We start from the raw sequence: 60,948 nt of genomic DNA on the forward strand, positions 1-60,948 counted from the left end.
AACCTCTATTTGCTTATACCTAGGTGATAAAAGGAAAACTTGTGCGATAACGTTTATTTTTCTCAATTTAGCAATGCATGAATAGAAATGCACCTTTTATGGCATCACCCTATTTAGTCGCCTAATAGTCTCTCATTTAGAGCCCCTCATGTTAAATCTATGAGCATAATACATGTAAAAATGTAATGCATAAACGAAACAAACCATCCACGTTCGGGAGTAAACCAGAATGTCATCGATGAAAAAAATGACAAATTGATCTAAGTAGTGACGAAACACTTTGTTCATTAGGTCCATAAAAGTCACTGGGGATTTGGTCAATCCAAAGGGAATTACCAAGAACTCATAATGACCATAGCGCGTTCTGAATATAGTTTTAGAATCCTTAGTTAGTGATAGCCCGAACGTAAGTCTATCTTGGAGAATCGGAGGCTCTGCTGAGTTGATCAAAGAGATCGTTTATTTGCGATAATAGGTACTTGTTCTTGACCGTTACTTCGTTCAATTGGTGATAGTTGATGCACATTCTCATGGATCCATCTTTCTTCTTTGCAAATAAGATAGGGGCTCCTCATGGTGAGATATTAGGTCGGATATAACCTTTTTTTATTAACTCCTCTAACTGGTTCTTTAACTTCTTCAGTTCACTTGGATTCATGTGATAAGGGATTTGAGAAATTAGTATAGTCCCAAGTACAACTTCAATAGTGAACTCAATCTCTCTCTTAAGCGACAACCCATTCGATTCCTCTGGGAATACATCCAAGTAGTCGTAAACTATAGGCATCCTGCTGAGATTATCCTTTAGTGTCCATGTATCTACCACATGTGCCAAATAGGCGATATGCCTTTTCTTTACCAGTTTCCTCGCCTTTAGTTCGAATATGATTCTTTCCATTTAACCTTCTTATCACCTTCAAATTTAACTTCAAATTTTCCAGGGTCTCTCAGTACTACCTCCTTATAAAGCAGTCCAATATCGCTTTGTACTTGGTGAGAAAATCCATTCATAAGATCACATCAAATTCTTGAAGCTCAAATAAACATGATAACTTGTAGAAATACAAGTTACTAGCCTCTTAGGTAAAATAATGGGACCAAAATGCGTAGTAATCGTGTCAAAATGGTAACTTCTATTGTAAATTCATAAGTTTGTGAAAATACAATCTACATATGTCATCATGTCTGTTTTACCCTGTTTCGAGTGTCTTAACGCAGGATTATGGATAAAGGAAGAGACTACTAAATCACAAAGGAGCTCACGCAAAGGCTACGTGAGCAGACCTTGTCTAGCAAGTACAATGTAACAACCCATAAATTTAGGGAACCTATTTTGGGTGTTACATTAAGTGGAATTGGAAGTTAAGGAATGTATTTGGTGTTATAGTTGGTATCAGAGCGTCAGCTTTTAGGTTCTGTAGACTAACTTACGATGTGAGTCTTTGATTTTGTCCCTATATATGGCTATTACGGTCCTTCGTCACTCGCCAGGTATGTATTTTATGATACATGATTCTGAATATGCACATGACCTTGCATGTATTAAACTAGAACTGCATGAATGTAATGATTTAATGGTGATGGTTTTGGTGGTGAAATTTAAGAAAAAAATGTCACCACGTAGAGGTGCTCAACGGGGTGGTTGAGTAGGCAAAAGTGTAGAACGTGTTCAGCGTGATGAACTACTTTGTGGCAAAATATCTAAGAAATAAGTTATGTTCGTGGTTTTAAAGGGAACTAAAGGCATGGTTAAGTTCAAGTATATCAAACACATTTGATTGTGTTTAGAATTGAGATACTGGAGAAGGAACAAAGAAAACTTTGCATAGTTATTCTGGTGAGACTTCAAGAAACTATTTTGAGTTTACCATGAAGGATAAGTTACAGCTAGTTTAAAGTATAAGTGATGAAATAACGAATTTCTTTAGAATAACTAGCTAAGTTGATGTCATTAAAGAAAGCCAATAGTTGGACATGAGTTTGAACTTTATCAAACAAAAAGAAGAGAAACTATTAAGTTCTAAAGAGTGCTAAATGGTGGAGAGTACCTTATTAAGGGTGGAAGTTCGAAGTTGGAAAATAGAACGTAGTTTTTGAAGGGTTATGAATTAAGTTTCACTTGGATAAGTGTAAAGGAAATAAATGTATTTGAGAAAAGTAATATTTTGTCAAGAGAAGCGAAACTTTGTGCAACATGAGAGTTGCACTTAGGAAAATTTTATGGCAGAGTTACCAAGTTGAGAAGGCTACTTAGGAACAAAAGTATGACAAGAGAGCTTGACACTCGAAACTGTTCAAGGACTAAAACTTTCGTCCTCAAAAGTTTCTTAGCGAGGGAAGATTGTAACAACCCATAAATTTAGGGAACCTATTTTGGGTGTTACATTAAGTGGAATCGGTAGTTAAGGAATGTATTTGGTGTTATAGTATAATTCTCATTTAATAAATTCAAAATAACGCCCAATAAATTAAAACTAATTAAACAAAATTAAGATAATTAACTCCAAAATTATCTTAATTTTTGGGGCGTTACAATCTTCCCTCCTTTATGAAAAGTATCTCTTGTTATTGTTTCTTTTTAGTAATGACCTCAGCTTAGTATAAAGAGTTGGGTCGTTACATACAATTTCTAAATGAGATTCATTTCAGCACAGGGAAAAGGTTCACTAAAAGACAAGAATGGTGGTTGGAGTTGATGTGACTTAAAAAAGCTGCATTCAGCACTAACATGTTCAGAAGGATAGAAGTTTCCCGCCAAAAGTTGCCTATAAAAGGACTCATTCACTATTGAAAAAAGAGGCCAGCTTCAAGAGAAGTTAGATATCTGTATCAATTGGTCCAAACCCTAGAGAGTGATGAAAAGGAGTAGCCTTTCTGCCATCTGTAAAAGGTTTTCTACTTTTTCTCGAGTCGGTTTATGAGTGAAAGCTCAGGACAGAGGGAAGAATTCCATCACTTCCTTTCCCCTAACTTGTAAAGTCATTCTCTTTACTTCCACTTTTATATTTCTTTGTAATGTATGTGTTCATATTGTACATGGCCTAAGGCCTATGTTCTTTAATACATTGCATGTTTATACCTTTTTAATCCATCATTTCTTTACTGTCCATCTGTCAATGTGTTAGGTATAGTGTAGTCTTGTGATAAGTTCTTGATAAGAAGCTTAGCTTATAAAGCTTATCACGTTAGTTTAGCTATAACCATCACTTGACCAATGTATATTGCCGACTACTCGAGAGAGAAAGTACCAAGGATATGGCTAATGTGTGTAAGGAGGAGTTTAGAGACAAACTCCACCTTGGTGAGATAACATTCATCATTTGTGTTCCGAAAGGAGAGCAAGTGTGGGTGTTTGACACTGAGAGGTTGTCTCCCTTAAATAGAGAAGTGGTATAAGTCTTGTAAGCAAACTCTTCTCGATAGGTCTCGCTTAACCTACAAGCTTTATCATTTACATCCCGAAAGGTGAGCATGTGTGATGTTCAAGGCATTGAGAGGTGCTCACCTAAATCATAAGCTAGTTAACTGATATCTATCGCATCAAGGTTGCCACATGACTTAATCACCTAGTAACGCTTAGACCTTCTCTCACTCTTTCTTTAACACAAGTTAGTTCACATTTCTATCTTGTCATTCAAATTTCCATCTAAACCATTATTTACCCCCACCCCTTTCTTTTTTTCAGATTCTCTAATGTGGATAGCAAATATAGTTCAAACTTACACTTTATCATACTGTATAGATAGTAATGTATACCGCTTGAATGAAAAGTAGGCTTTAGAACAAAGTTTTGATATCAATTCCCGGTGTTTGACCCTAGATCATCCAGGAAACCTATTGTTTTGCTTATACTTGGGCAAGCAATAGGAAAACTTGTATTCAACGAGGACTTAGTAAGTATGTGATGAAGAGACATACAGTATCGCATACAATGATCATGGTCAATGACTTACCACATTGAATTAGATATAGCAAACAATCAAGAAAAACAAGAGTCAACTTTCATCTGACACTCTTAGTACTTACTTTACAATCTCTACACAATTGTTTTACTAAGAACACCTCACCGAAAAGGGCGCTAATTAATAACCCAATTTTTAGAGGTTCTATTTTCCGATTTAAGATCTTAGCATGCGACATAGAAATAAAAGAATGTGTAGCCCCAAATTCAAACACAGAAGTAGGAGAATTATAAATCATTAACGAACCAGTGATTACATGAGGGTTGTCCCTAGTCTTACTTCGAGTCATAACATAAACCTTTCCTTTGCAACTTGGGTCTTCTAGGTCCTCTGACTTCATTAGGACCAGCCTTAGTTTTGTCTTTTCGGTAAGGCTGATTGACCGATTGCGAAATGGTTCGTGGGTTCCCTTGAATCATCACATTTGGATAGTATTTGGCAAAATGCTCAGGTTGCTCGTAGTTGAAACAACTCCTTGGAAAACCACTACATTCCTCAAAGTTTGGATTCTGTCTCTCTGTTGGTCTTCGCTGAGGCTCATTCTCTGTCCACGTTGAGGTGCCTCTTTCTCATTGATCTCGATTAATTTTGGAACTTGAGAGATTATGGGACGAGTTTTGAAATTTACTCGTTGTTGGATGCCTTACGCTGGATGTCTGGTCTCCACGCGTCGTTCATCACCTATCAAGTCGCCAAGGCCTCGACTGTAGGGGTTCTTTTTAAAAATTTTGTTTTTTTATCATCTGTCATGCATCTTTCAACCCTCATGGCAGCTTCAACCAACTTTGAAAAGTTGGACCAATCCATACTAGCCGTCACTGATGCTCTAATTTTAGTATGTAACCCTTCCTCAAACCGTTTGCACTTATCTTCCTCATTATTACAAAAGTTAAAGCATACTTAGCTAGCTTAGTAAATTTTTTTTCGAATTCTCGACGGTTATGTTGCCTCGAACCTAATTCCTAAACTCATTTCTCTTCGTATCACAGAAGGAATGAGGGTAGAACTTATCTTTGAATGCCTTTTTGAATTCTAACCATGGAATGAGGCCTTCTCCGCCTATCCTTGCTACGTGGAGAGTTCACTAGTCTTATGCGTCATCTTGCAACATGAACGTTGCTAATTTCACTTTTCTTTCTTTAGGGTAGTCCATTATCGTAAAACATTTTTCTATCAGGCTTAACCACTTTTTCGTGTCAGTCGGATTAGTGGTTCCCAGAAAGACTGTTTCCCCTAATGCTTTAGCTTTTGATGCTAAATCTCTTGTCTATCTTTTAGGGAAAGCAGTCATACAACGCCTTCCTCGACTCCTCTTCCCACTGAAATGTGTGGGTTACCAGACATCTCGTCAGATGTTTACGCCCTATTGACGCTCCCAGTAGCTGGAACATCTGATGCCACTTGCCTAACTCATCTTGGCCTTCTTCATGGTGCCATAAATCATATATCATATCAATACGCTGGACTCTTGTACTCTCACATGACTCAATATGCATGACTCTACTTGAGACTAATCCCAAGAACTATGCTCCGATATCAACTTTTCACGCCTAGTTCTAAGTTCGCTCTATGAGATGGAATGGAAATACGATCGCCTAGACATTCTACGTGAGATTCCATATGTTGAAATCGTGAAGGACGTCTAGTAAGTGGAACCAATACAACAAACACAGGAAACTTAACACGAAATGAAGATTTATAAATTTTATTGATAATTCAAAGAAAGGTACATCCCGTACTTTTAATACATCCGTATCAAAACTAATAAACAAGACGCAAAAAATACTTGGACTTTTCTAACGTAGCTAGCATATGCTATGTAGGTAAGCAGTGGCACTACCAAAACTATTGCAATTGAGGAGACATTATAGGCGATCAAGATTGCAAGTTCAATATCGGATATCCTTTGCTACCTCGGGGGGGGGGGGGGCAAAAGGGGAAAGAGATAAACAAAACATTTGAAAGATAAGAAAAATATGTTTAATGAGTGAGATCTTTCATCAAGCATTTTGAAATAATCATTTATCAGAATAGGCGTTGTAGAAAAATACAAATTAACCATTCTTCAATTTATCGCGTTGTATGCCTTGCGCATTCTAAGGAATACGATAGCACCATGGTGGTACCGAAGAAAACTAAGGACATGATTAAGTTCAAATATATCAAACGCATTGAATTGTGTATAGAGTTGATATATTAGGAAAGGAAAAAAAACATTATTTAGTGGTGAAATTATTTTGATGGGACATAAAAGGAATCATTTTGTGTATTACCATGAAGAATGAGATTAGTGAAACTACAAATAACCTTTTCATAATAAGTCATGTACATGGGTACAAGCTTAAAGTTTATTGGTAGTAGAAAAAAAGAAAGAGAAGAAAATATCGGTTCTAATAAAGGTTATTGAATATTAAAATCAAATGATCAAAGTTAAAGGTTTTTTGTAAGGCCTTAATGGCGTACCACCAACGTAATAAAGAACCCACAATAGGGATGCAGAACCAAAAATCTTTTGATAGTAGAATGCATTCACGAAAGGATTATGTGTAAGGTTCTGATCTAGAGAAATTGAGGAAGTCCTATCAAAGAGGGTCCTTACTGGAAGTTATGTTGGATAAGAATAATTATGGGACATCCCATTAAAAAGGATGCGAAAACGAAAAGAGAAAAGATGACACGAAGGAAAATACTTAAGTTTAAGTTCTATAGTGTGAAGGTAAGTAACGCGATAAGAATAATTGGCAAGGAAGAAACTTGTGTTGGATGCCAAGAGTTAAGCGTTTAAGCATGGCAAAGTGGAAAAAAGTACCAACACCCAAGAGAATTAGGCAGGGAAGTAAGTATCCTGGAAAGCTGACTGACAACTCGATGGAGGAAAGTAAATGTCTGTTGTTTCTTGAGAAAGTAAGGGAAAGTTAGATGATTAAAGTGTTTGTCTTCCAAAGAGATAAGGTGCGCATCTCAAAGGAATGTCTACTCGCCACTGACGGTTATCCTACGTGTCGAGATTAGATTGGCTGCATGTCGCGGCAAATCAGGAAAGCAACACGTGCAAAGCGTGGAAGTAACCCTTTGATGTGAAATGTCACTATAAATAAAACCAAAGACCAAAGGAACAAGGTGTTGTTCGTAAGTATTAGAATTCTCAGATAAAGATGACAAGGGGAAGTTCTGAATGTTGAACCATCGGTTGAGGGAACCATTAGGCAAGAAAAGGAACCCAAAAGCAGAGAAGGAAGAAGTTGAGGCTAAGTACTTTTATGAGTGACAAAACAAGATTTCAATGTGATTTAAAAGTTGTTATTTATGGTTAAATGTTCTCTATGCTTGAATACAAATTATGAATAAAATGTTTTGTAAGTGATTCTTCATAAATAGTTAATGTTGTGTTTGTAAGCTTGATATGTGAATGATGTATTCTATTGATGATTATTTGAAGGTATTTTGTCATTGATGCATATTACATGATATTGTTGCTACCGTGATTTTATGTAAGGAAAGTATGCTAGGAAGCTAACCTTTTGGTTTGCAATGATGGAATAACGTGAGAAGGTGAGATCTATTGGAAGACGTTGATGGAAATCCTAGGTAACTCGCTGATGCTGGTTAATTGTGCATCCCAGATCTCGACGAGGGGAGAATCTTAGATCTAGGCAGAATGGTAATGAGACGCTGGTGGAATTGGAATCCCAGGATTGAGAAAGATTGAATGTGACGAGACACTAGTAGAAATTTCAGGTAACTCGTGTGGCACTGGTTGAGTGTGAATTCCAGGTCAAGGTGAGGGAAGAGTCCCATAGTTAAAGAGGGAAGGTAGAGTTACTCTATAGCCTTATGCGACATGGTAGCCGTGTCATCTTGTCTTGCATTTAAGGAGCCGAGTGACAAGCACTTCGTTCCTTACCGCAAATGACCCAGCTCAAAAGCAAGGCGAGTGCAACACCCAAGTTGGTAAGGCCAAGCCCAGGAACCAAGTAAAAACAAACAAAGCCAAAAAGAATTTGCGTTGAAGAAGTACCATGAAATTAGTTGCACTCCTTTTAAGGATAAGTCTTTTTTATTGAGGGGTTTGACCCTCTCCTTACAGTTGAGCCACTTTCGCCCCTCTCTTTATTCAACTCAACTCTTACGGAGCCTCTCCTTTCAAATGAATATGGATTAAATTGAGGGTCTGTCTGGAGGCACGAAGCAAAACGACTATTAAGGATCAAAGAATTTGAGAAATACATATGAAAAAATTAAGACTTCGATCATTCTTTGAGCCTTTTAAGAATAAGGATAAGGACTTTCACTTAAACTCCTACTCTGCCTCTTCTCTCCTTCTTAGCCGAGCTTCTTCGCACCTTATCGTTTTAATTCTAGTTATTTCAAAAAGAAAGAGCTCCTTCTAAGAATAATCAGGGATAATTCCTGATTCAATTAATGAGCTTCTCAAATTCTTTGATCCTTATCATTTTGAGTCAAGTTATTTCTAATTTGAACAACTTCTTTGATTTGATAATGAAGTCCTTATTCAAAACAATATCCTTATCTTATGGAGCCTCTCTTTATCATTTGCAGTCGAGTTATTTCTAAAAAGAAAGGGCTTCTTCAACCAAAGAGCCAAAGAGTTGAGTTAGGGAAACGGTAGCCCTAAAAGAGGTTTGCTAAAAAAGGTAGTTGGGCAATCGAGGTGAAGGAAAAGTGACGCCTTCACACCTATAGGTACCCACCACAAAAAGCATCATTTAGCAATGAAGAAAGGAAAGGAAGCCCTGAAGATTATCCTTGAGTTGGATTGTTGATAACTTGAGGAAAATAGTTGCGATCAGGGTTCTTATACTCTTAAATACCTTGGTGCAAAGAGAAGCACCTTGATGAAAAGAAGAACAACGTGAAGATCAGACTAGGTTTTATTTTATGCAAAGCAAAGTTCAAGGGTTGTACTTTGTAATTTTTGAACTTTGTAAAAGTGTTAAGTTAATAAAGAGAGGAAGTTTAATTTATTAATTCCTATTTATCTTTGTGTTTATTGTCTACAAGTTGTTCAATTTAAGTGATAAGAGCTAGGCGACAAAGCTAAGTCGAAGAGTTGTTTTTCGCTTCAAAAAGTTGTGAAAGTCTCTAAAGCTCAAGGAAGAGAGCTAAGCGAAGAGACAAGTGAAAGAGTTGGTCTGCTTACTAGGCATTTAGTCACCATCTCGTGCGGAGGTACGCGATGGATGTCTAGCAGCACGCCCTCATCTGGTCACATGAAGTAACCTCTCGGGCGAGGCGTGACATTTTTTAATTTGAAGACATTTAAATAGATATGCTTAATGACATTTAGGTAAATAAAGCAATGTGACATTTTTATAAATAAGTTGATCTTTATCAATTTTAGAGCCAAAAAACGTGTAATAGATTTTAGGGACAAGAAATGAGTTACTATAGTTGTTATTATAGTTGAGTTAGAATAGTTTGTGTTGGAGGTGTAGATTATTTTAATTTGGATTAGAATAGTATGCGTTTGTGGTTTATATTTTTACATTAAATATATCTTTTTATTTTTCCAAATCCTTTAACAAAAGTTCAAAATCTATCACGAATCCAAGTATTTAGTATATCAAATGTATCAAATGTGTATCAAGTGTATATCACGTGTAACAATTGTGTATCAAATGTGTATCAAGTATCTATTAGAAGGATATCAAGTATATCAACAATGTATGTTACAAGTGTATCAACGTGAATATCATAGTGTATCAAATGTATATTAGTAGTGTATTAAGCGTATCAAGTACGTACAAATGGAGTATCAAGCTATATCAGGTATATCACGTGTGTTTGTTTTTTTTTTTCTTTCATTTTTTCAATTGTAAATATGTCATGCCCCACCCAGCATGTGTCCTTGACCTTGTCATGCAGAATGAAAAGCGACTTAACAATCCTGATACTTCAAAGCAGAATGCCAGAATGCTCGCTTAGGTCCTTTAACACTACTAAACGATAAAGAACACAACCATGACATCACCTAGCGAAAAACAACACAACTTTAATTTTATTAACTTAACAAAATTCCTTCTACAAATTTCATTTTAGAAGAATACTTAAGTACAAGATATCAACAAAGAAATCCAAAAAGCCATCGTAGTCTTCAATCTCCATAGCCTAGCTTGCTTACATTTTCTAATCCAAAATTGGCCTCAACATCTAATAACCGAGAGAAAGGAAAACTTAAACCGTAAGTTAAAAACTTAGCGAGTGATAGATTTTAAAAAGCTTTTGGGGAATACAATGCAAACATATAAACTCTTTTTTATTTCATAAATACAGGGTCAACGCTTCCTTTCATAAAACATAAATCACACATTAACTTTTACTTATTCCTTTCTACCAAGATCATCAATCATTTACACACAAAGACCTGGGATTCCTTTCCTCTCACCAGAATCCTTTGAAGAATCTATCTAGTTCATTTCTCATTTCTTAGCCAATTGTCTCTATGCCTTTATTCATTAAGTGCACATCACACAATAGTTAGCTCACTTATAGGAATAAGACTAAGGTTTACTCATATACAAGCATCACAATCATCAAAGAAACATTAGTTTAGAAACCATTTCTTTTTAAATAAACAACCTCAACATCAACGATAATAACATATAGTAATGTACGCGTACGACATAAGACATAGGAAGAAAGTTTTTCAAAATATTCCTTTTAATAAAAATCACTCACTGTACTTGAAGTTTCCTTTGTTTGCGTTCTTCTTTTCTCCAGCCAATAAAACCTTGACAAAACTTTATGAGAATTCTATGAATAACTTATGAACTTACACCTATGTATAGGGATTTTTTCAAAAAGATTTTATGAGATTATCTTTTATTTAATTCCAAAAAGATAAAAGATTCTCCTTTATCTTATTTTATAAGATTATCTTTTATTAATGAGTTATTTAGTTCCAAAATGATAAAAGATTCTCCTTTATTTTAGGAATCTTGCTAATTATCTTTGAAGAAATAAGATTTATACATATAAATCTTATATGTATAAATAGGATTTTCGAATACAGTGTTCGTGTGCGGAAAAATATTAAAAATATCATTCACGGTTAAAGGTTAACGAAGAATTGATTGCAAAAGCTACATGAACAAAAAGGCAGTATGATCTTATGTCTATAAGATCAGCATGTTGATCTAAGCTGATATTATTGATGAGTAATGATAAGGACGATATGGTGATTTGCATGATCACCGTATTCATCAGAATAGTATGAAGGAATCGTTGAGGAGATTCAAGGATGAAGACAGGGGGAGCCTGAAGTCAGACAACGTTGAGAAGGGATACACACATATTCAGGGAGAGCCTGAAGTCTGCAGTTGTTTGTCATATCAAATAGTCATATAGTTGAACAGAGTCTTCTGTTGTATCAATGTATTTTGACGAAGTGTGAATCTTAATAAAATTACTCATCAGGTGTCACACCCCCTCCTAGATTACCTGCTACCTTAGACCGAAAGATGGCGTGAAGCCGACGAACAACGCTTTTCTGTACCTGTATTTGTCGACTCTGCTTAAAACTTTCATGTGATGAACATGCCAATGTAGTATATAAACTATTATACATGCAACAAAACACAGTAGATCCTAGGCTAGTCAAACACATACATGAAGTGTACCTCGAAATTTACTGATTTCACGAGTAAACCTAAAGACACCTTAATTAAAATATAACCAACAAAAATTTACACAACTACAGCTCCTAAAGCTTATACAAATTGTGGAGTATCTCTAACATACAAAGGTGTATATACATCATAACACAACAGACTCTATGCCCAACTCAAAACACGTACTGGCAACCGATAATGGAGCTTCAGCAGACTAAGGCAATCTATCAGGCACCGGGAACTCGATCTCTACCTGGAAAATGGGTAAAATATTTTGGAAAGAGTGAGCTATGAAGCTCAGTGAGTGACTCAGTTTAAAACTATGAATTTAAAGATAAGAGCACGTGAAGACTTTACACATATAAATCTGTTTATACAAGTCGTAAATGTAAACGTGTAGTAGTAAGAATAGCTTCCTCAAATACTCAACATGTTCGTCATTGAAATCTAGCAAGGCATATCAAGTATATCGAAGCATTTTAACTAACATGACAAATCTACGTTGTGTAGGGTACACTCAGTACAACAACAATTACAAGCTTTACGATGTAGTGGGACCCGCCCAGCACTGACGACAACATCGTTGTTACGGAGTACACTCAACGTCAACGACGAAATCTAACCATTGTACACACGATAATCTCTAGCCTCAAGCTCAAGATCTCAGTCATGTAGTTAATGAAAATTTGATAAATCATCTAAAAATATTAAAACATGCTTGCTTATAAATTTTACACAAAGCTCGAACCTTACTCAGCTCTTTCGTGGAAAACTGTAGTTCTTAAAACAAAACTTCTTACAATTCATGCTTTGCTTAAAACATTGTGGTTTAAATACTTTCCAAACATTTAATATCTACGTGCTAGCATAAATTTCTTTAAGAAATCTAGTCTCCAAATGTATACTTGAAAATATTCATGAAATTCAAATACCTTTCATGGCTTCGTAAATAAACATTTATCGCATTCAATCATAATAACAGTTATGGAAAATATTTCAAAGTTGGTTTTGTCACTCACAGTCTTGGGCTAGATCCTTGGTCTATAAGCTCAGTTTAATTCTTCTCGGCCTGCCAACAACCATACCGAGTATTAAAACTCTAAACATTCTGGTTTTCTAAAGATATACATAACATGTCGCACCAAAGATGGCGGTCACGAAAACAAAGCTTAAGAAATAAAATCCTATTTCAACAACTCTTTGAAATTTCTAGATTTCTAACATAAACTTTAAATGACTATGAATTTCTCAATACTTAACCAAAATGAGTGTTCTTTATATCAAAATCTTTATTTTGAGATCCTCTAAAACTTACCTGAAGACATGTAAATCTGATTCCCTGTGAATAAACTCAGATAACCCTCGAAATAGAACCACTTCCAGAATCACGCGCACACGACCTCTTTAACTTATCCCTACAATTTAACTGAATTTTAGTCATTTTTTGTTCACAGTTTCTTCATGAAAGTTGTATTAAATTGAATAAGCTTTCCAACCATACCAAATACAGATCTTAACTTCACCAGTACACTCTGAAATACAAGAAAAACCAGAGACCTCCTAATTTCGAGTGAAAACCAACAACCCTGTTTTCTTCATCAAAAAGCACTCAATGAATATCCAAATTTGCTCCAACTTTCTTCATGAAATTTGTTTAAAAATGAGTTAACTTTCAGTAAATGTAAACCTCACCTCTTAATACCTTTTGAAGAGTTCAAACCGAATTAAAAACCAGTGATGTGCAAAATGAACCAAGATTCAGCCATGGATACACTTTGCTTGAGTTCTCCTCCTCTTCTTCAACCTCAAAATTCTAGTAAAATTCCTCTTCTTCTTCCAAACTCTCTCTTAAATTTTCTCTGCAAATTGAAGAAGGAAAAGAATGGAAGTTGGATGAGAATTTTCTTCAAAATGTTTGGCGGTGAAGGGAAGAGAAGAAGAAGAAGAAAAGAAAAAATGAAATTTTCTTCTCTTTTTTTCTCTTTTTATCCTTTCTTTTCTTTCTTTTCTTTAATTTACTTAATAAAACCATTTAATATATATACACTTAATTTCCATTTTCTTTTCTTTTTTTCCACATTTAAAGAAATTAAACCAAGAAAATATCGGGTTTACATCAAAGTTGTGCGTAACTCCCTAGTAGGCATCATTGGCCGAATTGGGTTAACAAAGTTTCTTGTGTTTATCTCTTTTGTTGTCCCTCTAGCTATTACAACAGTCTATAGCTTTATTATTAACTGAAGGTTTAATTGATTATCTCACTGTTTTTTCAATTGGTATCAGAGCAGGTTATTAGGTCATGGAGATAATCAGAGAGGGACCATCAGCTTCTCATCCTCTTGTTTTAGATGATAAAAACTACTCATATTGGAAACCTCGGATGATCTTCTTCATTAAGACGTTAGATGGAAAAGCTTGGAGAGCTCTTGTGGCGGTTTATGATCCTCCTATGATTACCGTGAATGGTGTTTCGATTTCAAAACCTGAAGTTGATTGGACTAATGCTGAAGAGCAAGCTTTTGTTGGGAATGCCAGAGCACTTAACGCGATATTCAATGGTGTTGACCTGAACGTTTTTAAGTTAATACATTCGTGCAGTACAACCAAAGAAGCTTGGAAAACCTTGGAGGTAGTGTATGAAGGTACTTCGAAAGTAAAAATTTCTAGATTATAGTTGATAACATCTAAGTTTGAGGCATTGAGAATGACCGAGGATGAATCAGTGTCTGATTATAATAAGAGAGTGCTTGAAATCGCAAATGAATCCTTGTTGCTCAGTGAGAAGATACCTGACTCTAAAATAGTGCGAAAAGTACTTCGATCCTTGCCCAAGAAATTTGATATGAAAGTTACTGCCATTGAGGAAGCTTATGATATTACAACGCTTAAACTTGATGAATTGTTTGGTACGTTGCTTACGTTTGAGATGGTCACTGCTGATAGAGAAAGTAAGAAAGGCAAGGGAATTACGTTTAAGATGGTCACTGCTGATAGAGAAAGTAAGAAAGGCAGGGGTATTGCTTTTAAATCCACACATGTAAGTGAGGAGGTTGTAAGTGACACTAAAGCAAACATGAACGAATCAATTGACCTCTTGATCAAACAGTTTTCTAATGTGGTCAAGAATATCAAAAACTTGAATACCACATGATCAAACGCTCAAAATCTAATTAACTATCAAAGAAAAGATGGTGAGAACAATACGATAAGGTTTAATGAAAATTCAAATAGGAGAAATAGTGATTATGGAAAAAAAAATAGGGTGAAGGAAGAGTTTTCAGATGTAGAGAATGTGAGGGAGTTGGCCATTATCAGGCTGAATGTCCCCCTTTTTTAAGAAGACAAAAGAAAAACTTTCGTGCTACTTTGTCAGATGAAGATACTGGTGATGGTGAAGAAGATAACAGCATAAATGCATTTACAGTATGTATTTCAGAAACTGACTCTAGAGATGAAAGTGAATGTTCTGGGGAGATTTGTGATAAAAACTTGACATTTGAAGAGCTCAAAGTCCAATGGAAAGAAGATTCTGAAGCCAGAGCAATACAAAAAGAAAGAATTCAAGATCTTATGGAAGAAAATGAACGATTAATGTCTGTCATATCATCTCTAAAGCTAAAGTTAAAGAAAGTTCAATGTGAATATGATCAGACATTAAAGTCTGTAAAGATGCTAAATTCAGGAACTGAGAATTTAGATGTAATACTAAATTCAGGACATAATGGTTTAAATAAATATGGTCTTGGGTTTGATGCTTCTGCAAGAAAGATCAATACTACAACCAAAATAAAGTTTGTACCTGCATCAGTTAATGACAAGACAGATACAGTCACGACAACGAAAGTAGTTAGTCCTTCAACTAAAACTACTAAATGGATCTGTCACTACTGTGGTTAGAAAGGCCATATTAGACCTTTTTGCTATAAACTACAGAGAGAGATATTGTATCAGTGGAAGGCAAAACACAGCAATCAAAAGTATATTGCATTAACATCTGTTCAAGTCACGACGGTTGCCTGGCATTTTGACAGTGGTTGTTCTAGACATATGACAAGAAACAGATCTTTCTTTTCTAAACTAAAGGAATGTACTTCTGGTCATGTTACATTTGGAGGTGGTGCAAGAGGACGAATCATAGTGAAAGGAAACATTGCCAAAAATAATCTACCATGTCTGTATGATGTTAGATATGTGGATGGCTTAAAAACAAATCTGATTAGTGTAAGTCAGCTATGTGATCAAGGCTACATTGTAAACTTTAGCAAAGACAATTGTGTGGTAATTAATAAATATAATTAGATTCTTATTAATAGTAATCGACAAGCGGATAACTGCTATCACTGGATCTCCAATAATTTAGAAGTTTGTCATTTGAATAAAGAAGATCAAACCTGGTTGTGGCACAGAAAGCTAAGACACATCGACCTGAAAAGCATAGACAGAACTGTAAAAAATGAAGCTGTGATAGGTGTTCCAAGTATTGATGTAAATAGCAAATTGGTTTGTGGAGATTGTCTAATTGAGAAGCAAACTAAAGCATCCCACAAAAGCCTAAAGGAATGTTCCACTAATAGAATCCTTGAACTTCTACATATGGATTTTATGGGATCATTGCAGACTGAAAGTCTTGGTGGAAAGAAATATGTGTTTGTAGTTGAAGAAAATTTTTCTCGATTTACATGGGTTCGATTTTTGAAAGACAAGTATGATACTCCCAAAGTCTGCATCAGCTTGTGCTTGATTTTGCAGTGAGAAAAAGGAGTGAAAATTGTGAGAATCATAAGTGATCATGACAAAGAATTTAAAAATGAAGATCTCAATAACTTCTGTGATTCTGAAGGAATACACCATGAATACTCTGCTCCTATAACTCCTCAACAGAATGGAGTTGTTGAAAGGAAAAACAGAACATTACAGGAGATGGCTCAAGTCATGTTAAATGCCAAAAGTTTACCCTTGCATTTTGTGGCAGAAGCTATTAACACAGCTTGTCACATTCACAATAGAATTACCACTCGATCTGGAACTAATATGACTTTATATGAGTTGTGGAAGTGCAGAAAGTCTAATGTTAAATATTTTCATATTTTCAGAAGTACTTGTTATATTCTTACGGACAGAGAATATCATTGAAAGTGGGATGCTAAATCAGAATAGGGACTATTTCTTGGATATTCTAGAGGTGGGACTGACAAGACACTTTTTATTAATAGAACCGGCAGTGATCTCATTGTGGCTCAAATTTATGCTGATGATATTATATTTGAAGGATTTCCTAATGCACTTGTTGATAACTTCATTGACATAATGAAACAGAATTCAAAATGAGCATGATGGTGATGAGAGAAATATCTTATTTTCTGAGATTACAGATTAAACAGAGAAGTGATGGTATATTTATATCTCAATAGAAGTATGCCAAGAACATAGTCAAGAAATTTGGTCTAGACCAGTCACAACACAAAAGGACTCCAGTTGTGACACATGTTAAAATTACCAAAGATATTAATGGTACAGCAGTAGATCACAAATTCGAGGAGCATGATTGGGAGTCTCCTATATTTAACGACAAGCAGACCTGACATTGCCTATGCTGTTGAAATATGTGCTCAATTTCAGTCAGATCCTCGTACTTCTCACTTGACAGTCGTTAAACAAATAATCAAACTGGGCTGGTTGTGCTGATGAAGTGAATGTTTTGGATGAACATCACTCATGTTTAAGTATCATGGATTTCTGGGAATCACTATGGTGGCAAGCTCTTAGTCTACGCATCTATCTATTGATCATTTGGCTTTTATCTTATCTCAAGGAACATTATATTATCAGTTTGGCCGTACAGTTGATCAATCTTAAGAGTAGACATTCTTTTATGAGAGAGAAGACTTTTGTGCAAAAAGTTGATTATGATAGGCCGCCTAAAGGAAGAGCTAAAATTTTGTTTTTTGATGGATTAAGGAGTTTGTGGTAGATGTGTTTATCTTGTTTTGGTTAAAAAAATATTTTTTGTTTCTGTGATGGGTCCTGTGTTTTGATGCTTCTAGTGATGCAGTTTCTGGTGTGTATGTTTTGACTTTTGCAATGGGTTTAGTTTTGACTATTGTCAGTTTGATGGTGTTTGTTGAGTTCTTGTTGATATATGGTTCATCTGAATGTTGATATCCCAACTCCAAATGATGCTTCTGATCCTGACCCAAAGACGTTGTCATTAAGCTACAGGCTATTTCAAGGAAATCATGTTTCTAATAAAGAACATGATATGAGACCTTCTAGGAACCCCCGTCTGTTTGACACTGATGATGTAGATGAGAATGCTAAAAGGTTCTTTGTTTATCGTGACTTAGCCTCCAGAATAATTAATATGTTACAGCTGAATCTCGATTTCTTTCTACATCTATAAATTTGCTATCTGATAGAAGTTTGGAGGTTGATTTACTTGTTCGTCACATGAAGACACTGGTGCTTCAGATCAGGAGTAGTATTTCTTTTCTATTCAAAGGGGGAGAAGTTGTGAAGATAGGGGGTAGGAGTAGTTATTGCAGGCCAATATCCTGAAGTTGTTTATGTTGTTGTTTATGTTGAAGATGTGCAGTTCAAATGTTGTTTTGAATATTGGCTACAAGTTATTGCAGGCCAATATCCTGAAGTTGTTTATGTTGCTATTTATGCTGAAGATGTGCAGTTCAGATGTTGTTTTGAATACTGCCTACAAGGCAAAGAAATGAAATGATGATTGTGTTGATCTGCTATGCTGTTATGTGGTTGAATATGGACAATTTCTGAATGTTGCTTTATGAGAAATCTCTGAGATGCATTCACTTGAATTTGAAAAGAAATCTTCTCTTTTTGACAAAAGGGGGAGTTTGTTGAGATTTTGTCAAAAAGATTTTATGAGATTATCTTTTATTTAATTCCAAAAAGATAAAAGATTCTGCTTTATCTTATTTTATAAGATTATCTTTTATTAATGAGTTATTTAGTTTCAAAAAGATAAAAGATTCTCCTTTATTTTAGGAATCTTGCTAATTATCTTTGAAGAAATAAGATTTATACATATAAATCTTATATGTATAAATAGGGTTTTCGAATACAGTGTTTGTGTGCGGAAAAATATTAAAAAGATCATTCACGGTTGAAGGTTAACGAAGAATTGATTGTAGAAGCTGCAGAAACGAAAAGGCAGTATGATCTTATGTCTATAAGATCAGCATGTTGAACTAAGCTGATATTATTGATGAGTAATGATAAGAACGAGATGGTGATTTGCGTGATCACCGTATTCATCAGAAAAGTATGAAGGAATCGTTGAGGAGATTCACGGATGAAGACAGTGGGAGCCTGAAGTCAAACAACGTTGAGAAGGAATACACACATATTCAGGGGGAGCCTGAAGTCTGCAGTTGTTTGTCGTATCAAATAGTCATATAGTTGAACAGAGTCTTCTGTTGTATCAATGCATTTTGACTAAGTGTGAATCTTAATAAAATTACTCATCAGGGTTGTGCGTAGCTCCCCAGACGTAGGCATCATTGGCCGAACTGGGTTAACAAAGTTTCTTGTGTTTATCTCTTCTGTTGTCCCTCTAGCTATTACAACAGTCTATAGCTTTAGTATTAACTGAAGGTTTAATTGATTATCTCACTGTTTTTTCATTATGATTTTCCTTTTTATGGAATCTTCTGCATGACCAATTTGTGACACTTAATTTCATATTTCCTATTGATCCTTCACTTCTAAATTCTGAGCTTACACCTCATACTTGCCAAAATTTAAGTTTCTACAAGGCTAAACACCTGGAATCCAACTCCACTGATATGATAATTATAAAGATTTCAACTGACATAACATTAAAGACTTCTTTAAAATATTTTTTTCTGCCTACAACCTCCTACACGATCGTCTAGTTTTCTACATGATTATTCAACCTCCAACAAGATCTTCTAGTTTTCTACACGATCATTCAACCTCTTACATGATCATTTTGCTTTCTATACAGTTGTTCACCCTCTTACACGATCGTTTAGTTTCTTATACGAACGTTAACCCTCTTACACGATCGTTTAGCTTCCTATACGATTGTTTACCCTCTTACACGGTCATTTAGCTTTCTAACACGATCACTTAGCTTTAACCTTCAAATTATCGTTTAGCTTCTAACTCAATCACTTACCTTCCATTTATTCATGAGAAATAATTTATAGAATCTTGTGACCCACCAAAAAATTGGGTGGATCCTAATGCCTAAGCTACTACTCAGTTTAATTATTTTACTCCATTTGAACCTTACTTTCTTGCATTTTACTTTTTCTGCAATTTATTTTTCACATTTTAATTCTCAAACCTCAAACACTCTCTAACCATTTCAGCTAGAACTTCTAACTTATTTGAAACTATTTTATGTTGTTTCGCTGACCTGATATTATCACTTGTACTATACATACATCATGTAGTATTGATTAATAATCATAAATTTTATTCAATCATTAGAATCCTTATTATTTTCCAATTTAAGTTAATTAAGAGCATATAAAAAATTAAAGTCATCACACACCAAAACGTAATTCAATTGATTAATATATTAAGGTTTGAATTCTCATCATTCTCACCTATAAGCTTTTAATAATTCGATTTGATGACAACCATAGATTCCAGTTGAGAAATAATGCACTAGCTTATTTTTAGGACAACTTACCTCCAATACTTTCTAAATTTATCTACCTTTGACATGCCTCTCTCTCTCTGCTCAACTATATATAAAGCACTCTCCGCCATGAAAAAAATCATCCCTCATTCCAATAAAGAGAAGAAAAAGTCTCACCCTTAATCTTTCGATCTATTTGTTGCATTATCTATAATGGCTACGCAACGATGCAGTCTAGTTTTCTTCCTCATCTCCTTGTTGGCCCTTTCCTATTTTTCCACTATAATGGCAACTTCAAGAAACATGCTTCCAATAATTCAAAACGATACAACAGGAACAAGCGTTTTCGACGTTCCAAAGCAGTCAAATGGTAAAACAGGTGCAAGTCCACCAATGGCGATCGGAGGGTTCATAAACTGCAAGCCTAAAGGCTTTGTTCCATGGTCTGCTCCAAGTCCATTGAGAAATAATGTTCTATGCAAATTAACTCTCCATTAACCCTATAATTTAAATACCACAAAGCTTGCCTCATTCATTCATGTTGTCATCAAATTATTGAGAGATTAAGGAGAAAAGTATATGAAATTGGCAATGAGGGTTCTAAATAAGGGTTTAGAACATTGTTATTCCTCAATCATTTTTTATGTGATATAATTGGGAATAATTTATGTTTTATTAATAAAATAATTAATTTTATATATTTATTTCTTCATGATTTTTATTCATCGTCTTATTGAAATATTTAAGTTATTTGTTGTGGGAAGGGATGGAGATGAAAATCGATGTAGTACCAGAAAGAGGAAATTAGAGGAAAGAAAAGATTAATTAAGAAAGAATAAAAAAGAGAAAATAAACCTGGATCTTTTAAAAAATATAATAAAGGGAAAAATATTTACCTAGAACAATTTCGATAATAGAAAAAGTTCACATGTCCACAATGAAAAATATCAAAAATGTCTCGTAAACAACGCACGTAATATATATTTGGTACGATCGTTTGACTATTGATTGGTACAAAATTGTTTAAATTTGGGTATAAAATCTAAACAATTTTTTTTAAGATTCTTTATGATATGCGATCGTTTAAAATTTGGCTACACGATCGCTTAGATTTTTGTAGCCAAAGTTAAAAGATTTTTTTCAAGATTCTTTGTACATAATCGTATAGATTTGACTACACGATTAAATTTAATTACACGATCGTTTATATTTGACTAAACGATTTTTTTTCAAGATTTTTTGGTACACGATCGTTTAGATTTGCCCAAATCTAAACGATTTTGTTTAAGATTTTTTTGGTACGCGATCGTCTTTGGCTATTTTTTGTACACGATCGTCTAGATTTTGCTATTTTTGGTACACGATCATTTAGATTTTTGTACTTTTTTTAACATCCTTTATATTTGTACACGATCTTGAACCAAATAACAGTTTGAAAAAAATAAAAAAAAATGCAGAAGAAGAGAAGAAAGACGATGGAAAGAACAAAAAAAAATCGCATAAAAGGAAGAGATGAAAGACGATAAAAAGGAAAGCAAAACCTAAAATATTTATAAAAAATTGTCAGGTTCAAGAATTTTTTCACTTTGTTACACGGACCGCATTTATTTTGCCTTGTTATATTTATAAAAATTAACCTACTATTATTATTCTTATGCGGTCAGCAAATAAATCACTAATCTTATTGCTAACTAATATTTGCATTAGTCAACTAAACATGTTTAAGGACCATTAGTTAGAGCTATATTTCTCAAATATAATATCATCGACACAAGTTTTTATTTTGGAACTTGAGGAATCGAATAGGCATCACGTGAGAATCTCGAAAACCAAAAATATATTTTACTCTGTTTTTTATTTTTAAAAATTAAATGAATGGTTTTGTAATATATAGAAAAAGTGGTCAAGGGCCTAAATCTGAAACTAAATGCAAACCTCAAAGGATAAAGTTGTTGAGTTTGAAAATTGAATGACTCAAAACAACCTAAGCTCCTCTTTGGAACCAAAATGTATTTTTCTCAAATAAATTAATTATTTATTGTCTTTTATTTCGTACAAAACATTTATTTATTTTATGAAAACAATAAGTTATTTGTTCTTTTCAACGGATAGAAAATAAACAAGAAATTATCCTCCAAGATTACAAGGGTGTGGCCCACCGGCAAGAGTTGGATTGTGTAATGTATTAGGGGACATTCAGGGTGAGAAATGACTTATAATAGTTTAGGGATTATAATAGTCTACATTTGAGGTGCAGGCTGTTATAGTCTGTGTTATTATCGTTTGTGCTTGAGGTGTGCTTGGAGTGCAGACTATTGTAGTCTGTATTATAGATAAGTTGTGTTTGAGATAAAGATTATTATAATTTATGTTATTATAAGTTGTGTTTGGGGTGGAGATTATTATAATCCAAATTTTTCATTACTTTTTTTTTTACATATATATTGTAGTGAAATAGACTTTTTTTTCAATTGATTTTATTAAATATTGTTAATTATGATGTTCATTAAATAAGTTTACCTTCAAACTTGGTTTTTCACTACTCTTTTTGCCATACATATACATGGTATCTGAAATACACTTTTTTTTGTTAATTTTATTTCACTAAATTTGATTAATTCACTTTTATCTTCATTTAATAAATTTAGCCTTAATCTACGTTTTTCACTACACTTTTTTCTATACACATATATGGTATATGAAAAACACATCATTCCTAAATTGATACTATTAAATCTTCTTAATTAGGATCCTCACTTTGATAAATTTATGCTTAATCTCCACAAAGTTGTTTCCTCATATCTTTAGGTTATTGTGTTAAAAAGTAGTTTAAGCATGCATCGCTATAATTTGACTACGTAGTTACTTAGGTAAGAAAGTAAAACAAAAAAACATTATTTGCCATACATGTTTAGCCAAACATGAATTCATTAAGATAGATAAGCTTTGTAAAAAAGAGTTTACAATACATGAGGAAATAAAGAAACGTTCATTAAATCACTACAAACCACCTAGAAACAAAAGTAATCGACAATCAGTCAAGCGTTATCTTCAAACAACACAGTGCATTACTCCAATTTTAGCTCCATGAGTATCTTTGAGAATCCCTTCACGTCTTGCACAATGCGAAATATGATCCGCATAAGTCGCACCCTATCTTGACTACTTAGTTCCGGGATATCCAACAATTGTTTCAAGACTTATGCACCATATTCATCATCTGATGCACATTACTCTTTCGGTCAATCTACAATCGTCTTCAACTAGTCATTCGCAAATTCCATTTAATTGTGAATGATATCAACCATTTCAGGCAAATGGACGTTGCATTTCCTCTTGCTTTCGCTCAAAGCATTTCTCCCCTCACAAGATTGATCTGGTCCTATGGCTATGAGCTCATCAGCTGACATGTCCAGTCCCTGACTATACATCATTGGGATCTTCGAATCATGAGCATCATCAACAAAAAATCACATCGAACCTACGTGACACATTAGGCCCTACATCAGCGAAGGTCTTTGATCGTGCTCCTGTAGCCCAATCTTTTCCCAAAACATAGGATAGGTCATTGTAATTAAGAAGCGTTTTGATGAGAAGACCGTTGTTTGCAAGATGACTCTATGCAAACATTTCAATGGATTAGTTGTTAATTAGGACTATAAACGCAAAACATTCTACTTGAGATACATACCTTCACCCAACTGTCGAATACCTCGTGTTCAGCGTAATAATGCATTGGTATTCTTCGTTCCAATCGAATCCACTACATGTTGTCCTTGCATTTCTGCGATGGCTTGGTAGGTTCTCTTAAGGGCTTTGATCCGACAGTCTATAGTCTGTGATGCCTAGATGTTACAGCCTAGTAGCTTCTCTATTATCCTTCATTGAAGTTGTGTGAGGTACCCAGGTCAGAAGGTTCCGTTATTGGATCTCCACCCATCGAAGGAGACCAATTCCACCAAGCACTCGATGAGTTTCGCTTCTTCCTCTTTGATCCACACGTGTTTAGGAGCTCATGAAGAACTTGTCACACTAACATATATACATACACAGGTTAATCAAGTGAGTAACATAAAGGTGACAATAATGTAACGTACTACATTGTGTGCAGTCAACTTTATCGTTAATTGATCATTATAACATGCACATATAATGCATAATAATTCAAAACCAATGCATTTACAAGTAAAGTGTACATTATTAACTACCATTTCAAAATGAATGAAAAAAAGGATATGGATTTACAAAAGTTAAATAACTGTAAGGGTACTAATTATTACGTAACTCCCATTCACCAAACATTTCTTCTGCCAATTCATCCCTCCATTGACTCCATTCGTTGGAGGTCTCCATGTAGTGAATGTCGTTCACCTCCAGTCATTGCGTAGGTTAAATCACCCTCATCCAAATCTTCGGTCATTTCAGCAATAGTCATCTCCCTATTTATAAGGTTGTGCAGGAGACAACAAGTCATTATCGTTCAACATTGGACTTAGGCTGGATAGTATAACTTTTCTCGTAGGATTTTCCATTGACCCTTCAACAATCCGAGTGCTCTTTGAATCACATTCCGTGCAAAGGAATGTTTCATGTTGAAGAAATCTTGTGTTGTTGTAAGTGCATTACCCCCTCCATGTCATTCTAAAAGGTGGTGTCTTTTTCCTCTATTTGGAGCCAGAAAAACTTCAGCGTTTGGATATCAGGCATTGCATAGGTAGTAATACCCTATTGAAAACTCGACTATTTCAAGCTCTAATTGCATAAAAGAAAACTAATATTTGAAGAAAATATGTATAGTTATTTACCCTTCGGAACATTTAGACTGTTAAGTCTTGAAATAACATCTCTAAGGATGCGTGAATCAATTATCGATCCTTCCAAACCAGCTAAGACGAATACAAAATTACCTTTTGTATCACATACACCTAGGACATTCGTCACAACTTCGCCCTTTCGTGTCTTATATCTCGGATGATCAATTGCGCTAACATTGATCTTTATGTACGTGTCATCTAACACACCTAGGCAAATTTGCGGCATAGCTATACACTAAATGGGACATGTGCAATTAACATCCAAATAACTAGTACTTAACTCAAACCACTTCCATCGGGGATATGTGCATGAGTTTAGTACTAGTTGCGGTTTTTTCAACAACTCATCATGCAAGCCTAAAACCGCCAACAAAACTATGTTGAAATGCCTAGATATTGTCTCACCAAACTATATGAACTACCTTAAAATCATTTGATTCTTCACGTCATGCTAATATGTGGAGGAACATAGCAACCATCTCATCAATATCTACAACTTCCGTTGACGCTTATCCACTAGTCGTCCTAAGTAAATGGCATAGAATGGCGAAACTAAGCAGAAGTACGCTAACTACCTAATTCGATACCTAATATTGAAGGGTGTATGGTCTAGCCTCTTATGGTCATTGAGTAATAACTCCAACGTCATTAGTAATTCACGTTGTGAGGTTGTGTATACGGTTAGTATTATACAAAGTCATTGTGGATCCATTAGAATATATGACTAACAACATATTCAATTACATTTTTCGTGAGTCATTACATTCGATAATGATTTTTAAGAAAAGTAATAAGTTTATTAATTTTGTAAAAAAATAATTTAAAAAAAATTACAACTTTTTGCATGATTAAAACCACTATGTACGATCATGCATTTGTTATACGGTCATTTATTCTTTTTTCTCCAAGTATAATACAAATTTATTCTTCTTACGATAGAAATTTATTCTTTCTCATTTATTTGTTTTGTCAACATTTCTTTTATGCTAAGACATGGACATAAAACAATGATACTTTGAAAAGTTATAATTCATTTTTTTATTTTTTTTTTTGCAAATTAATTCCTTAGATATATTTAAAAATAAAAGCTCAAAAAATTATACTTTGATTCAATGGAAAAATAAATTGATTTAGAAATAAACTTTTTGTCATGTAATCATTTTACTTTAAAAATATATATTTCAATTTCAAATTTTAAAAAATTTATTTCAGTTTAAATTTTATTTTATTTTTTAATATAATCACTATAATTTGTTTTAGAAAAATAGTATTACATAAATGCTGCTCGAGATTTTTGTGATGTTTAGTTTTCCAATCAAAAAGTATAATTTAAAATTTTTGAAATTCTTTTGGATTATGTTTGAGCAGTAACCGTTCAAGTAATTCTAAAGTTCATATAAATACGAGTATGGCTTGGTCAACCTGCGTATCTTGAATAGATTGAATATAAATTTAGGAAAGTAGTTTTGATGACGATTTCTTAAATTAGATTGATTGATATAAGTGATGATGAACCATGATAAAAGAAAAGATTAATCTAGACGAAGAATTTTTAAAATTATGTTAGAAAGAAACTATTAGAATTTCGGGATTCTTCTCCTTTTCCTATGCTGTCTAAACTAAAAAAGAAATTGTCTCTTAACCCCCCGTGATCGAAACTTCTTCTTCCTCTTCAAATAATTCCGGAATAAATTCCGAGAATTTAGAAGAAACTCTATCCAAATATAGTAGGGTAAAAAATCAATTATCTCGCATTGAGAATAGACTTCAAAATTGGTCTATTCCAAGGCTTGAACCCAAAGAAATCTACGCTAATCCTTTCTTCAATTTTAGAGAAAATGATGTAGTAAGGATTTCAGAAGATAATATTTCGGTAAGTGAAGACTTCTCGGAATACTGTCTTCTTGCAAACGAAAATATTAAACTATGTCGCAGACATAATTATAGGTATCTACACATATGATGCATCCAAGTAGCCATAAAACCGCTCTTTAGGACAGGATTGGATGTACCAATCTATGTTGCCTTAAGAGACAAAAGGCACCTGAACTTTTCTAGTTCTTTACTAGGAATTGTTCAATCAAACCTCGACAACGGTCCAGTCTACTTCACTTGTAAGCCTGGATTTACAATTGCTCTTCAAGATAAGAATATTTATGACGTTTTATGTTTAGATGTTCGAGCAAAAGGATTACGGTTGAAAAACGAATCATACTCATTCTCAGTAATGTATATCCTATATTACAAAATGATGTACACCAATGCTTCTTCCAAAACTTTAGGTGTATCTCCAAAAAATTACACCATGCTAATGGAAGTTAATCTAGAACGATCTTCCATGACGATCCCCAAGCTCTTAGACTGGAGCGAGTTAACTCGCAATTCGGTCTGGTCAATCGAGCACGCAACTGTCTTTAGAACTAGGCAAAGCAGTATGGCTCAAATAACCGAATATGATGATGGGCATGTCGAAGTCCAATTTCAAGAAGAATCCCATCAGCCTCCAATAAGAGAAATATATAGTGGACGGTCTAGTGTTTCAGAATACCAACCAACCACTAGGGAAAGACCACTTCCCCGGTCTGTTTGCGAGGGATTGTCCTTTGTTTTGTACGGGTGAGAGTGGCCAAATTTCCGACTCAATATGCTTATCATTTTGGGGACAAGATCGAGTGAGGAGCTGGAAACATAATCACACAAGATGGAATTCACTCCTTCTTACCTTTAAGGTAAGTAAATAAGCGTTCCCTTAAATGGTGTCTCCGGGACTCGAACAAAGGGCCCTACCCTCTCTATGACACGAGAGGGGTTTCTGTTCAGTAGTTGGTCCATAAACAGGTTGTTCATTAGAGGAGCACTGGTATTTAAGAATTAGAGGTAACCTAGGGGTAAAATGGTAATTTGACCTAGCTGGTGTTACGAACACTTGTGAAGAACTAACTTACTGGTATTGACCTATATCCGTGGACACAGAAATATATCTACAGTGAGAAGAGTTTAGCTGTGAGTCTTTAGTGGAGTGTACACACAGTTAACGAATATTGATTAATGTAGTTAATGAGTTTAGCTAATTAATCTCATATCGTTGTAGCTTCTGATCTGTAGGTCTATTAGGTCCCCTTCCTAGCTCATAAAGAGTAACGAGATTTATTTATATTGGTTGTAATTTGAAATGTTCAATTTAGTTTGGGAATACTTTGCGTAACAATCAAAGGGGTGAGTTTTGCGAAGAAGAAGAAGCTCCATTTTCTCTGAAAAAATTCTCTCCGTAGAGAAAAATTCCCTCATTCCAATTTTGGTTCCCACAAACCATATCAATCAGAGAATATGAAGGTTTCCAAGTGGTGGTGCCCAAATTGGTGATTGGTAGATTCAGAATCTTCAATGAGCGTACGTTTTTTTCTCTGTATTTTTCTTCAAAACATGTTTAACTATCAAAATTGTTTCTGTAATTTTTGTCATTGTATTGATAATTTTAAGGTTCCAATTAAAATTGAGTTTTTGTAATTCTTCCGCTGTAAAGAGTTTTCATCCCTTCAATTGGTATCAGAACCATCTCAATTTTAATTGAGAATTTCAAAAATTTGCATTGGTTATGTGGGATTTCTACATTATGAATGTGGTTTTTGCAATTGAATGTTTTTGTAATTTTTTCCATAGATTTACTGTTTGGATAAGATCAAAATGTAAAGGCCCCTGCGTTTTTTGGCATTTTAATTTGTAAATCTATAATTTAGAGTCCAATATTTGGATTTTGGGTGTTTATTTGAGTTTTTGACACCAAATTTGCCCAAAACAGACAACCGGAAGGCCATCAACGAAGAGTTTTTCAATTCTGCACGGAAATCGAAGCGAAAAAAGAAAAAAAATTGCGGCTGGAGGTTGAAGAAGGGATGACATAAGCATGACGTCATCGGCTCATACGGATGCCTCGCGGCTCAGCTGGTTGTACGGACGGCTCGGCGCGATCGGCTCAATTTGGCTCCAGTTTTTCATATGGTGCCGGTTCAGGCGGTTTTGGGCTGGTTCTTTATATTTTAGACCGGTTCAAGCATTTTTTGCCGGTTTGGAGCGATTTTTGACTGGTTCAAGGTGTTTGGGCCCGATTTAAAGCTTTTTGAAGGTTTTGAGACCGGTTTTGGAGCTTTGGAAGCACTTTAAGGATAAATTTAAGGCTTTATTATTGTAATTTTTGCTTTATTTTATCCTAGGGATCAATTTTACAGATTCAATTGTTATTTAAATGCTTTATGGATGTCATTTAGATAAATCTCACCTTAGGTTAAGCATGTTCATGCATTCTTATATATTATAAATGTTATAATGTATGGTTTTAATGCATGATTATGAATTTCATGAGTAATTTAAAATATGTTGATATTTTAAATATATGAAATTGAATAAGCATGATGCATGACATTACTTAGTTAAATATAATTTGTTATATTTAAAATAATGTCTTATGTATGCTTGATTGATTTTCATATTTTATTTAATATAATTCTTATATTAATAAAGATGCAAATTAATTTGCATTGTGCATATTACATCCATAGTTTAATATAATTGTTATATTAATATAATGTATGAATGTAATATGGTTTTATTTAATTATAATTTGATTTTAATTATTTAAACCATAGTATGCATGATTATAGGGCTAATTAACTAATTTTAAAATAGTTATAAAATTTGATTATTAGAAACCATCAACCTATAATAAAGAGTTGCATGCAAACATAGGATCTTAGGACTAATTTGGTTTAATTTTAAATTGTTTAAAATTAAATAAACCTAACATCATATTAATTCTAATAGGATTAAAATTAAGTCTTATTTTTAGTTTAATGGAACTAAATAGGACAAATAGGATTTAAGGTTATAAGGGAACTCCACCGGTAAAGTTCTATCTAAGGCTGGGGGTACTTAAGTTGACGATTTACGGAACACCTCCTACCTGGAAACTGACCCGAAACCGGCGTTGAATTAACCTTATTCCTATTAGCATAAGACGTCACTAGGTAAATTAAATGGTTTAATACACCTAGAAACTTTAGTGTAAAGTTTTTTTTATAAGTGTTATAATAAGAATAGACTTAGTTAGATTCATTTAGCCGAAATTTAGCTAAATGCAACTAAACCCTAAATTAATAGAACATTTTAGTGGGAGAAAAATGGTATATATGATATATCAATTTTTTGCTCTCACGTTCCTAAAAGTTCACACGTGAGATCCATACTCGGCTTCGTGTCGCCTTGGGCACGGCCTCCCTTCGGAAAGTGTTTGTATGGGTCAATAACAAGATGAATAGGGAAAATGTCCATAGTAAGTGGGAGAAGGACGCGTGTCAACGTATACTACGGTCTCCTCCATTAGGTTGCACCGTGAGATTTCTATGATTCGTCTGCGTGTTGTCCTTGAGCAATCATCCCTTTAGAGGGCTTGATCATATAAGTCAGAACATCGCAAACTCCAAAAATGGATAGGATTTCTTAAGTTAAACTTCAACAGTTGTCTTTCCTAACGGTAGCCTGTTGAAGTGTACCTCTAGGATCTGAAAATGGTAGGGTCAAACTTACGGGATGAATTAAGTTAGTTAATGAATCCTTGACCGAACAACGATAGCTAAGAACTATAGGAATAAGAGTTATTCTTGTACTAGTAATTAGTTGAGATTGTCTCAATTCAAAAGAGGAGTAATTGATCACCCTTCGGTGATTGTTGCTCTAAACTTCTGAAGTATCGTTGCAAAAACTAAATCATTAGTTTTATTAGGATTCTTTGATTGTTTGTTTTTTGCTGAATTGATTAGATTGTTTTATGTAATGGGTTAAGACAAAGATAACTAATATGGTCAATTGTTTGCTATTCCAGCATGTCTTCCTCAATTATTGCATTGCTTAAAAAAGATCAATTAACCGGTGAAAATTATGCGACGTGAAAATCGAAACTGAATATGATTCTAGTTATCGCTGATTTACGCTTCGTCTTAATGGAGGAATGTCCTCCTTTCCCTACTAAATATGCATCCCAAAGTGTTAGGGATGCATATAACCGCTGGACAAAGGCCAATGACAAGGCTCGCCTCCACATCTTGGCTAGTATGTCTGACATATTGAGCAAGAAACATGAGATCATGGTCACTGCACATCAGATCATGGACTCTCTTAGAGAGATGTTTGGGTAACCGTCCATTCAGATCAAATAAGAGGCAAATGTTGCCCATTCTAGGAGGTTTGCACCTTCATCTTCTGGATTTGAGAAAATTCAGAAGAGGAAAGAAGGGAAGGGGAAAGGTTCTACTATTGCTGTTGAGGGCAAAGGGAAGACTAAGGTAGTCATCAAGGGGAAATATTTCCACTGCAATGTTGATGAACATTGGAAAACAAATTGCCCTAAGTACCTTGTTAAGAAGAAAGAAAAGGAAGGTAAATATGATTTACTTGTCTTGGAAACATGTTTAGTGGAAAATGACCAAAATGCCTGGATACTTGATACAGAGGCCACTAACCATGTTTGTTCTTCTTTACAAGAAACTAGTTCCTTCAAGCAGCTTGAGGAGAGTGAGATGACACTCAAGGTTGGAACGGGAGATGTTATTTCAGCTCATGCAGTGGGAGATGCTAAGTTGTTTTTCGGAAATAAATTCATGTTTTTTGAAAACTTGTACATAGTTCTTAAAATTAAATGGAACTTAGTTTCTGTTTCTTATCTTATTGAACATATGTACTCAATTAATTTTTCTATGAATGAAGCGTTCATTTCTAAGAATGGTGTACATATTTGTTCGGCTAAGCTTGAAAACAACTTGTATGTATTAAGACCTAATGAAGCAAAAGCAGTTTTAAATCATGAGATGTTTAGAACTGCTAATACTCAAAATAAAAGACAAAGAATTTCTCCAAATAGCAATACCTATCTTTGGCATTTAAGATTAGGTCACATAAATCTCGATCGGATCGAGAGATTGGTAAAGAATGGACTTCTAAACAAGTTAGAAGATGATTCATTACCTTCATGTGAATCTTGTCTTGAAGGAAAAATGACAAAGAGACCTTTTACTGGTAAAGGCTATAGAGCCAAAGAGCCTTTAGAACTTATACATTCAGACCTCTATGGTTCGATGAATGTAAAAGCTAGAGGGGGTTTTGAATACTTCATCTCTTTTATAGATGATTATTCTAGGTATGGTTATTTATACTTAATGGAGCATAAGTCTGAAGCTCTTGAAAAGTTCAAGGAGTATAAGACTGAAGTTGAAAATCTATTAAGTAAAAAAAATACTTCGATCTGATCGAGGTGGAGAGTACATGGATTTGAGATTCTAGGACTATATGATAGAACATAGAATTCAATCCCAACTCTCAGCACCTGGTACCACTCAACAAAATGGTGTATCAGAAACGAGAAATAGAACCTTGTTAGACATGGTTCGTTCAATGATGAGTTACGCTCAATTGCCTAGCTCGTTTTGGGGGTATGCAGTAGAGACTGCAGTTCATATCTTGAACAATGTTCCCTCAAAGAGTGTTTCTGAAACACTTTTCGAGTTATGGAGAGGACGTAAACCTAGTTTAAGTCATTTCAAAATTTGGGGTTGTCCAGCACACGTGTTAGTGACAAATCCCAAGAAGTTGGAACCTCGTTCAAGGTTATGCCAATTTGTTGGTTACTCTAAAGAGACAAGAGGTAGTCTATTCTTCGATCCACAAGAAAATAGAGTGTTTGTATCGACAAATGTTACTTTCTTGGAAGAAGACCACATGAGAGATCATAAACCACGAAGCAAATTAGTATTAAATGAAGCTACTGATGAATCAACAAGGGTTGTTGATGAAGTTGGTCCCTCATCAAGAGTTGATGAAACCACCACATCAGGTCAATCTCATCCTTCTCAATCGTTGAGAATGCCTCGACGCAGTAGGAGGATTGTATCACAACCTAACCGTTATTTGGGTTTAACTGAAACTCAGGTTGTCATACCAGATGATGGTGTTGAGGATTCATTGTCCTATAAACAAGCAATGAATGATGTAGATAAGGACCAATGGGTCAAAGCTATGGACCTTGAAATGGAGTCTATGTACTTCAATTCAGTGTGGGAGCTTGTAGATCTACCTGAAGGGGTAAAACCTATAGGGTGTAAATGGATCTATAAGAGAAAGAGAGATTCAGCTGGGAAGGTATAGACATTCAAAGCTAGACTTGTAGCAAAAGGGTATACCCAAAGGGAAGGGGTTGACTATGAGGAAACTTTTTCTCCTGTTGCTATGTTAAAGTCTATAAGGATTCTTTTGTCCATCGCCACATTTTATGATTATGAAATATGGCAAATGGATGTCAAGACTGCTTTTCTGAATGGCAATCTAGAAGAGAGTATCTTTATGTCTCAGCCCGAGGGGTTCATAACCCAAGATCAAGAGCAAAAAGTTTGTAAGTTGAATCGATCCATTTATGGGTTGAAACAAGCATCTAGATCTTGGAACATTAGGTTTGATACTGCGATCAAATCCTACGGTTTTGACCAAAACGTTGATGAACCTTGTGTATATAAGAAAATCAACAAAGGAAAAGTAGCTTTCTTAGTACTTTATGTGGATGATATCCTCCTCATTGGGAATGATGTGGGATACCTTACTGACGTTAAAGCTTGGCTAGCAGCCTAATTCCAAATGAAAGATTTAGGAGAGGCACAATATGTTCTTGGAATCCAAATCATAAGGGATCGTAAGAACAAAACGCTAGCACTGTCTCAAGCATCCTATATCGACAAAATATCGACAAAATATTGGTTCGATATTCGATGCAGAACTCTAAGAAGGGTTTATTACCTTTCAGGAATGGGGTTCACTTGTCTAAGGAACAGTGTCCTAAGACACCTCAAGAAGTTGAGGATATGAGACATATTCCCTATGCCTGAGTTGTGGGCAGCTTAATGTATGTTATGCTCTGCACTAGGCCAGACATTTGTTATGCAGTGGGAATAGTCAGTAGGTATCAGTCCAATCTAGGGTTAGGCCATTGGACGACGGTTAAAATTATTCTCCAGTATCTTAGGAGAACGAGAGACTACATGCTTGTGTATAGAGCTAAGGATTTGATCCTTACAGAATACACTGATTTTGATTTCCAACCCGATAAGAATTCTAGGAAATCCACATCGAGATCAGTGTTCACCCTAAATGGGGGAGCTGTAGTATGGCGTAGCATCAAGCAAGGATGCATTGCAGACTCTACAATGGAGGCTGAATAAGTCGTTGCTTGTGAACCAGCAAAAGAAGCAGTTTGGCTTAGGAAGTTCCTACATGATTTGGAAGTTGCTCAAAACATGAACTTGCCCATCACTCTATATTGTCATAACAGTGGGGCAGTAGTCAATTCTAAAGAACCTCGCAGCCATAAACGAGAGAAACACATAGAGAGGAAGTATCACCTGATACGGGAGATTGTGCAACGAAGGGATGTGATCGTCACCAAGATCGCTTCAGAGCGCAACATTGCTGATCCATTTACGAAGACTCTCACGACTAAAGTGTTCGAGGGTCATCTAGAAAGTCTAGGACTACGAGATATGTACACTAGGTAACCTAAGGCAAGTGGGAGATGTGTAATGGGTATGATGATGCCCTAGTTTATTATGTACATCCCATAAGGACTAGAGTTTTAGTCTAAGTGGGAATTTGTTGGGTTTTATGTCCTAAAACTCGTAGATAGTAAATATAATCAATTGACTGCCATTAATAAAGTGTTTTATTATTATTATTTCAAAAAGTGTTATTGATTATATTATTAGTTTTGTCTTAATAACCTAAATCCAATAAACAAACATCCTAAGTTGTTTGATGAGTCTTGAACAGTATGTAGAGACAAACAGGGATCAATGTTCAAGATCAGCTTAAAGGGTCTATAGTATAGGGTTAAGGTTGGGTACCTTATCCTGTTAACACTTTGGATATTGCTCACTTTGTATTTGATACAAACACATTGATCCAATGTGTTCATGTATGCGACATGCGAGTGAGGGTATCCTATGCAATGAGTTTGCATAAGACTGGACCACGAAATAGTAATCACTAGATGTAACTCCGTTAACTAGTTGGATTTCTATTTCATTAGGATGACCTAGGTGACTTAGTCTTAATCCTGAGTGTATTATGAACTCCTGTTTGCGAGGGATTGTCCTTTGATTTGTACGGGTGAGAGTGGTCAAATTGCCGACTCAATATGCTTATCATTTTGGGGACAATACCGAGTGGGGAGCTGGAAACATAATCACACAAGATAGAATTCACTCCTTTCCACCTTTAGGGTAAGTAGATAAGTGTTTCCTTAAATGGTGTCTCCAGGACTTGAACAAAGGGCCCTACCCTCTCTATGGCACGAGAGGGTTTCTGTTAAGTGGTTGGACCATAAACAGGTTGTTCATTAGAGGAGCATTGGTATTTAAGGACTAGAGGTAACCTAGGGGTAAAATGGTAATTTGATCCAGCTGGTGTTACGAACACTTATGAAGAACTAACTTACTGGTATTGGTCTATATCCGTGGACACAGAAATATATCTACAGTGAGAAGAGTTTAGCTGTAAGTCTTTAGTGGAGTGTACACACAGTTAACGAATATTGATTAATGTAGTTAATGAGTTTAGCTAATTAATCTCATATCGTTGTAGCTTCTGATCTGTAGATCCATTAGGTCCCCTTCCTAGCTTATAAAGAGTAATGAGATTTATTTATATTGGTTGTAATTTGAAAAGTTCAAATTTAGTTTGGGAATACTTTGCGTAACAATCAAAGGGGTGAGTTTTGCGAAAAAGAAGAAGCTCCATTTTCTCTGAAAAAAATCTCTCTGTAGAGAAAAATTCCCTTATTCCAATTCTGGTTCTCATAAACCATACCAATCAGAGAATAGGAAGGTTTCCAAGTGGTGGTGCCCAAATTGGTGATTGGTAGATTCAGAGTCGTCAACGAGCGTACGTTTTCTTCTCTGTATTTTTCTTCAGAGCATGTTTAACTATCAAAATTGTTTCTGTAATTTTTGCCAATGTACTGGTAATTTTAAGGTTCCAATTAAAATTGAGTTTCTGTAATTCTTCCGCCGTAAAGGGTTTTCATCCCTTCAAGGAGAATGAGTCAAAGAGAGATTGTTGACGCCTTGACTGCAGGGTTTACAGGAAACCTTAGAAGTTGGTGGCACAATCATCTTATGGATGCAAATAGGGAAGCCATAAAGGACGCTGTTTTTGAAAAAATGGAACAAGGTCCTAATGGCGATGTTGTTATAATCCAGCCAAACTCTATAAACACCCTCGTTTACGCGGTTATTAAACACTTTGTAGGGAGAACAACCCTATACAGTGATCAATCATTGGAAGCTCTTTTGGGAATGAAATGCCCCAAAATGAGTGATTTCAAGTAGTATAAAGACAATTTTATGTCATGTCTTTACAACCTTACGACATGCAGAGATGTGGTCTGGAAGCATAAATATGTAGAAGGACTACCCAAGTATGTTAGAGAAAAGTTCTATTCCACAATGGTGACTAATAGTGGAGGAACAGATATAGATTGGGAAGGAATCTCCTATGGAGATATCAATTCCACTATTCAAAAGGTGTGTCTAGAAATTTGTCAACAGCAGAAGCACGCTACAAAGATTGCAAAGGACTCAGATTATCGAAAGGAAATGGGATCCTTTTGCAAGCAATATGGAATTGACAACACTCCTCCTTCTAGAAAGAAGAGTCGTTCTAAGAAAGTCTTTAGAAGGAGTAAGACAAGTGAATCACATGGGTACTCTAATCGCAAAAGAAAGTACCATGGCAAAGGTAAGAACAAGCCAAAATTTTCTAAGGAGAATACCACATGTTTCAAGTGCAATAAGAAGGGTCATTATGCTAATAGATGCCCCGTTGTCAAAAAAATTAACCAAATGGAGATTGATGAAGATGAAAAACAATCTCTGTTAAAGGTTGTCAAAGCTGAAGAATTATCTTCCGAAGAAGAGGAATTCTCCTCAAAAAAGGAAGAAGATCTTCTCAATGTCCTCCTCGAAGAGTCTTCAGAGGAACCTTCGTCGTCAGAAAATGAAACAGACATCGAAGAGGTGATTTCCTGTTCTGACTGCATTAATGTTCTCACAAGCACCCAGAAGTGTCTCTTAGACATCATCGAAGAAGTCGATGATGAGGCAATTAGAAAAAATATACTTTTGAGACTTTGAGAGGACTTAGAGACTCCCGATCAAAAGTTCAAAGATCCAATGAATTTCAGCTATCAGAATGTGATGAATCTCTTGTCGAAAGAACATGCTGCACCAGTTAAAGTAACAGATCTCCAGCATGAAATCAAAGTCCTAAAGATGGAAGTTAACGAAAACAAACAACAAATATCTTATCTTGAAAATGTAGTTGTTGCAATTCAAGAACAGATAATTTCAAAAGAGAGTGTTGAAACAAAGAGTAATGAAATCAACGTTATCAGCAAAGTCTTTAATCAAAAATGGCTAACTAGGGTTACGTTAAAGATTAACGATTATAAGTTTGAAGCAACAGCATTGATTGATTCAGGTGCTGATCAAAATGTGATTCAGGAAGGAATCATTCCATCACAAATACTTTGAGATAACCCGAGAAAGTCTCAAATGAGCTGGTAACAATTCTTTAAAAATTAAGTACAAGCTATCCAAGGTACATGTTTGTAAAGATGAAGTGTGCCTCGTAAATTCATTTCTACTCGTTAAGGGTTTGACAGAGGAAGTAATTTTGGGTACTCCATTTCTTACCCAAATTTACCCATTTACCGTTTCTGACAAAGGATTAACATCTCAGAAATTCGAAAAGGAGATTATCTTTGAATTCTGTAAGCCAGTTATTTAGAGGTATCTTTCTTCAATCGAAGATGAGATCCTACAAAGCCTTAATCTCATCTCCAAGAAAGAAAAGCAAATTGAATTTCTTCACGACGACATAAAAGGGCGTAAGATCAGTGAAGAAATTAATAAACCTTCTATTAAAATAAAAATCCAATCCATCCTAAAAAGGATCAATTCTGAGATTTGTTCCAATTTACCCAATGCCTTTTGGGAGAGAAAAAGGCATATTGTGGATCTTCCTTATGTAGATAATTTTGATGAAACCAAAATTCCTACAAAGGCTAGGCCCATTCAAATGAGCAAAGATCTAGTTGATACTTGCTTCAAAGAGATATCTGATCTCCAAAAAAAGGGTTTAATAAGCCCATGGTCATGTGCGGCCTTTTATGTTAACAATCAGGTAGAAAAAGAATGAGGAGTCCCACGCCTGGTTATTAACTATAAACCACTAAACAAAGTGCTCAAATGGATCAGGTACCCAATACCTAATCGCCAAGACTTACTTAAGCGAATCGCTAATGCAAAGATCTTCTCAAAATTTGATATGAAATCTGGATTTTGGCAAATTCAAATTAACCCAAAGGACAGATATAAAACTGCTTCCAATGTTTCTTTCGGTCAATACAAATGGAATGTTATGTCATTCGGTCTTAAGAAGCTCCCTTAGAGTTTCAAAAGATCATGAATGACATTTTCAATAAGCATCAAGACTTCACAATAGTTTACATTGATGATGTCATGATATTTCTGAAACCATTAATCAACATTTAAACACCTTAATATGTTCATCAATATCATTAAAACAAATGGTCTTGTGGTATCTTTACCAAAAGTCAAGTTGTTTCAAACAAAAGTAAGGTTCCTTGGCTTTGATATTGATCAAGGAATGATTAAGCCTATCCAAAGATCATTAGGTTTTGTGGATAAGTTTCCCAATGAAATCCAAGATAAGTCTCAACTACAAAGATTTCTTGGATGTGTTAATTATATCGGAGATTTCATTAAAGATCTCCGAGCAATCTGTCTGCCACTTTATGACAGACTAAAAAATAATCCAAAATCGTGGACGGCTCAGCATTCTCGAGCAATCCAATCAATCAAATCCCTAGCCAAAGGCATTCCATGCTTATCGCTTGTGGATGAAAAAGTTAAAATGATCGTTGAAACTGATGCCTCGAAAAAAGGTTACGTCAGAGTTCTCAAATAAGATATTAACGGAAAAGAATCGTTGAGTCCGCTTTCATTCTGGTGTTTGGAATAGCGCACAACAAAACTATTCCACCGTAAAAAAGGAAATACTTGCAATAGTACTCTCCGTCCAAAAATTCCAAGGAGATCTTATCAACAAAGATTTTCTGTCAGAACTGATTCAAAAGCAAGTAAATTCATCTTCGAAAAAGATGTAAAAAATCTTGTTTCAAAGCAATTTTTTGCAAGGTGGCAAGCCATATTATCTTGCTTTGATTTCACAATTGAGCCTATAAAAGGCACTAGCAACTGCCTTGCGAATTATCTATCAAGAGAGCACATTTCAAAGCATAAGCTCTCAAAATCCTCGGGTAACTCAAAAAATGATTTTGAACTCCGATCGTCAACGGCCACCGGGGAGACCTCCGCCTCCTCTTCCTTCCAATTAGCCAAGTCCGGATAACTCTCAACCAGCTAGCTCTTCTAGAGCAAGCTCCTCCAAAGGCAAGCGGCCAATTTCTCAAGCATCTGCACTTACTCCAATGTGTGCAGACAATTACGCCATGGATCTGAGTTTTCAAATGGTATCCCGACGTCGCCAAGGTTCCTCACAACGGAATCTAACAATTGGATCTACTCCAGATCCCTCAACAACTTTGTTGCGCCCAATAGGTGCGGCAACATCAAATAGGTCAACCTCTAGACCTCAATCCTATGCCCGGACGGTTAAACCAACAGTGTTTATGCCAAGGCCACCGGTCACAGGATACCAAACTAAAACAACTCTGGAAGATGTAGTCATCGAACCAGAATTTGATGGACCTTCCGTTCCAAAAATTTGCTCCTAAGTTTAACCCTATGGGTTCAATTTCTTCTCAAAAAATATTAAGAAAACAAGACAATTCTATGAGTTCATTTTGGTAGACACTGTCTTTGCCGAAATCACTCATATTCCAGACAGAAACAATCTGGAAAAAATTATCTATTCCAAGTTCAAAATTTTCAGGGTTTTAACACAATCTCACTGGCCACAAGGGATGTATGTTCCCCGGAAATTTTCCAAAGCTTTCAATCCTCAAACATACACGTATCGAGACTACATGGAAGCTTGGTACAAAGTATCCTGGCACGAATCACAACCACTCTTGGTTTATTACGTTTTGTAAGAAATCTTACAAGACTAATTTTTCAAATTGGTTTAAAAAATGATGGAGCTACTTCGGCCTAACCCCGGAGATATTCCCTGTTGAAGTTCAACGAGCTTACCACCATTTCTCATCAAGTATCTATTCGTCTGCACTTTCGCTAACGTATAGATTCTCTCTTTATTTTCAAGTGCCCTGGATATTTTGTTGGAGTCACCAACTTTCATCCAGAGCCAAATTCAAAATCTTAGGAAAGATTTTGCGTGTCAAATGGTGGGATAAGTATGACTACTCCCGCTTGAATGAGGAAGAAATAGCAAAATGGTTTAAAACCAACGCTCACCTCTCTCGAGAAGAAGAAGATCAATTTCTTCTCCCAAAGAATTCAATCATGACGTCAATTGTTGGAGCTAAGTCTGAAGCAGACCTCCAGGCAGTCATGGAAACAGTCGTCAACAATAATTCCGACGACAACAAACAAGATGACCCTGAAGACATCACTAATATCTCAGATTCATCTGTCAACGATATCGATTTTGTAAATGACCTTTATTACAATTTCGATATTTCTGATCCCTATTTGGATTCCCAACCAGGATGAAAAATAGGTTATTACCATTGTAAATTATATAAAAAAAAGTGCATAAATAAAATTTGTCTTCCATTTTCCAGTCTAACAATGTAATCGTCAATTTGGTGATCTCCGATTGAGGGGGAGGTGATGGAGATGACAGGTGACTGAAGCGGCATGACCAACCGCAGGCCAGCGCAGTTAGTGAAGATTGTTTCCGATCAGGAATTCTTACCGCGACCAACAGAATCAATGAGATAGAATGCTTGGGCAATTGATGGCGAGGAAGCCGAAAGTAAGTCCTTGGATGCATCCTATCCCGGAGAATCAGCAGTAGTCGCATGGTCAAATCAATCCAGGCCATTCAGACAAAGTCAGGTGACGTCATCTTTCTTAAAGAAGAAATAACCAAAAGAGGCTTGAAGACATTGGCAGACATATCTTTTCAGCTTTTTTTAGTTTGCATAATTATATTTTGTTTGTTTTATCTTTTGCTTTTTCTATTTAAGCATCTTTTTAGATTACGAGAAGATAAGGATAAGTGGGGGTCTTGTCTCACCCAAAATCTTATCGTAATCCTTTACTTTTTTCAAAAAAGAAAGATAAGATGTCAGACAAGTGTCTCGTCTTGTCGGCCATTCTTTATCTTTCAACTTTTGTAAATTATTGTTGATACGTGTAAAGAACATAACAACAAAGATCACAAGGATCATATACAAATTTTACAACAACAAGTATTTTCCATATCAGAGATCACAAAGATATGAAGAAACAAAAAGAAAGTTGCAACAACATACCCACCACACAGAACAAAACAATATGAAAAAAAAAAAGTATTCATGTCTTTCCAGAAACAGATCACACAAGAAAATTGAAAAATTAACACATAAATATAAAAAAGAGTAGTGAAATTTTAAAAAATGACATCATCGACTATAAGGTTGGTTTGGGATACAAATCGAGGACCTCCATCCCTACCGTGCTCACTTCCCCCAAACCGTGCTTAGATCAAAACCAAACCCTTACCATTCTCTAGATCCCACAATTGAAGATGCGAAAGTTGACGACTATTTCCAGATACAAATACGAGTGGCAAGGGAAAGCCAAAGCAGCAAGGAAGAAATTCTTGCATGTTCATAGAGAACCCTCTTCTACGAAACCAACGATGGAGAAGGAGAAGGGTTTTTTAAAGCAAGATGCGAAAACTAAGCCTTAAACAAAACCAAGGATGGAGAAGGAGAAGGGAATCGAATGTAAGGAGTGGAAACCGAGCCTTCAACGAAACCAAGGCAGAGAATGAGAAGGGAATCAGAGGCAAGGATGGAAACCAAGCCTTCAACAAAACCAACAACCAACAACAAAGAAGTGTTTCAAATTTGAGATTCAAAGAAGGCATTCGAAAAATGGAAACAGATAATTGATTTGAAGAAGGGAAAGAGGGAAATAGAGAGATGGGAACAGAGAAGGGATTTGGAGAAGGGAGGAGGGAGTAGGATTCCATGGAGTGAGGAAGAGTACGGAAAAAGAGTGAAGAAAAGTAGTTGAGGAGTGACGAACAGTAGATAGGAGCGTTTGGAAAACTAATCTAATTTAAGGGCCTCAACGTTTGTATCAAATACAAAGTAAATCGCATCTATAGTACCATCCCATAACAAGATGTCCAATCTTATTCTTGTATTAAGTAAACAATTTAGACTATAAACTCAAAACACAATCCACTATTACGTCACTACATAAAATTCAGATATTCATTCTCTAATCTAAGAATCTAAGAACCTATTGAGTGCGAATCACCAATTAAATAATTAATGTCATTCTCATTCATTACAATTATCCAGATATATAATATTAACAATACCAATAAAATTGCTTCTCAATCATGGTATATGTCGTTGAAGAATAAAAAATACCTCAAAAGTAAGATAAACCAAACGCCTATTTATCAAAGGCATTTCAAAGCTGAAAATATAAATGAAACGAGTTCACATTAATATTCCCAAATGATTTTATGAGAAAAAAGGGAAAAAAAATATAATTCAAACCCCTCCCTCATCCAATAACCATATAAATAATATTCAGGAATGGTAAAATACAAAATTGGGCACAATCACTTGAATTTCATAATGAGTTTCAAACACTCTTGACTTCAAACCAAACTGGCTAAATGACAGAAAAGAATATATAATGGGTGGAAAAGAAAAAAAAATTATAGGCCAGTGGATAGAGCCTTCATAATGTATTCACACAATATACAGAATTAAACCAAGGAATGGAATATACTAACACTTACTTCACATCAGAAGTTACATTACAAGCAAGCAAACTCCCTAATCGTGACTGCCATCAATGGTTGTTCCCGTCCTAGCTTGCGAAATTCGATTGGCGTAAATTGTGACCAAACGTAGTTGAGTGCTGTTGAGTCCTTCCAAATGTGGCAAAAATTGTTTCCCAAGCATAATGTAGATGTCAACAAGACAGAAGACAACAGTCTGCACCAAATTGTCAGTGAATAGGCTGTGTGAGATATGAATACTTTTGTTATTTTATTGGGCAATTTGCAAAAACCATGCCTAAAGTATGCTGGTTTTTTTAAATTACTGCTCAAACTTACACACCTTGTTTGTGAGATATTGTTTATCGATGCCTTTTGTTCTATTTTATAGACAGGACTAGAGGAGGATCTCTTAAATCACCAATTGACCCAAACAAAGATAAATTTAAAATATCATATCTACCATGAAATAAAGACCCAACAAGTAGAAATCAACATTATCTTGGGAGTGGGGAGAACAACATATCAGGGTTAAAACACAAGATTTCCTAAACCTACTCTAATACATCTTAAATTACCAATTGACCTAATGCAATAAAAGGTAATCTAATATCTAACATCTCTAACAGTACAACTCCTGCCAGTGAATACAAGAAAGAACCGAGGGCCATTACCTTCCTTACGTCAGCACTCTGATGTCCAAATGCTTCAAAGAGAGCAGGCAAAAATGTGGGTAACTGTGACATCAACTCTTCTTGTGAGAGCCGTCCTACAAGCTGAACAACCAAGTAGCAATAGCTAAGAATCTAAATTAACAAATAAAAACAGTAACTGCTGCTCTGGCTTCATTTTTTACGAGCTGCAGTGCTAATAACCCTAGTTTCTTGGATGAAAATTAAAGGAAATAAAAGCAGGGTTATATCTCATTTGGAGGGTTATTGTGATTAAAAGAATAAACCTTTGTCAAGCAATTGATGCAGGTAACAAGAGTTTTCTCGTCCTCAGTAACCAACAAAGGAGCAATTACCTGCAAAATAAAGTATATGGCGTATGTCAATACTAAACCTTTAGAGCTTAGTGAAAGAGTAAAAAGAATAACTATTTTAAAAAAAAGCCACATCTCCAAAGCTATTTTTTTTCTCTTTCCTAATACGTGAAATAAATTATCGAAATGAAGAGCTATCCACAAGCTATAAAGAAAAAGAATTCAATGCAAGGATACATACGCTTAAGCATCTGAATGGATCATACTGAGATAACACAATAGTCAGGCAATGTTCCGCATCATTTGATACCTGAATAAACGGTGCAATAAGCAATTTTAGACCAGTAAAAACAGGCAAAAGAAGTTCCAGAATCCTGAGAAAAGTTACTTTGGGAAAAATGTCGTTGGTAACATGAAGCAGTTTCTCAATCACGATTTCAACAGAATCTTCCATAGAATCCCTCTGGAATTACAAGAATAAAGAATAGAAGTGAGAACAAACTAAATAAGGAATAATTCATCCATAAAGTAATAAGAAAATGTTGAATAATTATGTTCAATAGCACAATGCAGTATCCCATAAAGCATCAGAAGAGTGGCATTTAACTTACCTGGTTCTTAATCATTTCAGTTATCAATGAAAGAGCTAGCTCACGTACAGAGGAATCAGAATTATCCAACACTTCCAGTGTCACTGTCAAAATTTGATTGAAGTACTGCAAATGGGAAAACAAACTATGAGATAAAAATGGACCTAGGCAAAACAATTATTACTTGAAAATGACATGACCAACTAGATAATAAAATGTTAAGCAAGCACAACTTGATAATCAAACACGTGCATTTCTTGGGATTCTGGGAAACAGAACAGAGAAGCTAACAGAATGGTGTCACTTGGAAGGAGGCCTTGGCATCAGTTACATCAGGTCTATTTCAAGTCTACAAATAATACATTTTCTAGCAACCTGTTGTGGTTATTCTTTAAGAGCACAAGTTGGACAATGTGGAAGAAAATACAATCAAGTCTATTTCAAGATCCAAAAATATACACTGGTGGTTGAGGTGTGTTGCACAATGTACCTTTTTTCTTCGATTCAAAAAGAGTAAATTTATAGTGTAATGTACCTTCTCATTGTTTCACAAAGGAAGAGACCAATCAACTTGAGCAAGAGATACTGTACAAAATGACCTTTAACGATGGGCTTCAATGCAGGATCTTAGCCATAACAGCAAATGTTATATCATGACAGGGAGAGTTTACAGGTACAGTATCCCTCCAGATTTTGTGAGGGCAGATGACGGTAGTAGTAGTTGGTGCTTGAGGAGACTTTAATACAACTAGATGGGTTCATGAGAAACCAAGGAGTCAATAATCAAAGTTCCAAAATTTCAACGTGAAAAAGCACCTTCATTAAATTCTTGGTCTCAAGAATTTGGTCTCAAGAAAGCAAATCCTTGTCACGTTCCTTATTGTGAATGAGTTTACACCCAAATAGAACAGCTAACAGGAGTCTCATTGTTAAGCTTAATCTTGAAGAAGTTTGTCAGTGTATACAGACCACAGGGGTACCTTGACAAAATCCTTATAGCAAAAGAGCACAAGATTTTGGAGCAAAGTAAAGATAAGGGATTCCTTATTCCTTGCTCACGCTCATTTTCTGATGTAAGGAGAATGAGGGAAACAATAGACAATCTTGGGTAATTCCATGGTTAATATTTTTTTAGTTTCTCATTTGAACTTCAATCCCTTTTCAGTTTCCTTTTAAGACCTTATTCTCTATATATAGGAGTCCCATCTCATGAATGATGAATTCTTTTCATCTTTCATTCAAATATTTAATAAAGATTCTATATTTTACTTCCGGAAGAATTCTCCCTTTTATCCTTTAGGTTAAATCATTTTGGATCCCAGCATTGAGCACAGAACAAACTTCAAAGAAGGAACTCTTGCATACTCATCCAACGGCAATTAGCTCACCATTATAAAAGCATTATGACCAATCTCGCCATTTACCACATGACATAAACTTCATGCAATTCAGCCAGTGATAAAGTAAAGAACATCAAAAAGCTACTTAAAAATTCCTTGAGATTGTGCAACATTGAAGGGGGTTGGTTGCCCCCTTGTTATAAATCTACAAGTCCAAGAGGACATGCGGGTCTTGGCATTCCCAAACCTGAACCACAAAAACTAGTTTTACTACCAAATCTCTCAAGAGAAGGCTGTATGACTATGCAATTGGCTTCTTTTATGCATACATATATATAATGTGACATTGTTTACTTTTATTTTTTCTCAATGAAAGTTGTTCATTTGCTCAATATATAAATATACATCATTGTTTCTTAGGCCTTCCATGGTTAGTGAGGAATCGGAATGTCTATTGAAGACTTCTTTCAGGGAAGGGAAGAAATCAGCATAAACCACATGGTTAAAAATAAAGGCGAACTCGGAATTGGAACTTTTAAGCATAGAAACTTGGCAACCATTTTTAAATGGGGTTGGGGGTGTTCATTTAGGAACCAAAACTCCCTTCTGGAGAAAAGTATTAACTGGCGTACTTAAGTCTTAGAAGTCCACAGGTGAACAAGGTAAAAGTTGAAAGCATTGGTGTTTTTCACTTGGTGGCATGGTCAAAGGATTTATTTTTAGCTCAACCCTAACTATCTCGTGGTCAAATGTACATCTTCATATAGTTCTTATGATCTTTCATCTCTTTCGAGTAATTGGAGAAGTCTTTTGTAACTACTAACTCCTTTGGTTTGGTGCCCTTTTGTAAATTTCATGCATCAATGAAATTTGTTTCTTAAAGAGTAATTAAAAGATAAATAAATATGGCTCATCCTTCAGAGTTCGGATAAACAATTCTTCCAGTATGTGTCCCTAGGTTATTTGCACTTCCTTCAAATCAAGAGAGATTGGTTTCATCATTTTGGGATTCAACATCATCATGGAGCTTTTCCTTGGACGTTTTCTAAAGCAAGAAGAAATAGTTGGTTTTTAGAATCTGTTATCGATCGTTTCCACTTTAAAAATTACTACAAATAAAGGTTCTCATCCAAATAAAGTTACAAAAAAACTTCTCCAATTGGATAATACTTAAAAGATTGCTTAAGTTACACTCAATGAAAGGATAAAGCATACTTACACCAATGTAGAACATGAAATAGAATGTTGACTATAAGGACTTCACAGGGTCTTCGCACCTCACTTCTTAAGTGAGGCACCCTAGTTGGGCCTAAACACTTAATTCTACAACACAGTTCAGAGGGGACCCTCGGTGATCATGAACCTAAGGTACATTCCCCATCTAAAAGCTGATTTCAATCCCCCATCCCAAAAAATGATAACAATAAATAAATTAAAGGGCACCAATTGTTTGAAGTTCTTGAAGTGAAAATATGAACAATCAATAGATCTATAGTGGGACCATACCTTGGTCCAAATGGATGGATCACTACTTATAGAAGTTTCAATTAACTGTTGAAGCGCACTGCATTTGCTTGCAGAAGGGCTTTCACTATTGCCAGTACTGATCTGCAGAAAGAAGACACCCTATATCATTTACCATCATCCCAATCATCTGACGTACCATCTAATGCAAAGATATAAAATTCTTAAAGCTAAAATGGAATAAAATAAGTAATAGATACAAAAAATAATTTGAAGAAACAATCAATTCGTAGAGTACTCACCAGGTGAAGAATTTGAGGAATGCTAGGGGATGTGTCCACCATGGAGTTGACAGTTACAGTTTTGTGTTGATGAGATTCCAGGTCTAGAGCAGCCTCGTCGTTGTATGCAATGTTTTCAGCAATTCCTAATTGGCCATCATCATTCTCACCGTTAACCAAATGCAGGGAAGACAAATCATCAATATTAACACTACTATCAACATTATCCACCAGACTTGTCCGTGATCCCAGGTTCTGTTGTGTGGAATTTTCCAAATAATGCACATCTTTGGTTTTCATATTAATAACATCATTGCTGGAACCAGAATCAAAATTGTGGTACAAATTCTCGCGAAGTTCATCAGAAGTAGCTTGACCAATGCTCCTTGTTACTAGGGTTGATTCCTGGTTCATATTCCACTTCCTACCACTCTCATCATCAAGAGAACCAGCTGAATACCTACCAAAGAATTGACTCTTTTTGGACATGCTAACATAACCTTCCTCAGAAGATGTTCCAACTACATCAGATGGGTCATACAAGGACTTCGGTCGTTGACGTTCTTTCTTGTTCTGTAAGAAGTTCATCAAGTCCACCTCAATGCGAGGTGTATATTGTTTAAGTGCTCGTCTCAAGGAATTCTGTTCTTCAACTGATAGGCTAAGTATATAATTCAAGACAGCTGCTGGTTCAAAGTGTGAATAAACAGATATAATGCATGTAATGGCTGCTTCCTTCAATTTGGTGTTTTTATCATAAACCAACGGTGTCAATTTTGCAAGCCATAACTTTAGGATGCCATTATTACTAAAGCCCTCAGAATTCACTACATGCTTATTAAAAGAATTGATAGCAAACTCAATAACAGCCAGTTTTGCCTTTGGGGATCGCTGTTCATCCAAAGAACGGAGTAGAGCAGGTAAGAGAGAATCCGTACTGTAAGTTTTACTAACAATTTCCAAAGTTGTCGAACAGGGTTGCCTTACTAACTCCTTTGGATCAATCAACCGAGAGAAAACATGGGGCAAGATCCTCTCCATATAGCTCTCAAATGGCTTTCGGCAGGTTGGAATTATATCAGCCAGTGTTGAAAGTGCTGCCTGCGCTACTTTATGATGTGGATCGTCCAAGTGCTGGAAAAACAACTTCATTACCTTCTCAAAATTTTGAAGCACTTCTTGTATTCCTTTTGGACCCTGCTGCAGCAGAGACTGAAGATAATTAAAGGTGCCAACCCTAGTGCACCAGTCAGAAGATGGATTAAGACCCTCGCTAAGAGCATCACTAAGAGATGCTGGACTGTCAACGTAACTTGACATTTCCCCAAGTGGTAGCTGGCTATCATCAAAACTCCTACGCCTAGTTGCAGACATTCGCCCAGCTGCATTCTTTCTCAATAGTGGTCTCTGGAAATTGGGAATATAACTGTTATGAGAATCCTTGTAATTCCCATCCCTATAAGTTACATCCAAGTAATGCTTCTCAATTTGTGGGGTAATATACCGCTTAGCTTCTCTAATATCACTATTCTCCTCGACAAAACCCCTTTCCTGGTGTCGGTCAACAACCCGCTTTGATGGGTAAGATGAAAAAGTAGACAAAGGTTCATTAACCACATTGCTGCGATGTGACAATTTACCAGAACCTTTGGAAGCTTGAATTTGAGTGATGATATCAGATAAACCCAATCCACCTTGGCGGCTCCTTACTTTATTCGTATTTGACGCAGTTAGATCAGCTGTAGAAGAGTTACTGAAATGATTAGATGCGGGTAAAGCTTGAGGAAAGGGTGGATCACGAGATGATGGAGGGTCAACTCCTGCACTAGGGGAAGTAAGAGGAAAATTTAGCCGCTCACACACATCAAACTTAGCTACTTATTTCAAAACAGAGAACAGCAGGAATAAACCCAAGAGCTCAAGCGTGATTAAGAAAAGCTAATTAACAGTAAATGTCATTGGGTACCTAGATCCAAACTAGATGATCGAAGATTTCCGTTGTGTTTCTCAGATATATCCAAGCCTCTGAGCATGCTTTCAATTGCATTGACCTTCTGTTTGCTTGAGTGCAACACACTCTCCAGACTACGTTCAGAACCATCAACAGAAGTCTTTGACTGAGACAGAAGTCCAGTAGAGAGTGATGTCCCAGATGATAAACTCGAACTTCTATCCATTGCAACAATAGCAGAAGTTCCATATCCAGGTAAGCTTGAACCAGTAGATGTTTGAGAGTTGAGTGACATCATTGTACCTCTATCACGAACAGATGGAGATGCATGTCGCCTATGTATACCCCCATCCTCTTCATTAATTAACTGGAAGAAAGTTTGGAAGTTAGACGATAGAGCATTTAATAATGGAATTGAAATTGAAACCTCTTTCAAATGAAGGTAAGTCGTACTCTTTGAATCACAAGGTCAAAGGAGGAAAATAAACGTTTGGAACGCTCTGGCCAAGTTTTCGCGAACATCCTATACAATACTCGTGCAGTGGCTCGAACCTTTCAAGTAAATATACTACATGTGAGGTAGTGATAAGAGAGATGAAATGGAATCTCATACTACACATAACTTCAGATATGTAATCATGTAACAGCAGTTAAAGTTTCAAAAGTTACAAAATTTTAAATTAAACAAAAGAAAATGAAGGAAAAGAGCAAAGATGGGTCTCCAAGGATAAGAGTGCCACACCAATTCACGTAATTATGATATTCAGGCAATCAGAGGCTATTGTGTAATCCTTTTTTTAAGGAAAAAGGGAACACTAAACAAAAATTTACCATCATTTCAACCGAAATAAATTTGTAAGGCAAAAAGAAACCCTTCATACAAGGTAATGAAACTTAAATTATTTTTACTTAGTACCTCACTCATTGCATCAGCCACACAACACCTGATTAGATCTTCATACAAATCAGCAGATCGCTGTATCTCAGGTGCATCAGCCCAATGCTCAAGAATGAGAAGTGCGTATTCACAACACCTATTGTACAAGAAAGTCATAGTAGTAATCAGAAAAACAAAGCTACCGTATGAGTTTCTGGAAAGTAAAGAAATCCTCACCGTGCACGTAGTACAGCACTTCGATCACTTTTTGCACTATCAGCTATGCGAGGAAGCACACGTGAAACTTTACAGTTACGTAGCATCTAAATGAAAAAGAAAATAAAACTAGTTTAGCCTTAGGGTTCCATAAAGACAGGAACATACCCATGTAATGAGTGGTCCATGATAATTTACTAATTCTTCCTCAATTATACAACCTGTAGATCATTAGATTGTACTAATTGTTCTTTTTTCCTGATAATGACATCATACTAGTATCGAAAACATCACATCTCAAAAAAGGAATGAGAACTGCAATTCAATTGGTGACAACCAAATGACATATCCTACTCACAATATCTCACAATGTAGTATATGTGAGTAAGAGCAGCGGAGAATTGGAAATCCTTCAACTTAGAATAATTCATAGTGTTCTGTTAGGCCTCCACTCATGCACACGTATGTTAGGAGAGGCAAAAGTGGAAATTCACCTACTTAGGGTTAGCCTATTTAAGTGATTAAATGTATTTTGTGATTGTGCTTACTTTTGGGATTGTATTTCCGGACTGTTTGGAGAGACCAAGATAAGATGGGAACGAGTCAATCTCCCAACCAGCATAGTCCACCTTTGGGTCTTACAAGTGATGATATACAAGAGTCATAATGGATGCCATCTTTAGGAATCCAACCTTCTCTTTTCAGTGAAATTGGGTTACTTGGAAAGTACATTATTGTGTACAGCTCATCTATAAACAACTTTATTTTTCTGTTTTCCTTCTCTCCCAGTATTACGTGCACACAAGTCCACATGAAATAGTCCACCTCAAAGATTTTATTACCAACCCACAAAGTCCATTGGGAGGGGAATTGCTAATCAAGTGAAATTTTGTCTTTGGGGACGAATAAGTCTTTATTTTCTTGTAAGGAACCAGTTCATTGAGAAAAATAAATGAAAAAATAAAAAACAATTACAAAAACCACAGCCCAGAGAAAGGAGCCAAAGCAACTAAATTCCCAACAAGACAAAGGAATAAAAAGGGGTATAAAGGGTATAAGAGAAATAATTTATAAAGCAATAAAAATACCGTTTTTATGCAATTATCTGCAGACTCCGCAATTACAAGAACAGTGATGACCACCAGCTTGAAAAGAACCTGAACAGAAAAAAACCAGACAACAAGAACAAATTAGGATTCCCAGCATGATAACAACATTTTTACAATATTTTTACTTACAGGAATAAACATTTCGGCGCAGGCTTCAAAATCTCCCAAAAGTTCCTTGGATAAAAAGCATAACAAATGGCAAGCCTGAAATATAAAGTAGAAATGAGAGAAGGAAAAGCCAACCTCTTTTAAAGGAAACAAGTATATCACTATATAAAAAAAAAGTACAAGAGGGAAGAAACCAAATAGTATTTCATAATCAATATGCTTGACAGATTTCTGCTTTTCTAAGCCTTGGTTTGATTACTTTAAAGAAGTTAGTGTGGAAAGACTTCTACATACCACCTTTGACCACTTTCCGGTTCTTTCTCTTTTAAAAGGAAACGAGTGTCACTATTATTATAATATTGAAAAATAGAGAGACAAAACTCAATGTACATGAGGGTTACACAAAGAGCAATTGGGTGGAGGATCAGCAAGCGTACCCGAGCATTCAGTTTACAGGCTTCTAGCTCTCTTGAGGCTCCCTTTAGTGAAAAAGAGGTTAGGGATGTTGTTTTTCAGATGGGTTGTCTCAAGTCCCCCGGACCAAATGGTATGACTGGAGAGTTGTATAAAAAATCTTGAAACATCCAGAAAGCTGACTTATTAAGGGTGTTCCAAGATTTTTTAAAAAACGGGATCGTTAACAGAAGATGCAACAAAACTTATGTTTGCCTCATCCCCAAAAAGAAAGAGGTGGCCCATGTCAATGACTTTAGACCCGTAAGCCTATTTACCTCCTTGTATAAAATTATCTCTAAGATGCTTGCAACAAGACTTCAAAAAGTAATCTGCTCAATTATTAATCATACTCAAATGGCTTTTGTGGAGGGGAGGCGAATTCTTGATACTATTTTGACGGCCTCGAAAGTCATTGATGAGTGGGCTTTAAAAGGCAGAAAAGGAGTGTTGTTGAAGCTCAATCTGGAAAAAGGCTATGACGAGGTGGATTGGTCTTCTCTTGACATGGCTGTGAAACTTAAAGGCTCTGGTAGAAGATGGAGGAGATGGATTTGCGGATTCTTGTCGACGACTAACTTCTCGATCATTGTCAATGGTAGGCCGAGGGGAAAGATTTTTGCTAAAAGGGGCTTTTGTCAGGGTGATCCACTCGCCCCTTTTCTTTTTACAATTGTGGGAGATGCCTTTAGTTGCCTTATTCACTACTGTAATGAGAAGAGGACCATAAGAGGCTTTTAGTTTGATAATCTGTCAGGTGACCTTACCTACCTTCAATACATGGAAGATACTCTTCTCTTCTCTTCTTGGGAGAATTGTAATTTGGAGACTTGGTGGAAGGTGATCAATCTCTTTCTTCTAGGAGTTGGGTTATCCCTTGACATCTCCAAAAAATCATTAATCGGTATTAACCTTGACAACGTCGATCTGGCTCCTTATGCTAGTACTTAGGGTTGTATGGTGGATAACGTCCCCTTTAACTATCTGGGTTTCTCTATCGGAAGGGGTCGAAATAGGAAAGAGGTTAGGAACGCCCTTGAAGAGTAATTCAGATATAAAATTGACAGATGGAGGAATGTATCTCTCTCCAAAGGATTAACTCTCGTGCAATCGGTTTTGAATAGCCTTCCCTATTATTTGTTTTCCCTTGTACAAGCTCTGGTTGGTCTTATCAATAGATTGGAAAAGATGATCAAGAAATTTGTTTGGACTGGGGGGCCTACCAAACTCGGCTGCTCACCTGGTCATGGGAGTGTACTTCTCGCCCGTTCTGCTATGTGGTCTCAGGATTGGCTCTTTTAGGCATAAGAACAATGCCCTTCTCACTAAATGGCTTTGGAGATTTAGCAAGGAAGACAATGCGTTATGGAGGTGCTTAATTGTGGCTATCTACGGTTTAGAGAAGAGTGGGTGGTCTACTAAAGCTCCAAGCAAAGGCAGGTCTTATAGATTATGGGCTGGCATTCTGAAACATAAGGAGACTTTCCTTAATTTCTCAGCTTTTTTGTTGGGTGAGGGAACAAAAATCAAATTTTGGAAGGACAGTTGGTGCGACGTGCAACCTCTGGCAGAAACTTTCCCTAGTTTGTTCTCTTTGTCGCTGAACAAGAATGCTCTTGTTGCTGATTGTTGGTGTAATGTTTCATTCTTGGAATTTGGGCCTTAGAAGAAACTTGTTTGATAATGAGCTTGACAACATGGCCACTATTTTGGAAATCCTTCATTCTTGGGCCCCCTCCTTCGGAAGATCGTGATAGTCTTAAATGGACTCTTAATGCTAATGGCAGCTTTACTACAAGTTCTACCTTCCTTAAATTAACCAATAGATCTCCCTCCATTGCTGCCCATTTGGAAGACTAAAATCCTGAAAAAGGTGAAATTCCTTATGGTCACTTGCCTAATAGAAGTCTCAACACTCATGAGAAAATTCAAAAAAAATTCCAGCACACCATGCTCAACCCCTCGATGTGCTGCCTTTGTTTCAAATACGAGAAGACCCTGGACCACCTATTTTTGCATTGAAGTTTCACTAGGAAAGCTTGGTACACTCTGTTTAGAATCTCTGAAATGGAGGTTTGTCTTCCTATAAGATAGATAGCTGGATGTTGGAAGGGCTCAAAATTAGAGGCTTTAGTCCGAAAGGTCACATCTTGTAGAGTTGTGCTATCCGTTGCCTTTTGTGGTGTATTTGGAAAGAAAGGAATAGTAGAATTTTTTAAGATAACTATAATTCTTTTTATTCTTTTTGGCCTGTGTTGCAACACACAACTTCTTGGTGGAGTACGAATTATACCAAACACTGTTGTAATTATAGCCTTTCTATGATTTTCAACAATTGGAAGGCCTTTATTATTTAGTTTCTCTTGGGCCCTCTAATCCCTTGCCCTTAGGCTGTTTATTTTTGCTCATTGAATATATCCGTTTCTTATAAAAAAAAAAAAAAAAAAAAGGTTTCCCCCGACTATCAAAGCATACAAGAAAGAGAAAGTATTATAACTTTGGACACACTAAACGTTAGTGACATTAAATGACAATGGATGATAACACAAATCTTGCACAAGAAATATCTAGAGGCATTGGCACACAAATTGAAATCTGCTTCACAAAAAAACAAAAGCAATAAAAGAAAAAAGTGTGGTAAAAATCAATAGTTTAGAACAAAAAGTAAGTGCAATCACACCTGCTTCACTATGCTAGACCTTCTATCAGATAATTGAGTACTGAGAGGTCCAACCAGTTGTTTCAACAATCCCCTAAAACTTGGATAGTCAGCAGCACCTATCAAAAGAAATTAGAAAACATAAAATAAACATCATTTCATGACACCAATGCAGTGACAGTCAGCCCACAAGTAAGCTCACATAACAGCAACAGTAGAAAGATTGTGACAATACTATTAATGCATTGAACCTCAAGGTCTCCACTAATCACTAGGCACACTTCAAAGCCCCCAATTAGACTCGAGAGGAATACCACTACAAAAACTTCATTCACTTTCCAGTCGTATGCTGAAAGGTTTTTGCAATAACTATACTGATATAAAATTGTCGTTACTAATTCTAACTAGGGCTCTTTCTTACAATTAAACTAAAAGAAAACCAACTCGAACTAAATTTTCCTTTCCTTCCAGAAAAAGAAAAAACTTGTCACAATGTTTTTATCAATATCAATGTTTTCTTTATTTTTGCACCATTTTTCTTTAATTTTAAAATTTCTATCGACCAATAAACTTTCTTGACAAAAACCATCAACCAATGACCAACTGCTCAATATGACACAATCCCAAGGATGAAAAAATAAGTCGTAATGCATATCTCGATAAGGAATATTTACTCAAATTAGACAAAAAAGAGATGATGATATTGATATTGACGAAAATTCAGAGAGATTTTGAAATTGCAGATGAAATACAAATCCTATATTGCATTATCATATTGTCTTAATTTTATTAACAAACTTCCCCAATTGTGCTGGAAGAGTGGTTCAAAAAAAAGAAGAATCAATCATTGATCTTATTTTATGATATGTGGTCTTTGATCTGATGTTAGAGAGATTTCTTGACAGTATCAATGTTTTTTTTTATGAAAAAAGCAATTTTCATTGATAATGAAATACAAAAAGGTGAACAAAAATCCACCATAAAAAATAAGTCAACGACAAGAAAGGCTTTCAACTTAGCAATATATTGCCAAGGGAATAATTACCAAAAAGAAAAACTTTGATACTGAAGCCCAAAGAAAAACATGGAATCTTGCTAAGGACCGAATCTCAGAAGGATCCTTCTCTAAACTTCTAAAGACTCTCTTGACAGTCTCAATGTTGAATGTACCAAAGAATTGTTTAAAGCTCACTAAACATGAACATTGTATTCCCAATTGAAGATGTTGATTGTTGATTATTTCATTGATGAAACACTAGGATATAGCCCCAACATCAAAGATAAATGTGAATCAAGCAATTGTAATTAGTACTGAAAATGTCCTTCAAAAGAAAATTTACAAACCCTTTTATCACAATTTTTCCAACCTACCAAATACACACAATTGTGGCTACTATGTTAATCAACATATAACATCCTCGAGTAATTTCATAAATGAAGAGAAACTGCAACTTTATTGGAAAAGAAGATTTGTAACTTGCGAAAACACAGTTATGTTAACAAATTCAATTCATTCAAGCTATCATATCCATCAACATGTGATTCTATAGCACAAGGAAAAAGTAGTAGAAAAACCTCCAGAAACAAGGCCCTCTACTCTCTGCATGGCTGCTATGCGAATAGACCAATCTTTATCTGGAACAAGGATAGAAGTTATCTTCTCAATTTCTCTAATGAGCTCCTTCTCCGAATACACTTTTACAGGATCTATCTGTTTTTCTGTTACATCAGTTTCTCCTGCACATGACGGCAGCAACCTCCTAAGAAAGGATAATTATAAAATACCATAATCCAAGTTCTGGTGTTAGGTTAGCACCTAACAAGAACTCTCAAGAACAATGTAGAACACTTAAAAGATAAAAAAAATATATTGCAATATCAAAGGAAGTTACAATATACCATATCCTTTCGAGAGGGCTACACTCTCCAAAAATTCCCACACTTGATATTCTACTAAAACTTTTACACCTTGCTCCCAATCCACTCCCTCTATTTTTTTATAATCGAAGGCCCTAAAAACTTACTACTTATTTACTATATGCCCTATACAAATAACCATTTTGTTCGTAGGAAGATCTTTTCGTTTCCTTGGCTCTTTACTTTATACTTTGAGCATTAGTCTCATTTCATTATATCAATGTAGAGGCTTTTTTTTTTCAAAAAGAAAATTAAGAAAACAAAGTTGCAAATCCAAACTAAAGAGAACAAAGAATATAAAGAAGAAAATCTAACTGGCATAAAAAGGAATACCACAAACTAGAGAAGCCAACCAACTGGCTAAACAAAATAAAACAAAAAACAAAAACAAAGAAGGGTCCAATCAAGATACCAAGACCTCACTCGCAAATACAAAAACCGCTGAAGAGCAAAGCCCAACACCCAGATACAGAAGCCCTTGGTTCTTTTTAGCTACATTTTGGTATAAACTGTAAATGAAGACCCTGATTTTTATATTATGATCTCTCAATCCCTTCAACCTGGTCAAAGTTACTTTTGTAATCAACCTTTTCCCATTGGAGGTCTCTTTCCCCTTGACTATATTTTGTATTCATCAATTATTAAATAATTGTTTTTCCTGACAATAATAATAATTAATAACAGCAAGAAATACAGCACATAGGAGCAAATGAACATGCTGAGGGAACTATATAACAAATGCAAACCATTTGAAACAATGACTGGCCACAGACACAAACAGGCTACACAGAACTACCAAGTCGGGAAGAAGAGATAATTCTCAAGAAAGTAAAAATAAATACAATTCAAATATAAACTGAAAACTGACCTCCAAAAAGAGAAACCTCTCTGTTCGAACTTTTAGCCTTTGGACTATTTTTCTTTGAGTTAATATTTACAGGCTTCATGTCCGCAACTGCAAAACTCCCAGTCAGTCCTTCCGAGGACCGAACTTGAGGTGTAATTTTTTCTAGCCGGGCATTAATATCTTTCACCTGCAGATAGATTATGTGAAAAAATATTACAATGATGTGCATCTCCATAAATTACTCTTCTACTTTAACTGAAATAGAATAAAACTTTCAGCTTCCTGCACTTCCAAATCATATAAAGAAATTAAGAAAAAAGGACTAAAAGCATACTTATAACAAAAAGAGACAAATGGAAAGAAGAGATAATGCTCAAAAAAATAAAAAACAAATAAATAAAAGCTTACCATATAAGTAGGAAGGTGGTGGCGCTGAAGCTCATCACGCAACTGTGGCCCAGCCTGTGTATACATTTCCTGAAGAAAATAAATTTGAAGTCAAATCGCTAAATTCAACAACAGCATATTGCAACTGAGATTATCCAAGACATTGTCATAAGCTTGAACCAGAGTATTTCAAACAATGGGTTCTGGTCATCTTGCATGGAAAAGTAAAACAATAAAGATATAAATATAATAATGAGCGAACTTTGTGAAGCTATTAGCATATATAACAGAATACCAATTGTTGCAATAGGATCAATATTGCTAACCTCAATACAAACTATAGCTGCTTCCCTAACTCCAGGATTTGGATCATTCAACATCTGCAAAATCTGTAGAGAAAAACTTGTAGTTCACTTACTAAGATGGAAACAATTAAATCCAGAGGAAAAGGTGTATACTCTTTTTTTCTTTTAATTTGGAAAATCAATTTTATACCGAAGGTAGCACGGCCCGCTGAAGTGTTAGCTCAGTTGATGCAAATAAACCAATGGCTGATGTAACAGTTCTTGCGAACTCTTCTCGTATTCTCCAACTCTTATGTGACCATGCATAAGAGCCAGCTCTTTCAACAATGATTGTAGGTGAAGAAATCTGCAGGTAGCAACAGGTATTAGGTTTGTCATATGAATTATTTTCCTTTCAGTACGATCATATGAAGAAGACAAGAATTATCCTTGCCCTTTCTTTACACAGGCAAGTAAACACGAAAAATTGTAAAATAAATAATATCTAATATATTGAATAAAAGAATAATATAAGGAAGGTACGCCAGACTTAGTATACTACGGTCATTGACCTTATCTGCAACCTACTTCTGAACAGCAAGGAAAGGAAGAGATTGACGCAGGTTATTCGATCTTGAAAGCCTTGTTCCAAAACCATGATATCATAAAGTTCATAAGGCATAGCCTCCAATCAAAATCAATCGCAGCGAGATTGGTTAATGAATTTTGTAGCCAACATAATACGTAATTTGTTAGTTCTAAGCATCAACAAATCTAGGTCTACCATATAAGTTAAAGGGCGAGAAAATATAAGAATCCGATACCCATCAAACAAAGACAATATTTTAATCGCTCCGAGTAAATCACTATCACGACCCGATTAAACATCATTTAAATACACAAAAATATCAAAGTAGTTATAAATAGGGTAGAAAAAATCTCGGAGAAAGAAACGCGATCGAATCCAAGTGATAATATTTCAATGAAATTGAGGCATCTCCAAAGTACAAGCAAAGATTCGGATTCATTTCCATTGCAAGTAGTAAATTCTCATCCAATACCTCCATGAGAGTGAGCAAGAGCCTCCTAGCAGCTTCTCTGACAGGCTGCTTAGCATCACCCAATCGCTCAACAGCAGCAGGGACAAGAGCATTGAAATGCAGCTTGAGATGGTCACCAGAGAGGACAGCAGCAGAAGCCAAAGCCTGGAGAGCACCCTGGGAAACCCTAAAGTTGTTATCCTTGAGAAGATCGAGACAGCAGTCAACCAAGGAAGTAGTCTCAACGGAATTCAAGCTCTTTCTAGAAGCTTCAAGAAGTTCATAGAGGCGTTCAACACCAGCCATGCGCTCCTTGGTGTCTTTGGCACGAGCGAGTTCCAAGGCTTCCTCCATAACAGGGGTTGATGGAGACGGATCCGGGAGGGCAAGGGTCAGATCTGGAGAAGAAAGAGTAGAATTGGGTGGGGAAAGAGAGGGTAGAGGAGGAGTGGCATGAAGAAGAGAGTGGGAAGTGGGAAAGTGAAAAGGAAGGGAGGGTTCCGGCGAAAAGGAGGGAAGAGAAAGCGAATGGGAGCGAGGGGGTGAAATTGCCGGGAAAAGAAAAGAGAGAAGCAGAAAGGAATTAGAGGAAGTGGAATGGGATTGAGGAAGCGAGAGAAGTGGAGAAGAAGATGAAGAAGAAGAAGAAGAACAGTGGAAGGAAGCGAATTCAACGAGGGAGAGAGGGAGAGAGAGAGAGAGAGAAGTTTTGTAGAGAGAGAGAATTTGAAGAGATTTGATGAGGAGAAAGTGAGGGAAGTATTAGTGGGTAAGAGACTGAAGTACAAATTGAAATTAAAAAAACTGCAAAATTAAATTAAAACTCTTATTTATTTATTTATTTTATTTTATAAAATATATATATATATATATATATATTTGTTTTATTTTATAAAATATATATATATATATATATATAGCAAAATGAATGAATAAATATATATTTTTACAAACAGATAATAAATTGTAGGTAATTAGTTTTAGAAGATGTGTTATTTATAATAATTTTTCTTAATCTTTATGTATTCACCATTCTTTTGCTTCTATTTTACGATTTCAACCACCTGACCTTCACCTCACTCACTTTCTTTCTTTTTCCTTTTGTGTTTTTTCTCCTTTGATCTTTTTTCCTTTTTCTTATGTGTTTTTTGTCCTTTGAAAAATATTGGTACCGAGGCTTCGCTAATGCTAACGTTCTTTCCCACTAATAACAGCTTTTCACGTAATAATTCTTTTCAATATTATCTATATTTGAAATTTTGCTAGGGAATCTTGAAACTTGTAAATTTATGGCTAACATAAGTAATAAGTATACTCTAGTAACTAATGTTTTACAAAGAACAA

At 35.6% G+C, this 60,948-nt stretch overlaps 1 protein-coding gene across 3 annotated transcripts; it reads right to left on the minus strand.

The window, feature by feature from the left end:
• Positions 1–42,856: 42,856 nt before the first annotated feature.
• On the minus strand, positions 42,857–60,342 carry LOC103500468 (CLIP-associated protein). Of its 3 annotated transcripts, none has more exons than XM_008463773.3 (21): positions 59,626–60,342; positions 58,776–58,931; positions 58,607–58,669; positions 58,302–58,370; positions 57,915–58,080; positions 56,705–56,866; positions 55,151–55,248; positions 52,039–52,113; positions 51,889–51,957; positions 50,822–50,907; positions 50,624–50,741; positions 50,161–50,259; positions 49,723–50,074; positions 47,778–49,576; positions 47,518–47,619; positions 44,693–44,797; positions 44,470–44,544; positions 44,323–44,391; positions 44,055–44,123; positions 43,771–43,872; positions 42,857–43,313 (listed from the first exon to the last, which is right to left on the minus strand). In XM_008463773.3, the coding sequence occupies exons 1-21, from the start codon at positions 59,956–59,958 to the stop codon at positions 43,152–43,154; spliced, it is 4,329 nt and encodes a 1,442-aa protein (XP_008461995.2). In that variant the 5' UTR covers positions 59,959–60,342; the 3' UTR covers positions 42,857–43,151. The 3 variants fall into 3 exon arrangements, with proteins under 3 accessions (XP_008461995.2, XP_008461996.2, XP_050941752.1); XM_008463774.3 differs by having other exon boundaries at positions 47,778–49,495; positions 59,626–60,302; XM_051085795.1 differs by lacking the exons at positions 42,857–43,313; positions 43,771–43,872; positions 44,055–44,123; ... (1 more) ...; positions 44,470–44,544; positions 44,693–44,797 and adding an exon at positions 45,035–47,056 and having other exon boundaries at positions 59,626–60,302.
• Between the last annotated feature and the right edge of the window lie 606 nt (positions 60,343–60,948).

Source organism: Cucumis melo, chromosome 1, assembly GCF_025177605.1.
Source record: "Cucumis melo cultivar AY chromosome 1, USDA_Cmelo_AY_1.0, whole genome shotgun sequence".
Lineage (NCBI taxonomy): Eukaryota > Viridiplantae > Streptophyta > Magnoliopsida > Cucurbitales > Cucurbitaceae > Cucumis > Cucumis melo.

Excerpts from the sequence above, each read along its gene's own strand:
- LOC103500468 (XM_008463773.3), bottom strand. The coding sequence starts at position 59,958 with ATGGAGGAAGCCTTGGAACTCGCTCGTGCCAAAGACACCAAGGAGCGC. Across the intron at positions 47,620-47,777 it reads TTCCTCAAATTCTTCACCTG|ATCAGTACTGGCAATAGTGA; the intron begins GTGAGTACTCTA and ends TTCTTTCTGCAG. Across the intron at positions 44,392-44,469 it reads CCAACGACATTTTTCCCAAA|GTATCAAATGATGCGGAACA; the intron begins GTAACTTTTCTC and ends CCGTTTATTCAG.